The 72,089-nt window shown below is 38.2% G+C and overlaps 2 long non-coding RNA genes across 2 annotated transcripts; one reads left to right on the forward strand and one right to left on the reverse strand.

The window, feature by feature from the left end:
* Window positions 1-24,861: 24,861 nt before the first annotated feature.
* On the reverse strand, window positions 24,862-28,647 carry LOC127476406 (uncharacterized). The gene is made up of 3 exons (XR_007906597.1): window positions 28,414-28,647; window positions 25,949-26,045; window positions 24,862-24,972 (listed from the first exon to the last, which is right to left on the reverse strand). It is a non-coding gene; the product is annotated as an uncharacterized LOC127476406 (long non-coding RNA).
* A 395-nt stretch (window positions 28,648-29,042) lies between these two features.
* On the forward strand, window positions 29,043-38,335 carry LOC127476403 (uncharacterized). Its single transcript, XR_007906594.1, has 3 exons — window positions 29,043-29,110; window positions 37,422-37,538; window positions 38,014-38,335. It is a non-coding gene; the product is annotated as an uncharacterized LOC127476403 (long non-coding RNA).
* Window positions 38,336-72,089: the final 33,754 nt, after the last annotated feature.

Raw genomic sequence — 72,089 nt, forward strand, 5'->3', positions numbered from 1 at the left:
GATATTTAATAAAGTGGCTGCTGCCACATAACGCGTGCAATTCCCCATGCAGGCAGAATCATGAATCCAAGGGCCTTGCTGCCTGATACATAACTCAATTGGGTTTTGTGCACTGGTCTGGCACCTGTGTCCCTGAGCACAGCGCCTCCGAGGTAATGGGTTTATGAGCCGATGAACAGAGCTGATAGGTTCTAAATGGATTAACTAGGTGTCTGCAGCCTAGTGATGAATACATCAGGAAAGAAGAAAAAGGAGATAGAGAGAAAGGAAAAAGGAAAAAAAAAATTGTCTGCATAAGCAGAGAGTGATAGAATGTGTTGACAGACATTGTGGCTGTCATGAACCCCACAGGGTGAAACACTGCTCAGCTCTTGTCAGTCAAGTGCTCTCTGAATAACGGGTGAAGATACTAGGCAGCGAGGCTTCAAAGCCTGCAGGTGACAGGTAGCATCACCCTGCTGCTGCTCCTACAACTGCTGCAAAAGGCTAAAATGGAGCATGACTCATCTCACAGCTATTGCCGGTCTGTGATTTCATCAGAAGCGCTGCATAGCCTCTTCAGCTGGTGGGCCTGCCTTCCACTGTGGATTAAGTGCATGCTCCAACCAACCTGCATGTGTATTTATATCACTGGGAACAGGTTGTTGTTGCTACTCTTGTGGTCTTGCAGTGGTTCCTCAAGCAGGGTTGGATTTCTGCAGTGCTGAGCCCTGCACGCAGAGATCCACAGTAGGGCAGTTCCTGCCCTTAAGTGCTCTTAAAGTGAATAAGCCACAAGAGTGATGAAAAAGTACTATCGTGTTCCCAGATGGGGAATAGGAACCGACAGATTAAATAATTTGCCAAGGATTCCATAGGATAACTGGATATTGAACCCAAGTCTCTTAAATTCAAGTCTAACATCCTAAATATGGAGTCATCCTTCTTCCTGTGGAAAGGGCCATGGAGTCTCACAGTCCATGATTGATCTACAGAATATGTTGTAAGAGAAAAATGAAATCAGGCAGACTTTAATGCTGACCTCTGTTTACTTCTATTAAGCTACCAACAGTGCAATAGTAGGTTGGAGAACTTAGTGGGTTTATGTCTTTTCTACCACCTTTCATATCAGTTAATAAGACATATGTTTTGTAAGTGCCATAATCTGCCACAGCACTGCAGAAAAAAAAAAAAGTCATGTTAGTACATGTAGACATAACACAGATAACTGAACCAGCGTCTGTATCTGCTGTCACAGTTACACAAGAGTTAACCAGAATGGATTGAAGGAGGCAGTCATTCTTTAGCCTATGTTGCCTTTTCACCAAAAATTGAAAACTGAACACTTTTATTTGAAAAATACTTCCACATTGTTCATGGGAGTTATATTTTGAAGTTTTATCCCACCATTGTTCTTGTTGTGTGATTCTCCTTAAACAGATTACATTGCATTTCACCTCTTGCTGAGCTGCTGCAATGAATTACGAATCCATTGGTTTCCCATGGGAAATGAAGTCTGAAATATCAATACACAAGATATTTCAAAATTGAAATCTTTAGTTTAAAATAAAAAAAGTAAGAAAGGAACCTTTTGCAAGAAATAGCAGATTCTCTTTTTTTTTTTTCAATAGAGTAATTTTTAGATATGTGTAACATAGAACAGAGTAGGCCCACCAAATAGCTGCTTGCTGTGTTGTTGTACATAAACCACAATTTAAACCCATTGTCTGATCATGGTAACCCAAGATTTCAAAATTCTGCCCAGTCAAGATGTATCCAGGAAAGCAAATTTTCTGAGGATGCTGAACACCACTGCTTTGTTTGAGGTATTGCTCTGCACCTACATTTACTGGTTCTTTTTAAATTCTTGTCCCATTTCTTAGTGAGTCTATTTCTGAAAGTAAAAACAAAATAGTGGTATATTTTTTTCTACAGAACAACTTCTACAACAAAATTGTATGCAATTAGAGTGGTTTGAATCATTCAGTATTATTCAGACCATCTGGTAAACTGTATAATGCCATCCTGGCTATAACAAACTGCATTCAAAAGTATTAGGAGAAGAAGCAAGTTTTTCTCTAAAGATGTGCTTTGGAAAAGGAAATGAAAGTTGTGGACATGAAGGCAAAAATATCCACTCAAAAATGATTGTTTCTGTGTAAGATAATGGAAAAGAGCTCCAATCATAATGTTTGCCTGACTCAATGAATTTGTGAAGGATTATCTTCTCATTTCAAGTTCACTGTGTATAATCCAGCCGATCTCAGCCATACAGGTAGCTGAAGACCCTGGACACAAATGTTCCTTCTGAGTTCCGAAGTTTCTAAATGATGTCTTTGACTATGAGAGATACAGTACATGCCATGATTATACTTATTAAATTAAAATCTACATTAAATGAACAGCCACTAGTAACAACCAAAGTGCATCTAATTAAGTCTTAATGTCTTAAGAGTTTCTTCCTGTTAGTTAGTTCAGCATTACAAAATCAGAACAGATTACAGAATTACTGATCACTGCTTTGGGAAAAAAGGGTGACCCACCAAAAGGATATGAAAATACCAATGTGTCAGATATTGAATGAACTACTAGTGGACTCACCATGGAGGGATGAGGTGTGTTACTGCACATAATCTGGCTGTGGAGCAAAGTCTTCAGGCAAGCATGAAAATGAGGATAACCAGATGTTTTCAGTTCTCATCAGGTAAAGGCATGATTTTGAAAGAAAGAGCAACTGTGCCTGGCCACAAGGCCACCTTTTATTTAGACTTTTCTGAGACAAAGTGACACGGATATTGATAATTTTTTGATGAAATTTTCAATTCTGGTCAAATTCTGTTTGTTTTAATCAAAATCCTACTGTCCTAATTGCTAATATACTGACACTTACTAGTGGACATTCCTGTTTAATAATTCTTCACTTGAGTTGTGACTTCCTTTCTTAGATAGATCACTTGTTACAGCCTTAAAAATATCAGTGTTGCCAACACCTCTAACCCCAGTTCCTCCAGTGCAGATAGAGCTGGAAAGACATACACACTCAGGTCAGTGTACTCAGCATAGGAAGAAAGAAAACGGAGATGCTTCTGCTTGGTAATCAGGATGTAAAAAAATAAAACCTTATACAGAAACAAATCATGTATCTTTCTATTTCCTGCTGCCATGTGGAAAATGTACAAAAATGCATTCTTAATATTTTCATATCAGAATGATTCATTTTATGAAAAATATCAATTAAAATATTCCTGCCCTGTCCCTCCTCCTCCCTCTAGAATAAAAAGACTGTTATAGGGGAAGAGTAGTTGCCTCCTGGCATCAAAACATGGGCTGTGTGCATCAACCTGTTTAATGGAAATCACAGACCCTTGAGTCACACAAAATGGTGACTCAGAATCACAGTGAGATGACCTTGAGACTCTGTCAAGACAGTTCTGATGCTTTTGTTGTGGTTTGTGATCCTTGATGATACTTTGTCTTGCCTTCTGAAAGGCGTAATCTTTATCTTCTGGAAAATGGAGATGCAGTCAGAAATACTTCTTTCTAGGAGGTAACATGCCAGAGGGAGCCCTTTGATTCTCCTTAGTAAAGGCTTCCCTCCTTCTGGTTGCTGCCCTCTGTGGAGTGGAGAAGGTCTTGGCCACCCTACTATCATGCTCCCTCCAGCTTAGCCCTACAAAGTCCTCTCAGATGCTTTAGTCAGCACTTACTTCCTCTTACTCATCCATTCCTGCAAAGAACATTAGTGTCACGTCTTTTCTGGTCTAACCCTATGAAATATTGAGGGTACTTGTATGTAAGTATATATGTGAAATGGTCCATTACTGATTTCTTCTCTTGTGAAATTTTTTACCCCTGAGATATGCAAAACTGCCTTTAAAAGAGTTTAGGGTTCTGAGCACTCACGACTTCAGGAAGAGCAGTGTGAGTGTTCAGCTTGCCTGGATCTTGGCCATGGGGACATATCACAGGAAGGATTTAGTCATAGCTCAGATGAGAAATATTTTGCAGATGCAGCTCAATAAAAGGCGTCTGGACCAAGAAAGATAATTAAACCAGGACAGAAACAAACTCCTTCCATAACCTAAAGAAAATTTGACCAATTGAGTCCCTTTGTTTGTATCAGCTAAACATTCGTGCATGGAAATCCGATGGTTAGAGTAAATATTTGGTACCTACTTGGTAATATTCATGAAATGCATTTACTTGTTTAGATTTTTCCAAATCTGCATATCTAAACTTCAAGCATATGTGCAATCAGCTTCAAATTTTCCAAAGAAAAATAGATCAAGAAAGGGGGAAAAAATAGCATCTGCTCCTCAGCTAATCAAACCGCCCAGGGAGATTGTCGATAAACAGTGCGATGACCAGGTCCTCATGCCACTCCTTATTTCTTACATGCCATATTCCATAATGGCTGTTAACTGAAAGCAGATCATTGAAGATTGTTGACAAGTGTTCTCTGTTTTTTGTTGGTTTTTTTTTTTTTTTTTATTTAAGAAAGAGCAAAACATAGTTGAGTGGAAAACACTGGTCAAACACTGGGGTGAGGGAAAAAAAAGTGTGAGAAGTAGCTTTCTGAGCATCAAAGCGAGAGGAGGGTGAAGAGTTGCTCCAGGTGTGAAAGCGGAGTCCCCTGCAGCCCCTGATGAGACCCTGGCAGGGCTATTGGAGCTATAAATGAGGGAATGAAGTTAAGAAGGGGATGAGGACGTTTTACTTTTTTGCCTTTGCTTCTTACCATCCAATGCTATTTTGGTTGGTAATAAACAAAATTAATTTTCACCAAGTCAATTTTTTTTGCCCATAAATATTGATAATTTTATCAACAACTTTTGGTAATGGGTGAGTGGCATCCTCATCTTTATCTTAACCTATGAGTTTTCCAATTTTTCTCCCCTCTGTCCTGTTGAGGAGGGGAATGAGAGAGGAGTTGGGTGAGTGCCTGGCCAAGGCTAACCCTCCACAGAAGGGAAGTCATGATAGCAGTAAATAAAAGGATTCCCTTGACAAAAACAATTATAACACTTTTGAATATCAGAGGCAATCTATGGCTATATGATATAGTTTATAGAAAACAACTGGAACCAACTATACAGTATGTGTGTAAGCTATTACCTTGTACTGAAGAAAATGCCAGCTCTTCCTGGCATGTCTGTTTGCCCCTTAAGAAGAGTTACTTGCCGTCTTATTTAATGAGTGCTTGTGCATGTTGAATAAGGTTGTTTGTGCTGTTAGTGTGACATTTTAAATTACTTTAGTGGATAGAGTGCTGATACCTTGAAATGAAAAATATTATAGTATACCATTTGTTTAATGTCACACACTACTTAGAACTGTATCCCATATGAGACTAATGAGAAAATGAGATTAAGAAACATGCCAAGAGAGGGAATGGTGAGGAAAAAGGGTGATAGCTATTTTATCTATTACAGTTTCATACTAATAACAGTCATTGCTGGTTTTTCTGTGGTTTGCCCCTTATTTTTACTCATGGGCTCTCTCATGGTCTTATACAATGCATAAGAGTCTGTCAGTTATATGTTGTGTTTTCCTCTTGAGTGGTCAACATGTAGCAGACGTTGTCGTGTTAAAACTGATAGCAGTGGGAAGACTCAACATAAGCAGAATGAAAAATAGTTGGGATAGAGGTAATGTGTATTTTCCCAGTATAATTGTTACAGAATCTACTAGTCAGAAGAAAACCTGTGCTAGTAAGGAAAAGGTGGCAGAAAGAGCCAAGAACTCCTGACTGGGAAGGTGAGGTGTTGCTTTCATTTCTCGTAGCCAGGATATGCAGTGCCAACCATATGGCAACAGCTCTGGATTTGAGTATGTGACTGCTGCCCAGTGTATGAAAGTGTCACTGTCCCTTCACAATCCCTTCTTCATCAGATTAGGATGTGCCATTCTGCACTTTTTAACATGTGGGCTGCAAGCGGGGTTTATGCCTAAACGAGGTATTTTGACATCAAACCATCACGTCCCTCTTTCCTCGAGTTACAACATGCACTGAGGAGGCTGCTATAAGGGTCCCCCACCGTCCTCCCCCCGTTAATGCCATGCCACCTCCTGACTCTAAGCAGAGCTTAAAGTAGTAGCCAAGATGTATAGAGAAACTACTTCAGATTTATTTACAGACTCATTTGTGTTGAACTAGCAGTTTTCTATTGTGTCAGCAATTCTCTATTGCATTTATTTGTTACTGCGACATTAGGCAAGAGTACAATCCTATTAAACCTGTACATTACATTTCACAGAATTGTAAGCCTTTTTTATTTCACAGAATGAGAAGAAATATGAACTCTTACTGCTGAAAATTCCTGATGCAACAGTCAAGACTAAAAATACTGTTACTGTCAGAGTAGGAGTTTGGTGGTGCTATTTTTTTAATAATTTTATTCCTAAAATAAAATTTATTGGTTTGTTCCATTCATTTGGATGATAACGAAGACACTGAGACTACTGTCAGTGAAGAATTGGAAAGTCATCACTGTTCTTTTAGCTAGCATTATGTTTAGCAAGGAGTTGTTTGTTTTTTGTTTTTTTTTTTTTACTCCTTTTGTAGTTAGAGTGTTGATACAATGTTTTGAAAATCAGCTGTTAAAAACTCGAGTTTAAAATGACAATTCTTTAAGTATGTGCTATGTGAGACCTTCTGAGCACTTAGATATTTACAGAAAGAGGATGACCCTGGGATTTCCCACATGTTCGCAGGGCCAGCTGGGGGGCTCACTCTCACTGATCCTGCAAAAACCCCGACCAGGGATACTCCTCAGAACATTCTCAAGTAGCAAAAAAGCACCCATGAATCATTTTTCTGGAATGCTTTGGTCTTTTTCATGGACAGCTAACATGAAGAAGCAGCAGTGCAGCCCCTTTGAAAATTACGTGCAAGTGAATGACTGCATAGTACAGACTAACTTGTTTCTCTTACTTTTTGCGGATACCTTGAGCATAGGAAACAGATCATACGTGGAAAAAGTGTTTTTTGAAACAGGTATTTAGTCTTGTCATGCTTTACGTTATTAAGAGTATAAATGGAGGACAAATAGTATTTGTGTAAATCCCTCCCAAAAAGGGAGGGAATGGGGAACCAGCTTTGAAAATCTTTTACCACTGGGGTAAGAGTGCATGAGATCAGCCACTTTTCTTCTCCTAGCACGATTAATTATTTTAATTACCATGATGGATTCACGGGAAATTCTAAAGAAATGAGAACTTGGCTTTCACTGGAGACAGAGGCCTGTGCTCCTGTTTCAGACTCAGGGTGGGAACCCAAATAATTCTAGTACATTTCTTGTTTATGTCATGCTTTGGTGTCACCTTGTACAAATCCCTATCTCTCTACATCTGTTTTGTTTCCCATAAAAAGAAGATAATACCTCCTCTCCTTGTAGATGTTTTTTAAGGGTGTCTTTGGAAGGCACTTCAATATTATTGTGATCAATCCCATTGAATTTCTGGGGATGAAAAGTCTATTTTCTAAAGATTATAAGACCTGATTGTAAGGTCTGTTCAAATTCCTCTTACAGGCTATTTCATTTTCTATGATACAAAATTTGTTAATAATTTCACTCTACCAACAATTTCTATACTATCCGTAATACATACCTGTGCAAAGTTAAATTATGAGAAATTCTGGGCTTTAAAAAAGACTGTTTTAAATTTTTACTTGAACTTCTCAATGTGAGGTTTTTTACAGCAATATGAATTTTCTGAGGCAAAATTTTAGCTGTCATAGAACTACATAATTCCATGGGACTGAACTGCAGCTAAAGGTCTATCTGTTGTGTCTGTATTAATATTAATTTTACCTGAAGTTACAGTAATTTTAAATGTTAACAGCAAGGTTATTTGTTTTTTGCTATGCACTTATATCCCACAATATCTGAATATTTGTATCATTGTCTCAAGGGGTTTATTGGGATAAAATAATGTTTTGTACAGAACTTTTGATTCAATTTGGTTATTGTTTTCCTTTTTTATGGGTAAATCGTTATGAAAACTGAAATGACTGATCATGTGTTTTCTCTACTATTAATTTTTATCCTTTTCAAATGTGTAGATGGTTTTGAATCTTAAATCCCATATGGAGTAAATAGTTATATCAACATATGTTATTTGCAAACATGCATGCTGTGAATCCTATGTACTGACATGGTAACTGTTTACATGTATTTGAATGGCTGAGATATTGGAAGACCTGAAAAACCTTACCTGGTGATGAAGTCGGAGGTATGGGGAGTTCTGGAAGCTCTAAGCAAGGTTTATGAGAGTTCAGTGTTGAAATACTAAAATGAAACATGTTTATATTTTGGTACTTCTTGAGGTAATTTTAATTTTTTTATTTGGTCAGATATTTACATAAAAATATACCTGGTTTTCTGCTTCTAAGGGAAGATTTGTATTTGTCCTAACTCTGTAACGCAATGTAAAAAGATCTGAGGTAATACTGGATTCCAGCTGTGATGAGTTTCCTTGGATAAAAGTTCCCTGTGGAAGCATGAGTGTAGAGGCCACCAGAAATGAGAGCTGCAGAGAGAAATGGTGTTCTCAAGACTGGCCCACTGGCAGCAGGGATGCCAATAACCCAGGCAATTCTCTGTCAGCCTAGTGAGGTTTGCACAGGTTAGACAAGATAAAAAGACTTCTCTAGGGCAAAGAAAAGATTTTTCAAGCTCTTAAACAATCCAGTATCACCAAGGGCAGAAGGCAAATATTTGACTGCTTTCTCCAGAGTGAGTGAAGAAAGACAAGGCAGGGGTCCCTGTTAGTATTCCAGACTTCAGGCTGAGGTTTGAAAGTGCTTTCCCTCCCAACAAAATTTTAAAAAATGAGCCATAGTTTCATGTGCACAGCATGAGACACCTGAAAGACAACAGATTAACCACGACCCTGAGTGTTTGATTTCTTTAGCTTCACTCATCTCAAGCTGGAAAAGAAACTTTGAGCTGGGAAAGTACTCAGAATTTCTACTCATGTTCTCTAGGATAAAATTAATAATATATACTGTGTGATTTTCTAATCCATTACATAGATATCAGGACATCCCCAATTCCTTGTGCAGCAACCCTGTTTTCATGCAAAGAAAAGTCATATCTTGAAGGGGGACATATTTAATAGTAGACACCTCTGTAGGTTTCATGCTAAGAAATGCGTTTAAAACTACTTTCTGTCTTTGACTTTTTTTGGAGTTAAATTATATTTTGGATTGCAGTATCTTACCACAGATGTCCTGGGTGTTAATGCAAGTTACTTTAAATATATATGTGTTTTTGTCTGTGAATACACACTATCGTACTATTGATAAATGTTGAAAAATGTGAGGCTATATACACAGCAGTGTATTTTCCCTTCAGTGAAGTAGCTTCTTCATCAGTATTGGACACCATCTGTAGATGGCAGCTCACAAGAATGAGATACCCTAATATGACCCTCAGTGAATCGGATCTTTAAGTTTTTGGTCTTGGTTTTATTCTGTTTTGTTTTTCTCACAAGTCAACAACATTAAGCATTTTCATTAGGACATACAGAAGACAAGTTCCTTGAATTTTGCTGATGGTGAGAAAGGCAGATATGGTGAAAGCTACATCTAACATAAATGTATTAATATTTGCAACATTGTAAAAGACAAACCCTCGGGTTTATATCCAGAGTTAGAGACCAGATGTAAAATCGTATTTGCCTAATCTGGCATCTATTTCTCCCCACGAAAAGTTGTGGTTTTTTGGTTTGTTTTTAATATTTTGATTCTGAGCTCTTTTGAAGGGGTATGTGTTTTTTTGGTAAATATTGTAAATTAAATGCTACACGTGATTCACTGTAACTGAAAAATACCTGAAAAACTTTGTATTACTTTTCAAGGAAAATCTTGTGTTTTCTAGGAAGTTAAATCCATTCCATAAATGCTGACGAATCTAGAAATATAATGCAATATGTAGGTGGCTGTTGGTAGATCAAGATGGTTTTACTCTAAGTCTTTTAATATAATAACTATTGTAAGATTTTTTTGAAATGTTTTGCAAAATTTTGTAACTCAGAGAGAAATAATCCAGGGCTCAAGGAAGACAGAAAACTTCTTGTGGTACAGCAGTGTAAGAAAGCCAATAAATATATGTGAATGTTAAAAAGTTCGGTTAAAAAGTTCGGTAATTTGTTTCCACTGATTAAAAAAAGGAATCGCAGAAGAGTTTATTCAGACTTATATAATAAAAAGTGTCCTTTTAGTTTTTAATACAAAATCATCTGTTTGAAAGAAAGCATACCCTTTAAAAGAAAACGTACCATTTAAAAAGTTTCAGAAACTTCTAGCTGATCGACAGTAATTACTGGTCCTCAGTAATAGATCAGCTGTTACTAATACTTTTTTATGCAAGAGCACTTGGGATCTGGCAATAACACTACAGCTCAGAAACCACTTTGTGATGACAGCTGGCAAACACCTTCTTTCTTAGTGTCAGTCCCAGTGATACACTTGGAACATATGCTGGAAGATGAAAAAAATACTGTGTGGACAGCTCAGAAAACTCCCTGTTTGTAATTTATTTTTCAAGATGAATTAGATTTGTTTGCTACACCAAAAAATCACCAAAAAGAAAAGCATGAAAGACAAAAGAACTGGCCAAAAATTGCAGTTTGGAAACAGTGTAATTCCTCCGTGTATTGCTCTGAAATTTGTTCTTTTAGGAATAACAATCTTGTATCAGCAGTCACTAAAAGGTCATTGTAAAGTTTTGGAGACAAATGATTCTAAATGACACAGTCCAAAAGGGAATGAACTATGTCAGTGAATTGGTGAGGTGCTATCAAACAGGCCCAGAAGATCGAAAATTTTCTGTCGTACAATCACAGGTCAAATCACCCTAAAGTAACTTTCATTATATGATGAGCATTCTTTTTGTTTTTTCCTTTACAGCTTATTACCATTCTCATTCTTCTTAAAAGCCAAGTAGAAATTTTGTAAACAGTGACATGTATTAGAGTTTTCCAAAATTATTCCTGTCACGTAACTATCACATCATAAGGAAAGTATGTAGTCGATGAATGGAATAATTTCTGTGTTGTCCATCACTCACATGTACTGCGGACCTGCACCTAGGTGATCAAAGGATTTCCTATGCCTACCACCTCTGTCCAGAGATATATCTTTTTGGAGCACTGTGGCTTGTCTTTCAGATCTGTGTTAGCTGTTGTGTGATTCTAAGATGTAGTCTTTTTATTTATTTTAATCCAAAATACATGCATATATGTGTGTATATAAAAAATAAATATTATTAATTATAAAATATTCTTTGTAGATGTGTTTCAAAGTTTAGAATTCCCAAATAAAACAATATTCCCAACAGCATTTTCCTCATTTAAAATTATTCATATGCATTCCCCAGAGTACTGTGAAAGCAGATAGCAGAGGCTTTTTATATACAGCATATAATTGACAAAATCAGGTTCCCAGCATACAGATAAAAAGGTGTCCCATTTCTGCTGGATCCACTTTTTCAAAATGTGTGATGTGTTCTTTGATTCACTCACTGAGGGCAATGCCTTGGGAAGAGACGGGATAATTTTGGGGAGGGAAGAGACTGGTATTTCAGGAAAAGTGATTACTCGGTATCCAGAGATCATCCAGGAACCAAGTAAAGGCAGTATGTGTGTGGTCTGAGGTCAACTGTCCCCATTGTTCAGTCTAGTTTGTCTCTCAACAATGAACTAGTCATTCTGCAAGCTCTGCCTTTGTAACTGAGCCAAGAATAGAGGATGTTCATTTTAAACAAGTATCCAGCTGATACTCACATTTGCCCCTACTGAATTTCATAGATGTTAAACTATTCTTCCGAAAATGCTATTTTTTCTTATCTGTTCTGCCCTCTGAGGGACAGGGAAGTAAGGGTCTTCCCTCACATTAGGAGGGATGATTCCTTTGTTGTGGAAATGTTGGCAGGTCCAGATATTCAAACTGGAGAAAGGTTTAGACTAGAGTCTGGTATGCATGGTGCTGTAGCTGTCAACACCTAGTTTTGCCTCTGAAGCAACAGCTACTATACCTGGGGCTGAATTAGGCTATGTTTAGGTTATTTTAAGTTTCAAAAGGGATATTCCTAAACTGTTAATCTTCTAACACTGTGTCTATTTCTTTGGAGAGACAGTGAGCTGTGAGTAAAACTATTTAACGGTTTCTGTCAAAAAATTTGGAACCCCAATGGTTATCTAACATAAGTAGTTCAGGGATTTGTTTGGTTCTTTTATTTTTCTGGAAAATTTTTCAAGGCCGGGAGTTATTGTTATTTGATAAATGTTTTCCTTCCTTAAACAGCACTCTGAATGGACTAGGTCCAGTTTTGAGCATTACCTCAGTTTTCATAAACACATTCTGTGAAACGATGGCTGGCCCGGTTTTGCTGGAAAACACTGTTTCCTTTTTGTGAAATTTTATTCTAAATTATTATTTGAATTGAAACTTGTCATCTTAAGATCCTTGAACACCTCGAAGCCTTCCAGAACCACAGAATATAGTACATCTCTGTGTTTAATAGTCCTGGCAGACTTTTCTTCTAGGTATGCTTTTAATTGTTCTTTTATCCCTTTTATTCTTTCTCCAGAAACTCCTGTGGAAATAGGCTCCATATTCTAATCACAAGTTAAACGAGAAAGTATTTCCTTCTGCTAACTTTAAACAGGCCATAATAATTTCATGTTCTTCAGAAAAAGAAATAATGATAATTGTTACCTATTCATTCTCTCCATGCCATTTGTGGTATGCTTTCCTTTTCTAATATCTTAATTTATTTCTTTCTGATTTGGTAGAGCCCTCATATTTAGTAGATCTGCTACATAGCTGATCAGTGGCATCATTCCTGTTTTTCTTGGAGAGAAAATGCCATAGAGAAGTTTGTTAACAAGATCCTTGTGTTGTCCTGGTCTGTGCTAAACTTGGAGCTGGGATTAGAAACAACTCATCTGATTTCAAGTGCTTTGATGCAACCTAAGAGCAAGGATACTCCTGTGTGTACTTTCCTCTTACCTTTTAAGTTTTAATGCATTAATGTAGCAGAATATTTGTGGTTGTCCAAGAAGAGTGCAAGTCTGATTCACACACACCTGTCTGAACAGTGAGGGAGCTGTCACCTTCTGCAATCACAGCAGTTTTCCACTCACCTTCAAGGGAATCCTGATAATGACCAAATTGCAATAATCTAGTCTGAGGTGAGTGTACCTAAGCAAGTGTAGGTTTATATCAGATATTTTATGCCTGATTCTGCTTAGTTTTAGAATGATGTTTGAGCAAAGGTATGTGAAAGGAGGGGGGAGATCAGTATCACAGAACAGTGAGAACCTTGAGGAGCTCTCCTAGTGCCTGTATCCACCCTTCAGTCACACCCCCCCCTGCTGTGCTGTTCCCCTTAACTCTTGGCATTAAGCAGACTGCAAGAGCAAATAAGAGCTGGCTGATGAGCAGTAAGCTTCTACAGCAAAAACAGCTGCATAAAGGGAAAGAGATGAGACCTGGCACACACAGATTTCACTACTAGCACAGCCTGCTTCGAAGCAGAATTTCTGCTTGTTTTAAAGTAAAATAATAGTGTCTTTTTATCATAGCTGCAACTCTGGGGTGAAAATGCTTGGAAGCTAAGAAAGCTGGAGAAGTGCTGGTTCTTAACAGGTGTTTTTTGAGAATTGTATCCCTAGAGATGTTATTCTCTAGGTGTATATTATTCAGTATCATCATAGTTGATACTGATATTATGGTTCCTAGGTTCAATGGGACAAGAATTCACTGTATTTTCTGCTATGCACTTTTAGTGAAATAGAAATATAATTTCAAATATTTCTTTTGGAGGGTTAGATATTCTTTAATAAATAATACATGAATCATCATGTATTCAGGTCTTCTTTTCCACTCATTTGGGGGGGAGCAGAAGAAAAAGAAGGAAGAAAAGTAGGAGAACACTAATAAAGTGAAAGTTGGATGATTGTTTTCCTTTTGCTTGCGGGGGGGTGGAATGGAGAACTTTATTAAAATTAACATTTTTTGTCTTTAGATTCAGGTTTTTTTCTGGACAGACCTTTTGTCTAGTTCTACAATAGTGAAATGGATCTAGTTCACATCTCCTTACTTGACCACAACAGTCATTAGGCAGACAGAAAAATGTACCTACCTAAGAACTCTGACTGGTTAAAGTGGTAAAAGACAGCCCATGGACTAAGACTACTGCCTAAGTCTTTTTTCCCGGAGCTGTGGTTGTTTGTGTGTCTGCATTGTATTTAACTTCTGCAGCCCACACAGCAGGCTAGACAAACAAAAGAAGGATAAGTAGGTCTGCAAAAATGCCACTGTCTAATGAAAAATACTGTAGGTCTGCCCTCTTCTGGGCAATGGGGTTCCAGAGCCTGCTGTGACAGAAGGTTTTTGGTTTCCCTGATACTCTTTTCAAGCCAGATGTGTAAGATTTGTAGGGCTGTGAGCTGAGACAGCTCCTCCTGTCTGTCTTTCCTCCTAACTCAAACTGTGAGACTTTCTCAAATCTATTAGAAATTAACAGAAGTCCAGAATTAGAGATATGAGGTCACCGGCTCGCTGGGAAAAGATAAGCTCTTCCCTCCTTCATTGTGAGCTCCTGTGGAACTTGGAGTGCTCCTCAGGAAATGCTTTAGGATATGGCTAACACAAATCCCAATCTCTCCATGTGTTGCATGTCCTGCCCAGTCTTGAATGTCATAATACAATATCTTCTCACAGGTAACATAAATATCTGTGTTAAGCCTGGATCAGTATAAAAGGATCATAGGGAAAAAGAAAATCCAAAGAAGGAAGTCTCAAAGACTTAGCATAAGGAAATAATCTCTCTAATTATGATGTGCAGTTTCAGAAGGCTCATTCTGCATCCTGAAACCCAGGAGCATTTGCTCAGGGCCAATAAAAGTTAACTCTTCCTGGCTCTACCATGGGTAGAGTGAACATGAAAGCATTTCACTGTCTAGTTATTTTGAAATCTTCTATTCAGTCGCTTGACACATTCTGATTCTCAGCTGTAACAATTTTAAATCCTCAGTGGTTTTACAAACATAAAGGTGGGGGTTTTTTGTGAATATTCACTGCTTGAGACCACCAGGCACTGGGTCCACCTGAACCTAGTCACACTTGCATGACTGCAGTAGATTCAGGGTGCAGCTCGTGCTATGAAATGGCCTGGTTGGCCTGCCTATGTTTGCTTGAAGGGACATTGTTTGGGACCCGATTGCTGGATTATCCCAGTGTCTGTGAGGGATGTTTGCCATTTCACATCATGCTCTGACATCTTGTTATAATCTACCTTACTTCTGCATGTGTTGCAAAGACTTGGTAGTTTTCTTCTCACTTACAGTGTCTGTGTATCAAATCTCTGACTATGGCAAAGAATGTCTGGAACTAAGAACATTCACATCCCTCATTTTGTTTCTGTGAAGCTCAGTTTTCACGGCTGCTTTCCAAAAAGACAATTTGCATATTTCATCCATTGTTTGTAAACAGATTATAAGGCACTCGTTTGTGTGCTAAATCACAGCAAACTGTGCTTTGCGAATTTGATTCGCATCTCCCCTTCATTCTAACCTGGCTTAACTCCATTGATTTCAGTGGAATTACTGCTGATTTATGCTGTGAAAGTGAGGGGAGAATCCAATGAGAAAATTTCCCTTTTGCACATGAGCATGCCAAAAGAAGTCCTGATTTACACTGTGAATCTCTTCTAGTGTAGTGCTGGCTTAATTTCTTTTGAATTACTTCACTGGAATGTTACCGCAGTGAATCAAGACCAAGATTCATATAATTATCTTTTTGTCTTTCTCCTCATTTTTTTTTTTCCTCCATATATATTACCTCACATTAAGACTGAATTTACTGCCTGCTTTGCAGGTGACTTGCACATGACTCTATAAGGAAATGCATTTTTTAAAATCAAAAGATCAGTTCAATGGAAAATGGCTACAACAAATCTTTGTTTCTGGTTATGTCACCCTATCAAAATAACCTGTAATTTTTCTCCAGTCTTTTTACAGTAGTATCTCAGTGTGCACTATAATTACTGAATGCTTTTACTGTAACATAGTTTTGGTAATGATGTGAAAATGCTGCTTTGTCTGTCCTTTTATCTTGAGAAGGATATATATAACACAATAAAGTCAAATATGTGATGACTGCTTACTCGTACATAGCTATATTGAGCCCTAACTAAACAAAACTTAATTTTCAGAAGTCTTTTTCTGGTTTTTGTGCCTTTAGATATCTAATTTGTTGCAAATTAATATACTCACGAATTTAAAAATAAAATGCGATATATATTAGTCCATCTTTTTAAAAACCAAGTAAAATATACGTAAAAATTGATTAATGCCTTGATAAAATGACCCTGAGATTAGCTCAGTTGGTTAGAGCATGGTGTTAATAACACGAAGGTTGTGGATTTGATCCATATGGGCCATTCACTGAAGAGTTGGACTTCATGATCTTTGTGGGTCCCTTCCAACTCAGAATATTCTGTGAAAAATAAATATAAGAAACTGGCAAGAGTAACCAAAAGATTCATGTTATTAATCTTTGGCAGAATGGAGAATTTTCTGCTTGTATGAACAAATGATACAATTCTGTATCATGCTGTTTGCATTTTCTGCAGGCAACTTACAAAAATAATGTTCATGAGGAAAATCTCTGCTATGTACACTTGGCAAATCCACAGGACTTACACACCTAAATTACTGAAGTGCTTTGAAACTATTTGCCATACACCCTATATATAAAGCATAAGATTAAAATCAGCTTGTGGTTGTGTTTCTGCAGCTGACTTAGGTGGAAAGCAGACAATCCCATGTAAAAGATTTCCTCAATTTCTCCTCTCCTAAGAGAATCCTTGTGAAGAGGATAGGAAAATGTTGGTTGAGAAGCAGTAACGATGCATGGTTTCAAAGCACTACAACTGTAGTCACCAGGATGTGGGGCAAAATGTTGCTCCACACATCTACCGCTATCCCGATGTGACTCTTGAGGGACAGTTACCTGGATCCATGATTTAAGCTTTCACAAACTATATCTAGGTCCCTTCTTCCTGTGACAAAGAACTAGCTGAAGCATAAGTTAAAATGATACCTTATTAACTTGGTCATTACTGCACATACCCTAATGATTACAAGAAAATCTGGAAGCAGGGAAAGACTAAGAGTACATTTGCACACAGAAAAAAGAGATGACCTCAATCATTCACAAAAAAACCATCAAGGCATCCATTCCACAGTATGTCAGTGTTAACATTATTACAATGAAAAGTAATTAAGCTAGAGCGATTTGAAAATAACAGCAACAATTCTGCCCGAACTCCGCCTAGTGATTAACTAATGACAATTATTGCCACTTCTTAGTTAAGCTCCACACATCAGAGCTATTGAAAAACAACTTTCTTGCAGCCCACTATAAGGACAACTATTCTAAACCCCCCAAACATGTTTCACAGGAGATGGCAATGTGAACACCTTTAATTTATGTTTTGAATCTATAATTTTATATGCTAAGTAGGGAGAATAAAGATATATTTGAAATGTTAAATGCTTTTAAACATTTCTTAATTTAACATGTCAACAGTATTTTAAATACTACATCACATTTTCAAAGGAGCACTAATGTGGTTTGTTGAGTTACAGCCAACTTTGTACATTAATATTTTCTCTCTCATGCACTCATAAACACATCTGAATTTGAACATGCAAACCATGTTTATACAGAAATGTGGATGGATTGATGGATGAATGGATGGATGGATGGATGGATGGATAGATGGATGGATATCTGGCTCCTTTAGTGGTTTGTATAAATAATATGCTTGTAAAAGGAGTGGAGGAACACAATTAAAATGAAGACTCAGTTGTTCCTTAAGAAAATAAACACTTTCTGGTAGACTTAAAGTATCAGTTGGCACATGCTGTTAACTGTATGTGTCCAATGTCTGGAAAAAAAGTAAAAAAACAACATAAGAAAGGGAAGCAATATCTTAGTAAAATTTGGAAAAGTCTGGGCTGTCTTTTGGTTCATTCCTGGAAGGTGCAGGGCAATGTTGTTCAATTTCTGTCTGCTTCAGGACAGCATCTGTCACATTATAGGACTGGACCATCAGTGTATACAGGGGATAAGCAAGAAGCAGTCCAAGTGAAATGAAATTGGTCTAATGCCAGTTTTGAAATGATTAAAAGGAATGAGCTACAGCGCAAATACAAAATCAAATGGTGGGAGCTGCCATGGGACAACATGGAAAGCTAAAAGGTCAACTTATTTACTCCCTCTTTACAAGTAGAACTAATAGTATAGATACAGAGCAGGCTGTTTGCTTAATATAGGCACTTTCTGTTTGATGTATTTACCAGCAATATCAACTTATGCTGTCCTCTGAAGTGTTCACTGTACCCCTTGTGCTGCCTCTGTTCCAAGACCAGTTGTAATCAATCAGGCTGATAAATGCAAGCATCTTTTCTCACAGCATCTAAGGTTTTACTGAGTATTTTACAAAGGGGAACAAAGGGTGTAGTAATAAATATGAAACAAATGTCACACAGCATAGTAAATAAGCAACGGTACAGTAGGGTATTCATACCACCAACTTCAGTCACCTACTAAGTCAGATGGTGAGGAGTCCCACGCTCTTTATCTAGTTGGTGAGGAGGGAGAACTCTGCTTTAGGGCAATTCAGGGAAACAAAGAAACATCAACTCTATCACTTTTTCTAGATAATTTGATTTGAATATTATGAATGCTTCCTATAAAGCAGTAATAGGTCTACTTCTGCAATGACTGGAACAGGCATCACAGTACCACATCCAGTTGTTTTTCTTCTAAATTGTGGGAGAAATACTTTTGAATTCAGAGAGTTGTTCTAGCTAGACGAGAAAACTGGGAAAAATCTCCCTGCCAATGCTGTGGTGGATTCAAAAAGGCTGAGGAATCACAAGAAATCCTCAAAATGTTTGTGAACAGTATTTCTGTGTGGAAGAGAAGATAGGTCTACAGGAAGGCATTGGTGTTATAAACCAGAGCTTTGTGATAGCCCTAAGAGCCCAGGTTTTATACCACAACACTAAAATATCTCTGCAACTCGGGTCATTAGTTTATACTAAATTGAAATGGAAGGAGCCAATTCCACATTGGACCAGAAGGAGTAATGTTGTGTTGTGCCTGTTACATTCTGTCTCTATCAGACTGGCAGTAACATTCTCACACAATACAAGGGAAGGGAAGGTGCAAGACTTCTGGATTTGGGAAGTAAAAAGGGCAAGACTATAAGAGTACAGGTGTTTCTCTTGAAACATGGCTGAAGGAATTTTCTCCAGCACTCATACTTGAAAGGTCAGCTAAGAGTAGATGTGTAAAAAGAGTGGAGAAATTGTGGAAGGTGTTATGCAGAAAGGAGAGTCTAGTTTGAGGATGCAGTAGAAATTATGTAAGAAACAACTACAGTTCTCATTGTTGATAACTAATATTGGTAACAACCTAGTGTGAATCTATGTGACTGCCTATTTCTGCCAACCCTGCTTTCCATTCAGGCTACAATACTGGCCAGTGTTTTAATGGCACAATCTGGCCCAAGATGGGCATTGATTCAAAACTCAGAAATGAAATGCATGGAAAGGGAAAAAGAAAGCAAAACTCCATGTGAAAGGAAAAAGATCTAAACAACTGATGGTCTTTCTGATCCCTGAATAGATGCCAGTTGTCCTGAGGCGGTGAAGTAGCCAACAGATAATTCTAAACTTTGAAAGGCATCCATATCACCACTCAGTCAGGCAAGGGAAAAAGAAACAGTATATTAAAAAAAAAAAAGGAGGGTAAAAAAAATACCCCAGCTCTGTGTCAACAGCCTTTATAAAAATGTCTCTTAAAATAAAATGGATCTCAGGATGGATTTCCGCTCAGTCTGCCAAAACCACATTTACCCACCAGGTCTGTTCCCCGCTCAGCCCAAGTTTACCAACAATCCTCATGGCTCAAAAAAGCCAAGAGGGATAACTAATGAAATTGCACTTATGTGAACTATGGCTACAAGCATGTGGGGCACACTCCACAGAGGAATAAGTGGGAAATTCATGCAATGTGGGGGAAAGAGGTAAAATCATCCACATTCACAGGGGGAACAAGCAAGCTTTCCAGATCAACTGGCTCCTTCCTGATGAGAGCAGGACACAAGCCAGACATGTCACTCTCGCTTTCTGCCTCTTTTATCTCTCGCCACAACTAGGGACTGCAGAGAGGAGATTGTTCTGGCTGGAAGCGAAGGGACACAGGTGGTACCAGCAGCTGCAAGCTCTTTAGCTCTCATTGGCTCCACTTATTAGAACATGCATTGTATGTTTAATACATTGCTTCTCATTGTGTGGGAGCAAGAGTTGGAGGCTGGTGGTGCTGCACCACGGTCTCTTGTATTGCTGGAGAGGGAAGGCAAGGTGGAGGCTGCTCCTAGTTAGAGATAATTAGAAGCTAGGGCTCCTGAAGAGAATTTGGTAACTCCACAAGAAAACCAGCTGTTCTTGATTACAGTGATATATTAGTCACTCTAAGGTAGCTGTGCCAGTCAGCATTTTGCAAACAACAAATAAATACAGAAATATTTTCAAGGCATAGCACTTTGTGGGGACAAAGTTCAATGTATGGCTTACCTCTGAGATAGTCTGATTTGTTTGTTTATTTGTTTTTAAATTGCTGACTATAAAGAACAAAGGATTTGGGGAGGTCTGAGTCAGGTATCTTCCTTTTATTTGCTTTTTACATCTAGGGATCACCATACTTTTAGTTTTGCCAAACTCACTCTGTTTGTGATAATGCTGTTCACCTATAACACATATGGGGGAGGTTCTACCAGGAACAGTATGATTTGATTCAGTTTCAGTTATCATATGCTCTGATTATTAAATAAAATTTTATGAACAGCTACTGACACCTGTGGGAAACTGCTTTTCATGCTGTTGATTTATGGAAATATTATGTAGAAAATATTGTTTACTCCTTATAATCTTAAAATCCAGTGGATCATGATCTGTTACTTTTTTCAAGGTTTTAAAATAAGAATCTGTGTTACTGATGGTCTAGTACTTCGGAGCATGCAATTATTGAAGTGGGTTTTCAGAGAAAATAATAACAAAATCTGGAAAAAACAGAGAGGAGGGCAGAAATATACAGCACAGGTTTATCAACATAGATTGTTACCTGTAGTGAGTTTCTGCAGCTGGGTTTTGGTAGCAGGGAGGGGGGACTACAGGAGGGCTTCTGTTGGAAGTCTGCTAGAAGCTTCCCCCATCCAGTGGAGCCAATGCCAGCCGGCTGCAGGATGGACTTCCAGCCACTGGCCAAGGCCAAACCAGTCAGGAGTGATAGTAACGCCTCTGTGATACCATATTTAACAACAGAAGGTATTGTGCAGAAAGAATTCCAGCCAGGGAAGAGTGGAGTGAGAATATGGGAACAACAAAGTAGACATCAAGGCCAGTGCAGAAGGAGGGGCAGGAGGTGCTCCAGGCACTGGAGCTGAGGCCCTGCAGCCCGTGGTGCAGACCATGTTGGAGCAGTTGTGCCCCTGCAGCCCATGGGGGACTCTCGGGGAGCAGACACCCACCTGCAACCCATGGAGAATTCCACGCTGGAGCAGGGGGATGCACGAAGGAGGCTGTGACCCCGTGGGAGGCCCAAGATGGAGCAGAGTCCATGGAGCAGCCCATGGGGAGGGAAGCCCACACTGCAGCAGGTTTTTCCTGAACAGGACTCGTGGCCCCTGTGGGGGACCCATGCTGGTACAGCTCATTTGTGAAGCACTGCACTCCATGGAGGAGTGACCCACGGGACAGCAGTTGGAAAGAACTGCTGCCTGAGGGATGGACTCACACCGGAGAGGTCCATCAAGGACCAGCTGTTAACTCATGAATCCTTAGCTGTTTTTTTTCTTTCCTCTGTCCAGTTGCAGAGGGAGACTGAGAGAGCGGTTTTAGTGGCTACCTAGCATCTGACCAGGGGCAACCCACTACAGTTACCACACTAAATTGATACTACTATTTGGTAAGATTTTCTTAGGCAAATGAAATGCAGAAGGTTTTGTGTAACTGGACTTGCATGAAGCATTGATATCACAGGGATGGAAAATTACTGAGGTACAAAGAGAGAATTTGATCAAGAAATTTGAAGTGGGGCAGAATGTGACAACACCTTGTGCTGAACGAATAGGTATTGCAGTTACAGGTCCCTGCAAGGCTTACTCTTAGGACAGGTTTTACTTAGTACTTTCATGATTGACCATATCACATAAAGCAGGAGAGTGCTAATGAAACTTGTTGAGGTTTTCCTAACCTTGGGAAAACTTGTCAAGGCTGAGGAGATATGTAGGATACACACCAGAAAGGCAGTATAGATGGGAGTCTTAATCAGTGGAGGGAGAATACTATGCAGGATATGAGCAGTAGCATGAAGTGCTTGGTCATTCACCCAGGAAGCAACAAAAATTTCAGATGCTTTTAGCTTTTAGCTCCTCACATAGAAATAACAAAGAAGAGAAAGAGTTGGGTGTATAATCAATCAATCACATTGATAGCTAAGACCCATCAGGCTGATCTTGTGGAAAAGGCAAATGCAGGCCCAGGATGTATTGACAGCTGAATATAATCCAGAATTCTCAGTAGAAAATCCATACCTATGTCAAATAGCTGAAAATAATTCTGATCTATAGAAGCATGTTAAGCTTTGCTGGCAAGATGAAATAGCCCCCAAGTTTCTGAAACACTTGAAAACAGGTACTCAAGTACCTGTTAAAATAACGAAGAACAATTTATTTGGCTCATTCTCCAGATAGCCAGATTTTACTTATACTTTTGCTGTTCTGTTAAACCTAAATATAGCCTTAAACAAGTCTTCATTCATGTTGCATAATGACTATGATTTTCCCCAAAACTTCTTTCCCACTGTCTCCCCAAGCTCTTTGTGTGTCTTAACTGGTGGGGGAAACAGCTGGAAAATTGTAAGGAGGAAAGGTACTCACAGATGACAAGAAGAAACTGGTTTTTTCTGTCAGATGAAAATAAATTAGCCAAATGCAGTCAAACTCTTGATGGGGACTGGGAGAGTTTTTGCAATACCACAGCACTTAACTGGCACATAAACAAGACAACACACATCCCATGAGCTTCTTTAGTCTCCCACACCTCCCACTCCCAATAAAATTGCTTCAGGACTATACAGCTTATTTTATTTTTGAATGCAATGTGCAGTTGTGTAATCCACTGTAGCACAGCTAACAGTCCTGAGATCAAATCAATGTCTTTCTCTAGGAGACATTGAGGAAACAGTATTCGAAAACTTACAGTTTACATGAAACAGTCACCACTGTGATCTACTTCTACTGCATTGTTTTATCTTCAGCGAAGTATTTTTCTGGTTCACTAAACTCTGAAGTATATTAAAATGTATGCTGTCAGGTTAGTGTACTTTAAGTCCAGTGGAAACCAAAATAGTCCTATATAAGTTGCACCCCGTTTCTCTGGATCGCTACTAGGTTTTGTTTGTGGGTTTTTGTTTGTTTAGTACTGTTACCATACTGACAAAGAAGATAAAAAATCTCATTTACTAACCAGCTTTTACATTGTGTCTGTTAGCCCTTCCCAAACATGAGACTACAGAAGGAAAAAAAAGGAGGCATGGAATACTTTAACTTCTTACCCAGTGTCAGTGGATCATACAGTCTCTAGAACCAAGCTTTCCATGTGCAGATTAACATTTCCTGAGACATTTAGTCAAGTAATTCTGAACACAGCTTGATTACTAGATGTAATCAAGGCCAGGCTTGCTGTTTTGGACCAGTTTTTTCCAGCCAGAGTAAGCACTGTTATTACCAAGTCTTGCTTTTCCTGGTTTTCATCTTGTTTACAGGCTGGAAAAACAGACATGTCATAAGCAACTCAGGGAAAACTAAGCTAAGTAGAAACTTGTCATGGATTTGGCCTCATTTCACTCACACCCTTTCCCAATATTGCAAATAGACTCCTGAGAGTAAGCATCAATGCCATGCAAATCTAACTGGAAAAGTAATAAACAGAAACCTATTTTGGATGGTTTTCTTGTTGCTTATAACCAAGGAAGCCACATAGAAATTGAATCCATTTCACTGAATCTGTTTACATGTTCAGAAACAGAAAATTAGGAAAAAATAAAAGTAAAATCATGTATTTTCTCATGCCCTTGATATTCATATTTCCTGTCATATATGTCAGTCATTAAAGAAACATTATCTGGTATCTGTCTGCAACTTCTGAGCATTTCCCTGTGTCCTATTCCTGTGCTATTTTATTCCTATGGAAGATAAAAAATTAACAGTCTGTAGATCAAGTAATTATAATCGTGAGGCCACAGGTTGATAGGGCCTATGGAGAAATGTCTACCTTTAAAAATGTAAGTATAATTACTACATTATGCCTTGGAATAAATGGGAGAGAGGGGGAGCTGTGGACTTCTGTCATGGCTGTTGAATCAAAATGAGGAGGAAAGGAAAAATCACTGGTTAGGGCAGAAATTAGGCAAAAAGACAGGTTTATAATAACTACGGGCCAGATCCTTAAACAGTTTTTATTCATTACCTATCTCCTTTAATATTACTGCTAGTGTTTCTGTTTTGCAGAGTTCTGCAAGATGTGCCAGGCTAACTGATTTTGCATCTCCAAGTCATTCCCAGTTAAGAAGAACATTATCTGTGCTGCTAGTGTAATAGTGCAGTTGCTTGCTAGTGTAATAGTGCAGATATGAACAAGTTAGCACTGAGAGGAAAGCTTGTCTCTCCCACCCCCTTGCTCCACAGCTGGCTGGAACCACTCCAGGTCTGAGAAAGAGGCTTACATTTGATCCCCAAAAGTCCAGTGTGTAAAGATAGAATAGCTGACCATCTCTTCTCTGTAGATGTAGTTGTCCATTCTAACTTTCCTTATGCATATGAAGCCCTAATTCTTCTGTTTTCTCTAGGAAGGAATAGAGGATATTTTGCATGAAGGTAGTCTTTTGGGAAATCAACACTTCTTTTGTTCTCCACCTGGGGGGTGGCTTCCTTGAATGTTACTTAATCCCAATACATGACTGTGTTAGGGGTATATATGTCCCTAAATACCCTTAATATTTACATATAAATATGTAAAATGTGTATAAAGGTTTCCTCGCTATAGATGCTATTGCAGTTGGGAACTTGCTAAAACACAGTTGACAATTTCTTGCCATATTTTCAGGCTTCAAATGAACCTTTGGAAACCTGCACCTTTGCAAAGGTATCCTCACTTGAAAATGACACCTTTGACATCTCCAGCCTTGGCTACCTGCTCAGAAGCAAGGAAGACCAAGCAGACTGGGGAAAAGAGAGCCAGTGGAGCAAATGAAGAAAAGGGTAAATCTGGAATAAATGCCCATAGACATGAATGCAACTTGAGCTTCTCCTAAATCATGGCAGGAGGATGGTTATCCTATGGGTTATAAGTATAAAAATACCATAATTTGGGAAATACAGTGATGCTAGCTAGTGGAAGTAGGGAAGAGAATTTACATAATGTCATACTAGAAACACTTTCTGCTGCTGTTAATTTACTTCTTTCCCTTTCTTCTGATTTGTTGGGCAACTATAGACAAGGCTTGTAACATACCATGGCCTCTGTTTACTCATTAGTGAAGTGGGCATAGTAATGTTACCTACCTCAGAGGTTAAAGATTGAAGCTTAATTAATGCTTTCTTCTATAATCTCTGCTGAAAGATAGTACAATATTGCAATACTCTTACTGTATTATTACAGTTTTTTATTTTTATTATATCTTTCTCATCTTTAGACTTTGTTCTCATTATGGTCTCTTAGTATTTATTTCACAAAAGCAGCTTGAGAACTCTTTCAAAATGGGAGAAGAGAAAGACATGTAGTAATAGAGAGGAAATAGCGTTACAGTAGAAACACTCACCTGACGTGAATTCCAGCCAGATATGGACCCTTTCAAGGTGGAACTTATGTGGGATGTACATAGCCTCTAGAGATGAAGAAGGATTTATCTCACTGTGCTGCCTGTTTGTGCAATCAGAAGATCACAGAGTGTGCCATAAATTAAAATCTCAACTTTGTCTTGGATGTAAATGCTCAAACGTAAGTTTGTCTTTGGATACTCCCAAAAATCCCAAGCCACTGATGTTCCCAGTCAGTATTTTGAGATCTGCACTCATTTTTGTCTTCATTACTTGGAACAGAGTGCAGAGCAACAAAGAAATTTATGAAACATTTGCAGGAGAAAACAAAGGATGTAGTAAGTGGTTGGACTTTGTGACTGGATGAAATTTTGGATCAGTTTGAGTCTAAGGGACAAATACTGGGCATTTCTTTTAAAATCCGAAAAAGGGAATGGGCTTCATGCCATATGATCATTTTCTTTCCCGATGGGACTGGAGGCCTACCATGCCAGATCAACTAAATTGGGCTTGACCAAGCATCTCATTGCCAGAAGCCCTGTTCCTAGCAGCATTGCACACATTTGCTTCTGCCCTTAGGGGAAAAGGTCCATTGCTCCAGCAGGCGTGGAACTATGGGCTGAGTGTGCTGAATGCTGCTGGAAGCTAGAGAGAGAGTTACCTACTGCAACTGTGTTTGTGGAGAAAAGTGTCCGAAAGTCTCATTATTCACCCCACAGCTCTGCTTGAGCAGAGGAGTGCTCTGGCCTGCCTGGCACCTTCAGGACAGCAGACTGTAAGACAGGGAAAGTTTGCAATCAGAAGGATCCATTACAAAAAGAGAAAGTGATATGGGAAGTGAAATCCTTGTTCTATTTGGATTAATAAAATTAAATAATTGCTTAAAACCAAGATTATTGTTCTATTACTAGTATTAATATTTATATATTCTAGAAGGTAACTCTGTCTTAGAAATCAGATAACTTGGATTGGACTGGAAGATTTTGCTCATTAATAAGTGTGAAAGAAATTCAGCTCCCAGATTTTGGACAATATTCTGTCACCAGCAGGAGCAACTTAAATTAAACAGGTGTCTCTTTTTCTGGACCTTTGATTTCTGGAATATTTTTGAAAACTCTTCCTGGCTACTGATGACGTGTGAGTCAAAATTATAGTATGATTTTTCAGTCCTCAATTGAATTTGCATTGTACAAACACCTTCCTTTGAACTGTGAATTGTGTAAATTTCATGTGAAAGTAACTGAGAGGGAATAAACAGAGAACCCCAAGTGTAATTTTTTCCAGACACTTCTCAGAACATAAATTATCTTAGATAAAGCAATAAAGCCCCCTTACTCTTCCACAGTTAACCTAGTATTTGATTTCTGGTAATTATTTCATGGCTAAGGCCCCGATCTGAGACATAGGAGATCTATGTCAAATTTCTGGCCCTGCCACAGACTCCTGTGTAACCTGGGGCAAACCAATTAATACTTCTGTGATTTCTTTCCCTGACTGTAAAATGAAGATGGTTCTGCCTTTGCCTGTCTACAGAAGTGCATTGCCAAGTACCTTTTTCAGCAGCAAAGTAAAATTTTGGAAGGAAGATTACTTCCTTATTCCTTCTGCTCATCTTCCAGCCCTTTAGCTGTGCTAGTATGTGTTTGCAGGACCCGGGGTGTGGTGGGCTGGGAGGGGGGAAAAAGACATGGGTATTTAACCTGGATCAGATCACTAAATTGAGGGATACTGAACTGAAGGGTGTGTGCTGGGCTCCTGGGGTGAAGAAAGAATGCTTCATCTCAACATCTTTACTGAGGAAAAGGTTGAATGGAATGGTACCCCACTTTCTAGTTGCACATCAGTCCCACCAGCACAGTTGTTGTTTATATCACAGTAGCTAGACAACCAAATTGCTACTGGAGTCAAATTGTGACAGACTCTAGAAATGAAAGCATTTGTTAAATGACTATTGTCCTGAACAGCTACTTTAGAATTGGAGATGTTGATCAAAGAAAATATCTCTGTTTTCCAATTGAGACAGTGAATACAGTCTAATGAAGTAATTTGTTGACAGTTGAAACTGCATCAATGCTAAGAACTTAAATCAGTTCCCTGAAATCCCTGCTTAGTGTTTTTCTCAGAGGACTTTCTTTCCTCCCCACCAGCTTGAAGATTGTGCACATAAATTAAATGAATTCAAACTGTACCTTTAGTGGAATTAGTGGGTATTTCTGCCAGGAAAATATTCATCTCTAGGGTATATGTTTTGGACAGGACCTCATAGTATCACACAAGTGCAAATAGTAATGACACCAGTCCAAATATATGAGGTTATCAGTCAAAGGGAATAAATTTCCCTGATCGATAAAACACAGGCATTCCCATTCTGCAGGCCAACACTGCAGCTTCCAAAAGAGGGCAATAGCCAGAGGTGTAAGTTTATGGGTAGAAATTTGTGGATTAAGCAGTCAACAGCACCCCCAACTCTAGGGCCCTGTGCTCCAAACCATGTGCCTCTCCCAACATCCCTTCATCCACCAGTCCCTCTTGCTGCCCTGCTTGAGGAAGCTCTATAGATTCTACAGTGGCAGCGATGTCACAACTTCCTCTGGCCTCCCCTTGGTGCTCAAGGCTCCACATTGGTCCAGATAGCAGCTGTAAGATCTTGCAGGTGTGACGGGACCTGCCCTTATCCCCCCTGAGTGTGTCCATACGTTTTCAAAGGTGAGCTGGCAGAGCCCTCTGCGCCAAGCAGCTGGGGATCCAAGGAGTGGGCAGTGGGCACCCCCTCTCAGACAGGCACATGAAGTGCATGGCTTTGCCTGTCATCATTTGTAACTGAAAAAATAACTTTGTCAGTTGATTGCCAACGTAATTACAGAGAGAGTGCATGGCACCTTCTGCCTCAGTGAAACTCTCTAACCTACTTGCAGCATTATTTGTATCTGTGTATGGTTGTTCGCTGTCTGCTGGCACAATTATCTCGCTTTAATTTAGGACACTAATGATATTATAAGATAGTTTGATGACAGTGTAATTTCTTTTTATGTTTGTTGTTACTGGATGTATCAGTTGGTTCTGATACCATAAAACACAACATCTCATGTCTTCCCGGGGAGGAGAAAGGAGGAAAAGAGGGCAGTAGCAGGGAGGCAAGTAGAGGAGGAGGGAGAGGAAGAAGGGTAAGTCATTCAGCGCTTGCCTGATATGCTATTTGAAGTGAATGATAATTTCTTAGTACAGCAAAGCTGGCAGCAGTGCTTTTGCTATCAGGGTTTTTACCATGGTTCTCTGCTTATCTCTCAGCATGACCACTGAAATCTGTGAGATCACACTACGAGCCATGGTATCCTGTCAGGTTTGAAATTATTTCCGACAGGCTACAAAAACAATTGGGCCCTCACTTTGCCTGCTTTTACAGTATTTGAAGTCTAATTTATAAGATAGATCATTCGCCTCACTGGTTCTGTCCTTGATACTTCAAGCAGTGGCTGGTGTTGGTGACTTTTGTTTTGTGATTCTTGCATCTTCTATGGATTTTTTCATTTGATTTGTTTAGTTTTTTTGTTTTCCAGCTCATATCCCTATTTGATAGGCACAACTTCTTTATCCAAATGCATTATTTCCCTGCAAGTAGCTGCTTCACTGTTCATATCAGCTTTGACCTTCACAATACATCACCGCCTGCCTGAGCTTAGATGTATTTAATACTCTCTGGAAAGCTCTTCAGTTAGATTTTAATAGTATTTGTTCTACCTTTGTGCATGAAATAAGAGAAAGCTTGTTTTCCCCTTAGACCACAGGGCAACACACAATTGCTGATAGAGACTGTTAAAACATTAGACAGTAGTCATTTAAAGCTACAGAGTTGCTGAGGTCTGTTAGACCTGTCTAGTTTTAAGCCCACTCTTGGTTATGTAAAATTTTCTATTAAGTTGAAATTATGCTTCATTTATAGAGAAATACATAAGGAGATTGGTTTTAAATATACTAAATGGGCTACTCTGTTCCCACTAAAATGCCTTTGAAAATCTTACCTCCAACTGTGGGATGCGGTGTAAGAATTAGATATTCTTTGTGATCCTTCTCTCTCTAGCATATGATGCTTTCAGTAAAATATGAAGCATTAAAACTCGCACCCCATCCATATTCCTTTTTGAATTGAAAATGAGTTATATTTTTATGACCACTGAAACATACCTGCACTTAAAAAATGTTCTTACTACAGTGTGCATTATTGTTTTCCTGGTGACATTATGAACATTTGGCATGTGAGATAGTTGGGGCCTGACACTCAGGTTGGTAAAACAATTTTGTTCCTCTTCATACCTTTATTCCTGTACTTTCTAAATTTCTGGGGGACTATTGAAAATCTCCAGGGTTGAATTCTTCATACTTTACATCATTTTAATATTCTGCATTCGTGGCATCATATTGGCTTCTGATCCTGCAGCATAGAACCCCAGATTTAAATGAAACATCCCAGAAGATTTCATGCAGCTCTCAGTATGTGGAAAGCTCAGTGGAAAGAGCACTGTGGTCAAACTCAGAAGATGGAAGTTTCATCCTTCTTCCTATGTTTGTTTTGTGGCTTTCTGCGTCAAAGGACTCGGCTTTACAAAGTGCCTTGTTATGTTTGAAGGATTACTGTTATAGCCTGATACTGTTCTAGAGTTTCTGTTTCACCATCCATTAAATGCTAGGTCTATGTTACCTAGCATTTTAGTGAAGTGCATGGACAAGCTTTTTGATGAAAAGCATCACATAACATGTAGCTACTATTAAATGCTGGCCAGATCATCGTGTACTTCATACAGTTCTTAGGCTGGCTCTAAAATCAATGAGAAAACACAAGAGCTTGAATTTCTTCTGTGCTAAAGAACTTTCCTTCTATGCTAAAGAACACGGACATAGTTTTTAGTGCTTAATGGGAGAAAACCCAAATCATAGAAGATGCCATGAAGATGCTGTTGCTTGTTATCTATGGAAATACAATGCAGATATGTCACAGCAAGACCATTCCTCTCAATGGCAAAATTTTTCAGCACAAGAGATGTGAAATTTTCCTTTCCACACTTCTCTGTCTGTGATCTCTCTGACTGGTTCCAAGGTGACAGACGACTGGGTGGCAGATTGTGTGATGGATAGCTTGATTATTTTAACAATTAAATATGTAATGAAGAGCTGGAAAGGTTCCATGTAAGTCTCATTTTCACCCTGGTTAAATATGGTGTGCATAATTAATTTTCAAATATGAAAGGGCTCAAGCAAGAAAAGAAATGAAAGAAAGTTGAAGACATAGTGAATATTTTATTAAACGTCACTCATTCAAAACTCATTAATATACATAGTCCAGGAGTAACCATCTCCTATAAAGTTAAATGCAGTAGTGCTTATTTTCTGGGCAGATTATCTGGTTTGTTGTTGAGAGTAATTGTTTAATATCATCTGTGGACCAAACCCAAGCTCATGTGCCTCTCAGGCCATCAGAAGGTGAAAAGTCATGGCTTTCTGTGTGGAGGTCAAAGGTAGCACAAATTTGAAAGAAAGGAGACTTTGTCCTCTGGGTCAATACACAAGTTCCTTTAAAGTCACTAACGACGAGAGATGAGTGAATAGTCTTGTGTTCCCATGTTGGGAGGGTACTTGTGTGCATCTGAAGTTTGGGAATCCCAGCATTGGCTTTTCCTTATTTAAGAACACCATTTCCTGTGCTCATTCTTCAGGATCTAGAGACAGTGATTTCCCAATTTGTTTTCTGAGACCATAGTTCACACAGCCACCAGTCAGAGGAGAGGAAAATGGCACAGTGCTCTGTCACAGCTTTGGACTTAACAGGGCTGATGAAAACTTGGACATTCATCTTGAAAGAAACTCCATTACTTCAAAATTTATGTGTTTTAAATTGCAATATTTAAAATGTCTCTACTATTTTTTCTGGATTTTTTTTTTTAATTGTGAAAGTGTTTTTAATAATAATCAACTAAATATTCTATTTGAATTCGTTGGATCAAATCTACATATCTGTTTTGGATCCTGTTTGATATTCCTCTGAGCTGTTGAATGGTTGTGGTCCTTGTTTTTTCCCAAAGGAACTAGACTACTTTGTCAGACCAAATCCTCCAGATATTCAGATTCAAATATGACCTAATAGGAATTGTATCTCTCCACATCATAAAATCAGGACTTTAAAAACTGTTTTAGTTTCAAAAAATTAGCAGGGAAATCATGGCCAGTTCTATAAATTAACTGGTGAGCAATATGATTCATAGCTAGTGAATGCTTTGAAGATGCAAAGTGTTATGTAAATGCCAAGAAATAATAATTATTATAATTAGAATATTACTAACAATGGAAGGAGAGAAGATTAAACAATGGGCTTCATTATGAAATCCTTTCGAATGAACTAAGGCTGAGGACATTCATTAAATTCAGTGCCATTCCTCTGCAAAAGAAACATCCATGCTCCTGCATGCTGCTTTCAGATCCTAGTGCACATCCTTACTCTTTCAGCATGAATCAGATATGAGCAAGAAACCCAGCATAAGGAGGAAAACAAGCGTAGTAACAGAGGCACTATTATATTCTTGCTGCCAAGAAGAGACTGCTTTTATTCTCAATTACCCAATCATGGCTGGCCTCCAAATTTCTAGATATGTAATCCAAGAGAATTTGAGCTTCTCAGCGAAGCTGGAAGCAACATCCTGGTCCATCTGAAAAGTTAAAGTATAACTCTTGTTAATTTTCCTTTTGTTATTTCTTCTCACCTCACACTGTGGACATCAACTTCAGTTTTTCAAGAATGTCTTTCTTCTTTGTTTTTCTGAATATTCGATCTTTTAAGAGGCATCACTGGCTGCTAGGATTATTATTTACTAATTTTATTTGCTGTAGTCCCCAGAAGCTCTAAGCAAGCTCAGAACACCACTGTGCTATGTGATGGTCAGCTTTTATTTAGCATCTTGCCAAAACCCAGAATAACTATAAATTATCTTCCAAATTTCAGGAAGACTGATCTTTATCACCTTGCTAAAATAAGGTTTCAATTTCAAATAAGAAGAAGCAGTAATATCTCATTCCTTTGCAATCACTGTCAGCCTACCAATTATGGACTCCCTTACTTTGACAGCTAACCACAGTGCTACAAAGTTCCTGATTGCAATAGGGTTTCCTCTACATCTCTGGACACAGCTGCCAAAAGGCAAACTCCACTAAAAAGTGTGTCCTGAAAACTATTTCACTGACTCCCACTAGTCCTAGTTTATCCCCAAATGTGCTGCTGTAGAAGATAGAAAATGGAAGAGTGAAGAGGGCAGCTTAAAAAGCTGTTCCATTTTGTGTAGACAACTGTGGCTGCATGAAATATTGCCCCTGTGGTAGTCAAAGGCAGCCTCAATGTTGACTTCAACGGGCTATGATTTCGCCACACATGCTTATTGTGTCATATAGCCCAGACACTCATTGTCTGTGGCTGATGGACAGAGATCCAGGCTGGGTGTGGTGAGCCCAAAGGACACAAAACTGGAACACAGTGTGTCCAATGGCTGGCTGGACTTATAGCGCTTTCTTCAGTAAGTGTGCTTTTAGTTTATGTCAATCTGTGGCTCCATGCATCTGAAGAGGAAAGCATTCTGAGGTTGGGGCTCCTTTGAATCTCTTTGTATGATAATTTCTCTAGCATTTGTGTGACTGGTCAAGCTCCCTTCTTGTTTCTTCTCTGTGCTCACTGGCTTTTTTCTGCTCCTACTAAGTCGATGGTGAAGCTGCTGTTGACTGCACAGACTGCTCAGGCAAACTCTGATCCTCTAGATGAGCATCGTATGTTAGAAATTTTGGTTAATTTCCATCAAATTGTGTTATATAACAAATAGTAGTGTCAATAATTTCTGCTAAGACATCTGAGTTGTCATGTTATATCTCTGCATATTATTGAATCAGATCTAATGATCAAAGAACTTGTTGGTCCTTCACATAATTTTGTAGTATTTCTGATGGACTTCTCTGTAAAAGATATCTTATTTTTGGCATAGAGCAAATTTTACCTAAAAATGTGGGTTTAGTAGTTGGTACATTGGTCTTCTATAAAGGAAAAAAGTCTTCAAATGCATTCTTTGTTGTCACTTGCCTTTGATTTCCATTTACCATTTCTTCAATTCAGGAAAGCTTTCTTTAGAATATCTTAACACATGCTAAACTCCCAGAGTCAATTGCCCAAAAACACTTCTCTACTTTTCTATGATTCTGTGGACAGAATCTGGGTGTAGTCACCAAATCCAGTTTGCTGTCCTAGAGCTATGTGGAATTTGTTGCAAAGAAAATCTTAATGTTGCCAGGAGATAAAACAATCTGTAAAAAAGAGCTAACTTCTCAAGTGAAACAGTGCCAATTTTGAAGCAGCACCATGTGCTGCCAATATCAGCAAGACATTGTGCAGTCACTGTCTGTTGATAAAATGGAGACCAGTGATTCCCTCAATCAAGGTCACAGATGATAAAGTGCCAAAGGCCCAGCAGCAGGGACAGAAGGCCTAAACATCAGATCAGCTTTTGTGTCTTTCAATAGAAAAATAATTTCAATATTTAACTTCCTTTTCTGCCTGAGCCTTCGAGGTCCACAGAGGGTAAGAAGTCACTCAAGTTGTCGTCTGCATCAGTTTTAAGTCATTCTAAGAGATGCAAATGGCTTCCTAATAGGGACTCCTCCTGAGCTTTGTTAGCATTTTCCAGAATAATAATAAGAGCTTTTTAAAGCTTTCCCCTTCACAAAGGGGCTAACATCTTCTGTTCTCTTAGTCAAGAGACTTTTGAAAGAATATGTGGTACCATACCTTTGGAACATTAAAATGAAAGAGATAATCACTTATTTTGCAGGGATTTTGAAACCAAGATATCGCACATTAAAAAGAGCATCTTGAAGAGATTTGCTGTTGTGAGGTTATTACAAAATATCATTTTTACAGACCTCAGCTCATGTCAGGAGCAGTTTCTTTACAATTATTGATCTATTTGAACAATACTTCTGGTTTGATTGATGGTTTGTTGTCATTATTTTAGAAATATTCACATCGTGTCCAGTCCTGACTGGATGCTCCTTTAGAATTCAGTTAGTATTTTTTCACTAAATATTCATTTTAGGACTGTGTCAGATAACAAGAGGCAAAGGTATGTGCCAAGGAAAGAGATATAACTAGCAATATACTAATGATATATCTCTTCTGGATTGCATTTAAATAACTGTTTATTCATAATGACAAAATCCCAACCGTCTACTGCTTACAATTCTTAAATGAAACTGGTAGTGGAGGAATACGGTCTAGTTAGCAAGACTGTCCTTATATGATGCAATAATATAAACATTCCAATAAAGACTTCATTTTCCATCCGGATTTATACTAATCATAATAGACCTCTTCCAACTACATCCCAAAGACAAGATGTTTTGCCCAGTATATGGTGGAGCAAAGTTAGGCTGGCCAAAACCTCAACAATTCTATTTAATGGCAAATTTGGAGGTTTCAAGAGTGAAAGCAAAACCTCCAGTAATTATTTACACACATAAGCAATGACTCTATAGTTGTCTCCCCCTTACCAACTAGGACTCTCACCTAAGATGTGAGAAATAGAAGTTTGAAGTGTTGAAAAAAAAAAGAGAAAACAGGTGCAAAAGTATCACAAAGGAACAGACAATAGTGTCTCTTCCTATCCTATCTATCGTTCTGAGATTTGTAGTATGTGATGGCTTCTGAATGCATTCTGGTCCCATACTGTCATTATGAGCCTGAAGGTTAGTTTTCAATAACTTCATTCAGAATTCAATCTGTATAGATTCTAAGATCTAAGCAAAAATATCTGGCTTCAAGATCTGGATCTGTGATGGTATTTTACTGATGTTTCAATTAAGTTAGTATTTTCTGGTTAAAAATTCAATCTGCAGGGCTTGAGGGCACATCTTGGTGGCACCTTAGAGCATACTTTGCGATCTGTAGTCTGCAGATTTACTGTAATCAGTGAGTCATATTTTTAAACAATCCTGATCGTGTGCATCCTTGGAGATTCAAAGAAATTCTGAGAGTTGCTGGTGAATTTATGAATTACTAACTTTAAAACTTAAGTGCTACTAAATTTTTGTGCTTTTATAACATCAGGGAAAACCAGACTTTTTGACATAGTCTTATAAAAAATGAGTCTTCTAACTAGAAGTTTTCTTCTATCACCTTATCCACTATTCCTATTTTGCACTATGTAGGTTAAAAGTACTTTGGCATAGGGATTGTGTTTCCTCTGATCTCTATAAAATGCTCAACACAATCTAATCCTCATTAGAGCCTAATGCCATAACTGACATCAACTGTGTGCATACAGATTTCTTGCATGAATGAAAACTGACAATTGAATATCCTGATCCCCCAGTAAGTTGTACATATATAGAAAGAGAAATACAGATATATGATTAAACATGTACATCTTTGCATATGCTTGCATGCTGGAGATTTTCTGTATATATTTTAAGAAACAGTTATGCAAAAAGAAATGTAGCTTCATTTGTTTGTCTCTGGTGGAGAAACATGCTGAGAATTTATAGAGGGTAAGGCAGGAGCCTGGGTATCTTGCCTAGTTTAGAAGAGGAGATAAAAGTTTCAAAATACACTATTGGCTCTGGGATACTGAAAAGCCTGCTGCAAGTTAGAGGAAGAAAGAGGTTAGTAGAACATGTCTATTTTCATCCTGTCAAAAGGTTCCTTCTGGCTACCTACAATGCAGACATAACTGACTCTGGAGGAGGGCATCTTTCCATCTCGCTGGGGATACCAGATGTAAAATACAGTTTGCTTGCTCAGCACCATTGCCCCAAAGACTGAGAGAACAGAGGAGTGGGGGAAGGTGAAGGAGAGAAGTCTGGCTAAGGAGAATCGGGGGGGGGGCAAAAAATTAATTGAATCAAATAGTGAACCAGCTGTCTTCACAGCAACTCTGCTTCTGATGACCCTGGTAGAGCTGCAGTGGATGCTGCAGTGCTCTACAAAATACTCCCTCATTTCAGTTTTAAAAGGCTTCATTGCACCTTATCACATCAAAGCAAAGCATCTGCATGTTTCAGTTGTGGGGCATCATGTGTCTGGCTCCCCTCTGGCTCTCACTAATCCCCTGGATTATCGCAGCTCTCTAAAGCAGCTCTTAAAAACCCTGTGAAAATAGTACTCCAAGTGGGTGTGTGAAAAGCAGGGACTGAAGCAGTAAGGCTGCCTGTGCCTATGGAATTCGTATAATCACAGCCTATGATACCCCAAAAAGGTGTTGAAAAGTCTGCTTTTGCACTAGCTGATCCCAGACAATACTGGCTCTCAGCGAGACAAAACAAAATTGAGTCTGGTTCGTTCATTTACTGGACCACATCTGAACCACTGCTATGAGTTATAGCTCATGCTGAGCACACCTATACATTGCTTCTGAATGACCTTCCATCATTCAGGTTTTTTTACTCTCTTTTCCAAAGTCACTATCTGCAAATCAGGGAGTTCTTCAAGGTGATGATGCACAGGCTACAGAGAGGGAAGCCTTTGCTATGGAGGTGGCACCTGATTCTCATAGGACTGCTATCCCAGCAGTTCAGGTATGAAAAACAGAGGGCTGCAGCCTGTACTATCAGTCCAGCACCCCTCATAATCCTCAAATCAACTTCAGAGAAAAGAAGGCAAGCAATGAACACAAAAGGCAAAGCTTTCCCTAAGTAAAGGAGGTGAAAAGTTTATTCAGACAGTATGGCTCTTCCTATCTTAGATCTAGTGGCTGGTCATTCCCAAAGGACAGTATAATAATCCCCATGCAAGTCATGGTATTGAGAACTAAATGATAGTAAACCCTAAAATCTTCAGTAGTCCATGAGATTTTTTTCTTTTCTCTCATTAAAAAATAAAAAAAAGATTATGCATGTCTGACATTGACACAAAGTCTGGAGAACTGACCCATAAAGTAATTAGAAGAGGAATTCACCCTCTGCTCTGCCCCCCTTCCCCAACCTTTCCCATCTCAAAGCCAGATCAGATGAAAGGCAAGCTCTGTTTACTTCCTGATCTGTCTAATTTCAGTAACGAGGACCATCCCGACTTCATCTTCCTGCAGCTGCTAGAAGTGAAACTCAAGAGGCTGCCGCAGGCACTGCAGCACCTTCTCAGAACTGCTTGACCTTAATGGATTAGCGTTTCCCTGAGCAGGTGGCAATTTAAAAAGAGGAGACAAACTTTTACACTTAGGAGACCTCTGGTGAATGGCATCAAATTTCAGAATGTTGAAACAGAGCAAAGAAACTTACGATGCCTTCCCACCTTAACCCTGTGCCACCTTAACCCCCTTGCTATGCACATAAGTTACAGCTTTCCAGTTAGGATCCTAAGTCCATTTATTAAGGAATCAAAGTAAAAATGGCCTTATATTCTTAACATGTCGTACCCTCACAAATCCTGTTTAATTAAAGGAGAGCGATGGGTGCTTTGATTTCAGTCTGCTTAAGTCTGAGTGTCTGAATAGGGTGTTAGGAGTATTATTTTGGGTTCTTCATTTTGCAAGTATGTGCCACAGTAAATACATCATAGTAAAAGCAATAATAGTATCTTTTTTTTTTTTGAGGATGTAATTCTACCAAATGATTCACAGTTTAAACTGACAGCACCAAATGCATTGTACTATGTGTTTTCAGTAGGTAGAAAAGTAGAAAAAAATTCTAGTTTATTTTAAAAAAGAAAAAAAAGTATTTGTTGATTCCACATCAGCCCTAGCAACAGACCAGGTTCTACTTTCTTTTAGTGTTTTCCACTGTTTACTCTGATTTGTTTCTTTAAGGATGCATCATAATAATTACAAGTCAAAACTATCAAACAGATGTCCAAGATTTGATAGCCAGGTGTCAGATACCATATCAAAACCTAAAGACAGAGATACCTCTCCTTAGGTTTCTTTACACTAGCTCAACCCCTACGGCTTTGATGACTTACAAGACCATATTGGATATGTTTTGAAAGAGGTTAGTGCTGTGTATTACTACATTTTCCAATCAGCAGCTAAGAAACATGAGATTGTTTTTTACCACAATAGGAAGGAACATTTCTAGGAGACAGGCAAGATGGCAAAGCAAAAGCAAGGAAAATGAGTGATAAATTGTCTTTTTTTCTTATAAATAAACCTGTTACTTTCTGAATAGTCTGTTCTTCTCAACAAGATGTAGGAATCTCGTATAAATATGCACATACATATGTTTATATATTTATTTTTCTATATGCATTTGTGTATAGTGTTACATATACATATACATATATACCTTTGTGTGCATATACATAATTCACATATAGTTATGTCAGATATTTATTTACCAGGTATTTATTTCCTAGCTCCAGTAGTTTCTGTGTGTTTCTTTATAAGCAGAATAAATTTTGTGTATTTTAGAGTTGTCATGTCAAATGACTTCAGTGGAAAACACTGACATACTGTTCAGTTAAAACTTGCAGTCATTTAACATCAAGGACATTGTCCTTATAAGACAATAATGTCCTGAGAAGCATTGCTTCTGGGATTGCATTCATATGATTGCCCAGTGACATCTAACTTTTCTGAACATATCTGGCTCTATATTGTCTGGCTCTGTCCCCAAAGACCTGTATAGCCATACACGATTCATGAATATTAAAAGCACGATTATACTTTTCACCCCAGCGTAGTTCATCTGTCTATCCAGATATGTATGTCAGCTATTTTCACTGAAGCTGTCTCCCTGACTAGTACCTCACATATAGTATTTGCATGACTTCATGAATACTTCAAAATTGTAAAGCTGCATGTTCTACATGCACATTTCTGATTTTTTTTAGTAAGGGTGACTTCCCCAGGGCCTGCGCAAAGCACGAGTGAAAGTAACTGTCAGAAAGAAAGATTAGCAAAGATGAGATCTGTGGATTTCTCCCCTAGTTTGGTGGGGGCCCCTCAGCCAGCACTTGCTGATACTGTGTCTATGCTGGTTTAGTGTGCAGTGGCGCATAGCTTTGCAGGTATACCCGCATAAAAAAACCTCCCATCCTCTACTGGAAGAAAACTACTGTAGAACTTTGTAATAGAAGCCAGCAGGTTCCAGCATATGGCTTGTTTTCACTCTGTTCTGTGGATCTCCATGCCCTCGGAGACCTCCTTTGTGGACAGCCCAGTGGGTGCACCTCCTGGTCAACATACTCAAGTATTTTTTCTGCAATAGACAGTAGAGCCACTACATAGCACTGAGTATCACAGATACTTTATGCTGGGAGGGAGGGGAACAAAACAAAAAACAACTCCCCACACACAAACTCAAGCAGCAAACATCACATTTTCTTTTTCAAAATAAAGAGAAATTCAAAATATCTCTTTCCCTGAATCCAGCCAAATATGCAACCCAGCAGTGGATTCCTACAAAATGGTGAATTTCAAAGTGATGCAGGATGTAACAAAGTAACAGAGACCAAGGTAGTTTTGTCTTCCACCACTCAGAATCATAACCAAAAATAATCTGTTGAAATTACGCTGGAATAAAATATTTTAGGAAAGTAAGGAAATATACATAAAATATATGCAGTTCCAAAATATTTTACCCATAAATTTCCTCTGCATCTGTGAAACTGGACAAACTTCAGTCATGCCAGATGCAGAAGCAACATTAAAGCTTAATTTCTATTCAGTCAGTAGTTTGCTTCTTTCTTCCAAAATATAAAATTAGGCGAATTCACATGCCTGGAGAACTTTTAAGAGCTAACATATGTGACTATGATGTGAAACAGTAATTTATTTGTATTAATTTTAAACATAGAGTGATTGGAAAGAGGGAGATATTACAAGAGTGAAGTAAAGGCAGAAGTATTCAAGCTAATACAGAGCACACATCTTTCAATTGCATTAGAAATCTCACATATATGTGAGATTTAGGGAAATCCTGGAAATTTCTTACACTCCCTTAGGTTTTGGGGTCTATAAACCAATGAATGGATGGCATCATCTCTACAATACAACAGATAGATTTTTTATTTGTGGCAGATATAATAATGATAGTTTCTTTCATTAACTTTTAGTAATAATCTTTATTTAATAATTAATAAAAGTATAATTTGATACAGTAAAAATTAAAAGTATTCTTCATTTCTCTGTAATGTTTCAGAAAGACCTGTCAAAGGACAAATGATAGCAATTGCTTACGAAATACATACATTAGTCAGATTATGTGTAGACCTTTGCTTTACAACACCTAAGGGCCTGATCCTGATGACAGTTTACAACACAGTTACTATTCCGAATAGTAAACTTTTGACTTGTTAAAAGAAACCAGTTAGATATAGCCTGTATCCTTGAATGTTATAGCTTAAAATGTGAATACTTTTGTTTGAACAGTGAACGTCGTGCTAACTGTTGGTGAGATTCCACCCAGAAATCCTTCAGCACTCCCCATCTAAATTATGGTATCAGTCTTACTGCATAAAATAATATCTCCATCATTAGATAAACAGCAGGACTTTTCCCACGAAGAGCTATGCAGACAATTCCTACCAGCAAAGGTTCTGTCAACTAATAAGTCACTGTATTAATTGGGGCAGGTGTATTCTCCCAGTATCTCCACTATAACATTACATTGACATGTCACAGTCTTGATGCATTTAAATTAGCACTGTAGATAAGCCATTCTTCTGCTGTGAGGCTGCTGCATCTTTCAGAGGTCATCCCTAAGCCAAAAATGAAGCTTCCACCTTCAACCAAAGCCTTCAGTTAAGCCAAAAGCCTGCAACAATAAACAGTTGAGTTGTTCTGACATGATCAGTAAATAAGGCCTATACACCTTTCCTTAAACTATGTTTTAGTATTTAACTCTTCTTCCAAAATCATAATGTAATAGCAGTTATGCTTTCCCAGAATTTTATGATTTTGGTAGAGGAAGGATAGAATCATTTCATATGGCTAAATCTTAACATAAAGAAAGTTAAACATTGTTTTACACTCATTACAGAAGTTAAAAGGGAAAGCATGATTACTTTTACAGTCTTGATTTGAAATTCTCATTGTTCTGCATACAAAGCAATCTTAAGAATATGGTGTATGACTACATATATACTATTAGATGGGTCTTCTACTGCAAGTGAGTACTTGCTGTCTTTAAAAGGGCTAATTATTAGACTGCGTGTATACGAAAATATTTGGTTTTCGTCGTAACCATTAGAGACTATGGCATTTTCTGTTCAGATGCTTCCTACCCACAGATAGAATCTGAGTTTGGGCTGGCTTTTCGGTCAAAAAACAGGAAAGAAATGGCAAAGAGCACTGAATTTTTAATAAAAAAATAATAGCTTTAGTCTTTCTTACTCAACAGTTGCAAAAGACTGAAACTTCAAAGAAACATAAGTGAAAGATGAAGAATATATAGTAGGGAAAAAAAACCAAAACCAAACCCAAGAAAGTCTCTTAGCAGTCCCCTTACAGGTGTTCTGTTTTCCTACTTCAGACCTAAATCTGCAAGTAGTCACTGAGATAGCTAAAAGACTGGGAGGTCGTTATAAAGAAGAACGAACTCTGGAATGAAAAAGAGATTGGTTATTGGCAAGGATCTTTTTCAGGACAAAATAGAGTAAATTTTGCATTGTGCAAACTTCAAATGCTGCAAAACCGGCTGCTAAAATAAGTGTCTGTGGGGAAAAGGCCTGACTTGGGTTAAAAATCAGAGAGCGGATAAAAGCTTTGTGAAAAAACCCTCTTTCCTCACCTTGGGAAAGATGTTTATTGTGACATGAGCTGGCATTTGGAGATTCTGTGTGTTACACCACAATTGCACACCTTTCCTAACAGGATAAAAAAAAGCCATTTGCATGAAATTGCTAAGAAACTTGGTCTCAGGCCTAATGAAATTAGGAAAATACTTACTTTGATTACTGTGAATGCAAATAATTACTGTGGATTACTGTCTCTATGCCCTATGGATCAAAATGATCATACTCGATACAGTGAGTTTAAAAAGGAACCATCATTCCTGAAATTTTTAATCCTAGATATTTTTATTCATGTTGGCAAGAAACTGAGTATTTTTATAAGGGATTAGGTCTTCAAGTGTTGCAAAAAGACACCTAATTGAATTTCAGAATGACTGATTTTACAAAACTTGATTATTTTAAAATTCTCCAAAGTAAACACAAACATTGAAGTACTCGGAATTGCATGTATATGAGATCTTAGACTACTACATCTAAAAATACCATCTCCTATAGACCTTAGGACATTTTTGTTGCTTGATGTGTTTAGAGAGTTACGGTACTCACTTGTGGGTTTTTGGGTTTGGTTTTGGTGTGGGTTGTTTTTTTTTTTTAATTTCTATTTTTTTATTGTATTATTATTATTATTTTATTGTTTTTCATTGTTTTAGGAAAAAATTCAAATAACTTCATGACTTCTCAAAATTCTTTCCAAATTGTAGTTGACTGCAATATGCTATTTTACTTCCTATCCTAAAATACCATAAAGTGGCATGCCATGCTCTGTCCATCAGGTGCTGGACTTGTCCTTGTCTCTGCTTACTGATAGAAGACATCAATACTCTGTACCAGATCTGTCTTGCAGGATGCTAATCACATCTTCACAGGAAGACATAAGCATCAGGTTTCTTGTTGCCAAACTTCAGCTGGGAAATTTATACTGCCAAAAGGTCTGGTTTTATTTATCACATCTAGCATTTTATTTGGGAAAAAAATTGTAAGAGAACTTCTTGCCATACCAGTGGACTGAAACACCTTCAAGACTCTTTTCCCCCCTCATTTCAACAGTATTTCTCTGTTGCTTTAAATTCAACTTATCCAAGGCTTCTGAGCGCACAGTGAAACTTCTTTTAAAGAGATTTTGCTTGCCTTGTGTTTTTCAGACTCTCCACTCCATCTCTGACTCATTCCACGTGGGAGTATTTGCAAAACTCTTTGGCTCACCCAGTCTTTGATTGACGTCAGCATTGTTTCCTTGCTATTTTTATCCACCTTGTCAGGGCTAGTAAGTACAGTGCAGCGTGTTGATTCTGAGTCAATTTTTCATCAATGTTATGCAGCTTGAAGGTTTTAGTGGTGTCTTTAAAGCTTCTTAGTTGATCTTCATGTGGAAGCTTAAATAAATGCTGTTTGCATTAGGACTGGTAAATCTGAAAGATTTCTGTTCCTCATTCTTTGCCATCTCAGGAGCAGTAAGGTGCTTTGCAGAATTTCAGTCAGCACCTATATGTCACTTATACTTATTTATTTATTGGTATTCTCATGATTCATCACAGACGAGGCAGGGTGGCAGGGAATTTGTGAGAAAAGAAGAGGATGAAATAATACGACTGCACCTTGCCACAGTTTTCATATATAACCCCCAGCAAATCCCTCAGTCTTCCGTCCCTGCAGTCCATGTCTGCAGCTGGAGATTCAGCATGTATTTCTCTGACTTGCAGAACTTAGTTCATGTCTGATGTAGAGGTGGAACAAGAGCAAAGTTCAAACAAATCCTGAGGGAGAACCTGAAAAGTGGGGTTAACCTCTATTCTGTTGCTGTCATCAAAAAGGGACCTGTAAATATATAGGTTACTATTATGTTTAATTAACTCTTGAAGGCTCCAGGCACTATGGCCCAAATCCAGCTTCCACCTCTGCAGGCTTTGAAGTGCTGGAGGAAGCATGTCCTATGGTAGCGTAATCAATTTATTCTCACAAGGTGAGAGGACTTTAATGAAGGAAAGAATGATCAGTGGATGTTTGCCAGCATGCTTGGCTTTGCTTCACAAATGTTCTCATTGCTGGCATTAAACCAAGCCAAAAGATCTACTTATCCACCCAAATGTTCCTTACTCTTGGTGGGAGGTAAAAGGTGATGGTAGAATTAGCAACAGAGATCACATTTCCTCAGTTTTCTATCCCACTAAGTTATCCTTTCCATTTCCTAGTGCACAAGTCTCACCTAAATGTCACCTTCTTGGGAAGAGGACACTCTTTGTTGTCTATTCCACCTTCAAACCTATCCCCAATGTGGTCCTTGTACAGCCTTGCAAGCAGTTGCAGGATTTTCCCCAAAAAGTAGAGCCTCTATCAGAGCTAGTCTAAAACAGCTCAGCAACCACTTGCTGAAATTCCTACTTGGTCAGCTGGTCAGTGGGCAGAGGCAGTCTCAATCAGCTGCTGATTCCTATTTCAGCTCTATTCCCTGCTCATGTGTGGAGGATTTCCTATTAGATGGTTTTATGTTCTTGGCATGAGAACCAAATGCTGGAGCAAATGTCTTCCAACTGATCATACTACACTGAACAACTTCCGCTCCTTGATTACTGAGGAAATTATTAGAAGAAGAAAGTCTGTAGATCTTTTATCGTGCCTGCCTTGACATAAGGGAGGTCAGGAACGGTAAGAGAAGGAGAGATTTGAGCAATCATTTAGCTTTCTTGAAAGCTCTTATTCCACTATTTTCTCTACCTTGCTTCTTGTCCACTACCTAATTACTTCCATATCAAGTTCTTTAACTCAGAGTGCCACCCCCCACAGGCTTTTAAAACTTTGTACAAGTCTGTGTCTGGAAGCTGTAGTTGTGAGACCCTGTTTTCTCACGCACGTTGAGTATGTAACTTTCAAAAACATTACGGATGCGTTACATCTGTGACTTTCATCCACACTTGATATATTTTACTCTTGATGTCAATGAAACTGCACAGCATGCTCAGGTTTACTGCAAACACGAGTCTTTTCTGAAGCTGGTCCCTAAGGTGCTTATTTGTGATCCCCAGTAAAATACTTAAAACTGTAATAACTGGAAAGGGTTTAGGTAATTTCAGGTGCTTATTATTTTGACTTGTGCATTTGTATTGTATAAGGTGGCAATCAGGTTAAAAAATATTGTTTGATGTAGAGTGAAGGAAGCCCTCAACAAAACAGTGAAAATGTCTTACTCCTACCTCCAATGCAACATTTTGTTTCCGTTCTTTGGAGCAGATTTCTGAAGCAGAGAAATATAGTTTTAGTTACTATAATTTAACTCATATAGAAGAATGAATTAGTTGGGAAAATGTATGAACAGTAGGATTACCTGTTAGGTGGAAATTACAATGACTTTTAAACTGCACATAATGGGAAGAAAATCTATTTGACATGGACTCAGAGAGTCTTTTATGTGGGAATTTAGACATCCTAATGGCAAAAGAAGCACTTAAAATCAGTGCCCAGCACTAATAAAGTTAATATGTCAGAAAACAGAATTTACTGGGCCAAATAAATAGGGCTTAGATCAATATTTTAAAATATATTTCTCTTCAGCTTCCAGTGCCCGTGACTTCAACTTTAGGTAGGCAAAGGCTAAATTTCCTGGAGGCTCTTTGAGGTGTCAGAGCCTAATCTTGTATGTGCAGTTTTCTACCCAGTATTCAATTTGGGCAACACCAGGAGATCCAATATTTGGAGGTTAAAATAATCTTTATACATGCAAATCAAGTAGTTTGACAGCTAAATTCCAACAACTGTATTTGTAACTGATGACATCTGCATTCCTTTAGGCTAAGACTGACAAGTCAAGCCTTTGGGCTATGCTTTTCAAAATCTTAGGGATTTATATGCATAATTCCCACTAACAGAGAAGTAAACTGGGCACCCAAATACTACAGTCAACTTCAAATATGACTTCCCAAATTCATTCAACCTCTTCCTTACTCTATCAATGCACAGAATACATGGACACCTTTTGGAAACAATTTGTCCGAAAAAGTTATCATTTTAACTAACAGTGTGCTTAGATGAATGAACCAGGCTGGAGCAAAGGTTGTTCTCTGAACTTAAAGTAAGGAAAAAGACTGATCCTGAGGAAGAAGAAATGACAGTATAAGCTGATGGAGTTCTTTCCAACTCCCACATACAAGCTAAGTATGATGATCTGCCTCACGGCCCTACAGGACTTCCAGTAGTTACAGGGAGAATGTATCTTCTGTTTCTTTTCTCCACAGCAAAGTTTTCCAACAGCATAGATAATGCTCAATAAATGAGAGTTTCTTTCGTGACTATTGGCTATTGCAATATTCCATTTTATTTCGTATTTTCTATGCCATGTAATTTGGGCCTTGTACACAGTGTTAATACATGCAATAATTATAATTCTCCTTGACTGCATCATATTTAAAGGTGTAAGCTTCTCAATTCATCTCCTTGAGGCAGATTACCCAGGAGACAACCCGCACATTACAGATGGAGCTACTCTGATCCCATTAACTGAACAGTGAGGAGAGCATTTGAATCACAGACTCCAGAGCCTAGTGAAACCCTGATCTCATTAAAAGCAAAGCTGGCAAGACTGTACCATTGGGGTGCCACTTTGGGTGTGCCTTTGAACTTAAGACTGCATCCAAGGGGCAAATGTTGAGTGGAGATGGGACTGAGACATGGGGATGAGGTCCCTTACACCACATCCACCTGTGCCTGTGAACTTCCAATCCTTTCTACCAGACACCTCTCAGCAATTTATGAAGGTGCCAGGGGGCTCAAACCACCAAAGTGAGGCACAGAAGGAAAATAAAAGAGCAGACGACTTAAAACCAAGTGGATTAATTAAATAATCTATATATTTACCAGTGATAATTCTGCACTAAAAAACCTCTGGGGTTAGACATTTTATAGGGATTTTAATTCCTTAATTTGGAAGGTTTGGAGCCCTAAGGATTGTTACTCTTCCTGGTTTTTTAAGTGATTTTGTGGAATTGTCATGGTACAGGCTTTGTCTTTTGGGCTGTTTTCTGTTGATACAACCATCTGTCAAGGACAAGATATAGAACACTCCCACTGTCCTATTACATCATGTAGTTCATTGATTTTTGTAGTGCTTAATGGTCTAGAGGTACACACACTGATCTGGAAAATTAAGAAATCTGGATTATATTTGCTGCTTTACCAAAAAACCCTCACTATTCTGTAACTAAGATAAGAGACTTATCTTAGAAACTTTGCATTTTGTTGTGTGATCTACTGCTATGGGAAAAAATACTCTGTGCAAGAATTAAGTACTCAATATTAGTAAGGTCATATATTAATTCTGGATATGGATAAATATGTTGCACCTATACATTGAGCAACACTAATTCTGAAGATAGAAAAAAAAAATATAGATTCCATTGACCTTTACTCTCCCTTCTTCTTTGTCCCAAGTGATCTTCTTCAAATCTAACTCCTGTCCCAAACTTTACATCTTTATCATTAGGAAACACAAGCTCAAATATATTTTCTTTTCCCCACTCCCTTTCTTTTCCTATTCACACCTCCTCCCTTTCAAATGCTTTTGTCAGAAATGAGAGTCTAATATCCTATTTGACTGGTAGGCTTTTTCAAAGCATGGCTTACTGGAATTGTAATATAATGAGAACAGGTACAGAGGCATAAACCTCTTCATTCTCCTGCAAGGAACATGAAAAAGTTCAAGATGAATAAGTGAATCAGCTATTTAAATAAAGTGTAAGCTGCGTTCAAGCTCCAGATGGCCATTTTTGTATGGAAAAAAGTGGCAGCAAGGTTAAAGACCGTGGTACTGCAACTGTATCTTGAACTTGAGGAAGTTCAGTTTTTCCTTGTTATGATATCACTTATAGCGTGTCTCAAACATTGTTTGAGTCTTCACAAAAGAGAGAAATTGAAAATCCTATAAAAACGAAACCAAAACAAAAACTATGCTTTTTTATTCCTCTTCTTCTTTTTGGATAAAAATGCAGAAATCTTTCTACACCAACAGGGAACAGGGACACAGCATTATGTTTTGCTTTTGGGCACTTCGGGGAAGGAACAAAGCAAAGGCAAACTAAATGCCTAAACTAAATGGGAGTTAAACTTACCTTAGGGAAAAAGGGAATCAGAAGCTAGAAACAATATTTGCTCTAAGCAGTGATGTGCTATAGATAAGACTGTTTTGTTCCAGCCTCCAATAAGTCCTCTGTCCTTGAGTGCTCCCGCAGGAGGGGAAGAGGAGAAATCAGCCAAAAAGTAACATCTCCTGCCATTTAAGTCATAAAAATTTTGCATAGCCAAGGTGAGGTGAAAGCACTGTTTAGAAAGCTGGCAATACCGTATTGATGTGAAGGGGAGTATCTTTTTGATTTTTCTGTACTACGTTATCAAATATTCTTGCAAGAATAAGTCAGACGAGCTCTGGGTGGGTGGGGGAAATGCCTCCTTTCTGGAGTGAGGTGCTGAGCTTGATCAGAGGAGTGTGACCCATGTGACAGATGGGAGTGGCTGCCTCAGAGGTGATAGGAAGGTTTTCCCAAAAGATCAGACAGGTTTAGCTGCTGGACAGTGAGTCACTTCCACCTAAACATAGAAAGTGCAAGGACAGAGTGGGCAAGACTGGAGTTGGATTTAAAGCTTTGTTTTTGTCTTTTAGGGGGAAATTTGGTGCTAGTTTTTTGGTTGGTTGGTTGTTCTGGCTTTGGGGACAGGGTTTACTATTTTCTTATTTAATCTGTTACCTATTTGACATATGTGTTTTTAAAAGCTTCAAGTTTTTATTCAGGTAAAGTGGAGATTTTTTCCTATCTTCTCCAAGTATTTCCTTTTAAAAACGGGCAGAGCAACCTCAGCTGCAGCTGCAGTTGTGTTTCTTTCACAGTTACACTTTCCTGGAAATAGGTAGGCAGTTTTTCCTTAAAAGTGTACTCTTTCATGGAAGGTATTATTGTATTATTTTGACAGTATTATTGTACAACGAGTGTTAGAGCTAGCAGACCATATGGAACACGTCAGCATACCTGCATACTGTAAAAATACCTGATATTTTAATAAATCCAGTTCATTGCTGGGGCAAATATTCTTATGGAGGAGTATTTTAGAAAGGGATAAGTCATTGCTCACAGCAATGTTTTAGCCCTTATCCAGAGAGTCAATATGTGTGTGACAGATTTGAGGCAAAAAAAAGAAATCTCAAATTTCCCTCCACTCTGTTTGCAAAATTGTAGAGAGAGACTTCCCAGATCCACCCTTAGCACATCAGGAGTTCTGGGATGGCTGTATCTGCATAGTGGGTTGTTTTATTCAATTTTCTCAGGGAAGTACTACAGAGTTGGATAAGAACAACGTATAATGCTACTCCTCCCCATCTCTGAGGTAACGTCTCAGTTTAGAGACAATTCCAGTGTCTTTCCTGAGGTCTTCAGAGGCCACACAGCAGAGCTTCTGTGCGTGGTAGGGTTGAGTTTTGTGGAAAGAGGCTACTTCCCTTTATGCAGCAGAATGGATAACGTGGGCCAATAATAACATGCATCCATTGTACAGTGTAAAAGAGGCTTCTCTGCAAAAATGGTTGTTTGTTTTCCTTTATGCCTTCTCAGCTGCCAAATGCAGACTTCTTCTGCCCCTTCTCTCTCATCACCAGCTCCCACTCGGTGTGCCTCCTTAGCATGCTCTATGATGGTGACACACACTCCATTGAACCCTGCTGGAGTCTGAAATTCCCCAGCATGAGACAAATAAACAGCCTTTTTTTTTCTTTTCTTGCTTTGTTGTCTAACTTCCCAGACTGACATGCTGTAAAATAGAATAAACAAGAATTTTGAAATCTACGTTGATCAACACTGGTGGGGTATGCAGAAAATATATTGTGAAACAAATGCTTTGAATTAGGACAAATGCAAAGGCTTAGGGCTGATTAATAGCTACTGCAGTCAAAGACTTCTGAGATTTTTTTTCAGTGCTGTGGGCCAGGATAGAATTTCAAACATATTAATTAGTGATAGTGTAGACGTTTGTTGCTGAATCACTAAGCAAAGGAAAGTAAGTGCTAGAACAAGCCAAGAAATACTTTTGGATACTCTGTCACAAAGAAATCAAAGCAAGAGTACCACTGTCAGCCTCTGGATCAATTGGTCTGTAGGAATGGGTAACTTTGAAGATGGGGGTAATGAAAGACTGATAGACTAAGAATAGATTTCACTTGCTAGTTATGCCAATATTTGATTGATGGATTGACTCAGTTTGACTGATGAAAGCCTCTATCAACCTTCTGCTGTATCAAGATACAAACATGTCCAAACAGGTAAAAATGTTCATCTGCACAAAATAATCAAGATAGAGATGTGATGAGTAGGATCTCTAAAACAGTTGGAAGAATCCCTCACCGTACAAATGATATTTTCCTCTTTGAGGTGGTTAATTTTTGCATATAGATTTGAGAAATGTGGTTTTTTTAATCAAACTATCTGCTAGGAATTAGTTGGATAGCTATCCTTTTTACCTCCTTCTTGGACTGGGATTCCACATGGCACCTAGAAAAATCCCCTGCTCTCATGAGCTGGTAACTAAGTAACTGATTATCTGGCAAAGAGATCTGACTGATTATCTGACAAAGGAAAACATCTCCTGTCACCTCATTTATTGAGAAGTGCTCAGCTACCTCAGTGGCTGCAGAAGTAAGATGGAATGCCAGGTGTTTAAGGGAAACCAACGCAAGTCTATACACAAGCAGAAAGGCAAGATCCTGAAAGTTTAAAAAGTCTCAGATGAATGCTCAAGAATGGGAAGAAAACTCAGGTAAGTGAGTACATATACTTATTTCAGTATTTCCTTTAGCTCCATGTAGCTTTTCTCCTAAGGAGACTGAGACCAAAGTGCTCAGATTGAAAGAGTACTGAAACATGCTCCACTTAAGCGAAGTAGAAGAGCATACTTGTCCAACATGGTGAAACCCACCACTGTAGACTTGAAAATATTTGCTAAGAGACAATTATTGTTTCCCTAATGTTGACATCACCAAGAAGTTTCTCCGTCTAATTTATCTCCAGTATGGAGCTGAAGCAGATATTTAGATGTCCTCTGAAATTTCTTGAGTTCCAATTCAGGGCAGGAGATCCATGCCAGGGAAGAAAAAATATGCCTCTGAAACTACTCTGCAAGGCAGTCAGGCTGGGGAAATATCTTCAGTTCTGTCCACATGGTGCTGCTTGTTCTGGGAAGCTCTCTAACTGTTCACAGCTGTAAAAAAACATATCTTTAGCCTCCCCTGGTAGAAGAGAGTTCAGGAACAAAGTTACTGCCAGTTCCAAGCCAAGCATAGTGAGAGAGGCAAAAGTTACTAAAGATGCATCCAGAAATGGTATTGTTAAGGCTCCATCTTCTGGAGTCACACGATTATGCAAAACATTCCTGGTTTCATGGTTCATTCTTTTAAAATCTTGCCTTATCATGGTTGAAAAGACAAGTTGGAAATGGCTGTAAAGCACAAGGCAAGCAAAGGGAACTACTGGGTTTGTTGGCTGGTTGGTTTTCAATCACATGATTTAGGCAAGGGGGTAGGGAATTCAGGAATGTGCTTCCTTAGCAATGGCGAGAGCTTCCTCTAGAGGACTTCCACAGCAAGCAGTAGCAGCAACTCTGATGAATGTCTACAGTTGACCCCTTGCTGCTGTAATACCGTTTTGCTTCATACCAGTACCGTGTGAATGATTACACTATTTGGAGGTGTTCCAAAGCCAGCAGAGCCCCATAGTACAAAACTGATTTGTACCATATGAAACTGTTTTAAATGCTGAGCAACTACTGCCTGAGAATCCACCTCTCCACTTCTGGTCCCTTCTGGAAACCAAAAGTCAAAACCTTTTAAACCACTATGTGCCCTTGCAAAACCTCAACCAGGCAGCATACAAGTCCATCTCCACCAGCATAACACTCTCCCACAAGTTCTAAGTCCCAAGTGCCGCAGATGCATTTTGCATCTGTTAACATCAAACCTGTCAGGAAAGTGGAAGACTACATGTGATTACTCCAGTGCTTAAAAGATTATGTTGGGGCTCCATAAGTAAGGACATCAAATTGGTAATGAAATCACAAATGGCACTCGAGGAAGTTCCAATTTTTTCATAACACTGGAGGTCTCTCATATTCTCTGTTTCAACTGGTATGCCCCATACAGCTGGCTGATGGCTGTTGCTTTCCTAAAGCTTCTCTTTATAAACAAATAACATGCTGAATTTTTTGTTGTGAAAACTGATTTTACTAATTTTAATGTTTTCTTCCATGAACCTCCAGGCTGTTGCTGCAATTATTAACTAGACTGATTTTTCCAGTAACAATAAATATTAGAGTCCTAATCAGTTCTCAGACACGCACACCCCCCTCTATCCTCCACTGTTTTTGAAGTGTGATTTCAAATACAGTATTTTGCTTTTTAAGCTATAAAAGCATTTTTAAAAGTTCAAATATATACTTAATCCATAAAACTAATTTATGGCTGTGCAAGTAGAAGAAACAAAGGTTACTAATTAATGGCCTGAGTTATTTAAAAATTACTGAGGTAGGCACTTTTCCTCCTGATTTTTGATGACTTTTCACATGCAAATGTGGGCCTACATTGTGCATGAACTTACTATGGGTAGACTCATACAGATATGGAAATTCTTACCCAGGACAATAAAGAGAGATTTAATGTGCACTCTGACTAAACCATGATGTGGTGGCATAAAGTATGTCTCTTAGGTGTATGCATTACTATAAGCACAAGAATTGCTGAGAAAAGTCTTGAAAAAAAAAATTTGGGCCCAGTAAAGTAAATGTTAAAACTTCCTATTGACTTGGCATGAGGAAAAAGTTTTCACTGCCTTACAATGTTTCATAACTGATCCTATCAGCACTAGATGGATCAAGAACTCTTTTATTTAATCAATAGCCTTACTTCAATCTCCTGAAGTTTCCTGCATGTTTCTTTTTACTTCTTTAAACAGAGTTACTTTCCTCCATGATACCTATTATGTATATTGTCCTTTATGGGACCAAATTTGGAAAAACACCTACATGCATGTTTAATATCAAAGCCCACTGAAGCTCATCCACTGAATAGCAGTCTACTGAATGTTTAGGGTTTTTTAATTAAACGCATATCAAAATTTTGGCTAGATTATCACCTTACCTATCATAACAGTGATAGGACATAGCAATGTGTTTATTGATCATGTTTTCTTGATGGTCACTGAAATTTATTTGAATAGTGTGATTCTACTGATATGTTACAAAAATATCATCTTGGGAAGCACATTTAGACAAAAAAATTCTAAGGAAGAGAGTGTCACCCATGCCCTGGTTATTTTATTTATAGAAGCAGGACATCTAGACTGAAGACTAGTCAAAAACAGGGCACATTATGAAATGGGAAAATAAATGCCATCTAAAAGGTTGTTGTAGACATACTCAAGAAGAACATCTGTAACTCCAAAGAGTAGATTGAACCCTCCCTAAGCACAGTATTTTATGTGAATAATACTGAAGACTTAGACCTTGATCCAGTAATACAAGTTTGGTTATATTCATGCAAATACTATTGGTTTATCAGGTACACTTAACTCTAGATCCCAGACCAGGAAAGAGGGGGGAGGGGGTAAAAAACCACTGCTTATTCACAGCTTTAAAGGAAGTCTTTAAGACATTTTGTTCAGGGAGGTGAAATTATCTGTTCCCTGAAAGGTTCAACAGACTAGCTGAGTTTTTAATTGGTTGAAATTATACTTAAGTTTTAGGTTTTTTTCTTTCCTTTTCTTTCATTTTCTTTCCTTCTTTACTTTCCTTCTTTCATTCTTTCTTTATCTCACAGGCCTCGGTGTTTTTCCTTCTACACACCAATAAAAAGAGTCTCAAAATATTCCTGGTGGACTGAAGCTTCACAATGAGAATAATAGGCATAATAACTATCATACAGTTAGAGTGGAAAAGAGGCATGCTGGGTATATCTGTCTCCCTATAGATGCTGTTCCATTTTTATTCAAGTGGAAATTGCAAGAGTTGTGTAGATAGGTCCTCTGAAGATCTCTGAATCAAACCAGTTTTAATTAATCTTATCAATCATTTCAGAATAATCAAATTAATGAAAAAAATGTGGTTGACTCTTTGATTCCAGCAGCAGCTACATTTTATCATATGAAAAAATGACTTTTTCCTTTGTATTCTAAATGACTGAAATTTGAAAAATAGATTTGTTAACTTCATAAAGGGCAGTAAATGTTATTACAAAAATGGTTGGTTAACTTGTCACTGTTCTGTTCTGAGGTTTGGAGTAACACTCACAATGGGATTATTGATATAAATAGTATCTTTTTAGGAGGAGGAGGGCAACATGTTCCTTTGCAGCAGTTCATTTATTAAACCTCAATAATCTTCACCCTTTCAAAAGATGGGAGCTCCCTGAAAATAAAGGGTATATTAATGAGAGGCATATAACTCATCGAGCTTGGAGATATTATATCACTCTTTATGATATAACTATGGATTTTTGATAGAGTCAGGTGCATGATGAAGAGTCGTGGTCTCTGCATGACACTCTGCAAAAGCAATGGGAGTACCTAGCCCATCTGCTAACTGCAATTTAATAGCTTGACTTCTGGCACATTGCTGGCAGAAAAAGCTACAAGCAGTGCTTTATACACTGAGCAATGTGCATTCTACACTAGTTCCATTTTATTTAGATGGTAAACTCCTTGGGGCAAGGTGTCTTTCTGTGCTGTGTTTGTCAAATACTATGCACAACGGGGTTCTAGTTTGGCACTAGATGTTTTTACACTGTGCAGAGATGCTCAGTCCAGCAGCACCTGAGCTCCTACTGGGAGCAGAGGCAGCCCAGACGTGGCACCACGGTGTTGTTCTTGCATTGCTGAAAAAGCACCAGTCTCTCACCATCTGACAAACTTGGGGCTGTGCCATGCCAGTGCCACAATACTGCTTTAGGATCCACCTTGGTGGAGCTGTATGGCACAGAACTGTGCCACATGGATGTGTCAGCTTGGATCTCCACTAGCTCAGACACCGTTTTGCCCTGACTCATAGCCCAGGACAGAATGGCACTTAACCTCCAAAGTGCTACAGTAACACTGCTAGGAAATACAGTCCTGCAGACACTGCTCTGTGACCCACACCTCAAGCAAGTCTGAACAAGCAGCTCCTTCTGCCAGACACATTTGAATGATCTCAGGTCTCCTGTCTGTTTGGGACTCTGTTCCACCATGTGCCTGATGCTGCTAAACTCTTAGACATGGAAGTACCACCAGGGATTTCATAAGATCAGATCACCTATCTAATCTTTTTAAACTAGATTATGGTGCTTTCTCAGTTGTAGGCCTGAGCACTCTATGCTTTACAGGGTGTTGCTCAAATTGGTTTCAGTGGGATTAAAGTGCTTTTAGAAGTTTTTTCTACATGAATTTGACCAAATTTTTTTCAATGCTGTGAGATCTACAATGGATGTAGGAATTTATTGATATCCTGCAGATCCAGGGAGTGTTGGTTCCCCTCTCTGACCTTGTATTTCAGGATTGACCTTCATGTTTCCAGTGGTGCATTTTGGATTTCATTTCTCTGTCTCTGCAGTAAGGTTGTTTCCATCTGAGCATTTCACCAGAAAGCAAAATATCATGACGCCATCAAGTATCACTCTACTCTGAGCCCTTGGGCAGTAAGACTGGAGAGCACTGTGTAGAGAAAGGACTTCTTCCCATGCTTCATCCCTTATCAATATACTGCGTGCACTGCAGCAGGGCTAGATCCCATAGAGCTTTAAATATATTTTCACCTTCTCTTACTTAGTTGTATATGTCTGTTTTCTTCTACAGAGTGAAATGTTGCTCATTGTCAACACGGGGGGAAAATTTCAAAGTAAAGGGATACCTGGAGGTTAAACACCACAGACTTTTACCATAACAGGGAATATCACAGGCCTGAACAGCACTGAAGTCATCCAATATATTAATGCATAGTGCTGTAATGTCATCATGGATCACCTGTTTCTCTGCTCAGCATTTTTTTCTGGACCTTGTAACTCATTCTTGCTTTGAGAATATCAGGTAGTGCAGCAGTGACAGGTGACAGTGAAATTTCTTTTTCTATTCTAAGTGCTGGTGCCGATACTATGATGTGCTAATACATCAGCAACATTGATAGCATTAATGTTGAGCCCTTTCTCTAGACTTAATGTTTTGCCATTTCTGGTTCTCACCATTCACATTGTCTTTCCCACAGAGCTGGGAGGCTGCACCTGCACTTCTCCCAAACGAGAAAAGGAGAAAGAAGAGGCTGGAGACAGGCACATGCTCCTCCTCTCTGCATGGTTCTGCAGTTGGGCCAATTATGACCTGCCAACAGGTTGTAGCAAAAGAGCAGGAGAGTGAAGGGGCCCATCGTAGGGAGTAAAATCCTGTATCATAAGAGAGTTCTAAAGAACCCTAATATAGGTTAGAAATGGAGTGTCCCACAAATATAAAACAAAAGTAAAACAAATATTTTTACCATTTCAAATCATCCTAATTGAATGTGAAGGCTGTGTATAGAACTGTAATTCTGTCCAGAGGCTGCTTGTCAAGTCATGTTTTTATTGTAATTACCTGATTTGTTCAGCTTTAATCGTATTTACTTTTGAAGGTCAGCTGTCCTGCTCTGAAATGGCTAGTGAAGGCTGTGAGAATACACATCATTCATAGGGAGAAAAGCAAAAACCATAAAAGCTCTTTTAATTTCGACTCCACAGCAGAAGAGGTAGTATTTTCCTTCACTTCTCAGCAGCCCGTATTTCTTCATCAATACTATTTATTATTTGTTCCATAATAACTCTTAGAAGTGCTGCTCGTGACTGGTCTCTAGTGAACGCTGTGATATATATGTCCAAAATCAGCATCAACCCATACCTTGGAGACCTTGTAATGTAAAGAGGTGAAACAAAGCACAAGAAAAACAGTATAATTCTCTCCATACCACTGATGTAACAGCAAAGGCACAGAATTTTGTGCTTTAGCCTCCCAACTTTGCTTAACATCATAATCACAGAGTTGTCAGTTCTCTCTACATCACAGGAGAACAAATCATATTCTGTCTTCCTGTCCCTGTGAGACACATACAGAAAAATACTTAGTCTCCCTGCCCCAAAATAATTTCTACAGACTGGAAGAAGACCAGTAAGCCTTAACAGTGAACTTAAAAGCGATCAAATATACAGTATGGGTTTCCAAAGTTGCTCCAAGATTTATTTTGTTTGTTTACAGTTTGAAAATATCAGGAAGCTACTGGTCTAAAAAATATTTGAAGAAGAAAATAAACATGTTTCCCTGAGAAGATGAGAGGCATTCATATTTTGCTTCCACCTCAAAAACTGTTTCAGGTTTAGAGCTAAACTTTGAGGCATGAGGCTAAACCATTGGCATTGGGATACCCTGCAAGGAAGACCTTTATATTCTACTACCATGTATTCTGAATGAAAAAGGGCAGCTTCGATCTTTCTTTTTAAAAGAACAAATAAGAAAACTAAAAAAAAAAAAAAAGGCCAGCCCCTGATTTTCACGATTTTCTTTGTTCAACAGTCCTTCTGTCACTTTATCAGTTTAGTCCTCAGTTTAGTTTCTAAACTTTGGCCATGCAATGGAAGACCACAACTGCAAGGAGGACTCAGTGGCACCTGATTAATGGGTTTTTCCATGAAACAGACATTTTTCCATGAAACAGCCTGCTGATTAACTGTGCTACAGCATAAATCCAGCAGAGGAAAATCCCCAAATAACAAAATAACCTAACATATAAAACCAGCAGTAGATTTTTAAAGACAGCTAATTAGTTTTAAAGTCCTTGTGTTCCTTACAATCTGAAAGGAGCATTAATATATTCATAAGCACTAACCTTAAGTCAGTGCTGCGTGCTCAAGCATAAATTCTTTTATCAGTGGATCTACTGCAATTCTGGGAAGAGGTAAAGTTGCTGAGTGCTAACATTGTAGGCAGCTTCTTGTTGAATATAAGTATTTTCCTAGAGCTCACCTAAAGAAAAAGACTTTTGTAACTCCTTTCTCACCTCATCTCCTGGATTACCATCTCCCCTATTCCTAACCATATTGAATCACTACTTTTAAGTAAAATTCTTATTTACTTAAAAGTTGTAATCTTCTAAAAAAATTAAATTACTGTATTAAATTTATCTTTGAGGTCTGATCACAATCATTTTATGAAGTAAATAATCTATACTGTTATCATTTTACAGTGGACTGTTTTTTTTCCTTCAAAGTACGTTGAATTAGAATAAAATTTCTAGGTGGTTATTCAGCTCATGTAGTCAGACACTGTGTTACTCAGTGGTTTGGCAGCAAACAATGAAATGGAAACACTCACCCATTTGTTCTTCCCAAATGGGCAGCATGGGACTAATCACTCTTCTACCTATCCTAGAAACAGCCGTATTGAATTTTTCTGTGTTTACCTAGGACCACACTACTCAGGTGACTGGCCATTTCTGGAAACTTAAAAAATCCTACTCTAGTATCTCCACTTCTGGGCTTGCATCAGCCTCTTGGATCCTCCATTCAAGGAGATATATTTCCAGTTTCTTTTCTAGTGAGATTCTTAGAGGACTAGAATAAGGATTTGTACATCGTCAAGTTGCATTAGCAAGGCTGGGCAGAGGAAATGACACCACACCCGCTTATGCAAAGCATATTATATATCCAAAGGCACACCTCAACAGCCTTAAAGCATAATCTAAACAAAACAGAGGAAGTGTGGAACAGGAAGAATTAGCTCCATCCCAGGCTTTATCCTGGTTCCCCCAGGTCCTGACAGTAACTCCCTGGGGCAGCTTGAGGTCTATCAGCGCAGTGGTTCCTGCAGCACATGTTTTGTTGACTCAAAATGTGACTAAAAAAGCCCCAAAGGAGGCAGAAACCAGGTAAACCATATAAATAAGCATGGGGTGGTTCATCTCAGCACATGATAAATGTACCCTGTTGAAACACTGGAGTCTTTCACCTACCATTAAGTGTTATATATGTCAAAGGACTATTTATACAAAAAGGAGACCAAGCCTGGGCTATTCTGTTAACTGGAATATCATAAAAACTGCATATAGAGCTCCTTTGCTTAGCGACGTTTAACATCAGCCCAAGGTATACAGGAAGATGGTACCAGTAGGTGATTCCATAATAAAGAAAGCTAATCTCTAGGAATAAGGGCTTTTCCCTTCATCACTATGAGATGGTAATGCTGGAACTATACTTAAAAAAAAATAAAAAAAGAAATCTTCTAATTAGAACTGAGGTAATTATATTCTCAGTAAAATCCCTTTCCTAAATTTGACCTCTGTCCAGTAATAGTGCAAATAGTAACAGTGCTGCCAACACTCCACTTTCTGACACACATAATTTCATCCTAAAATCTGACCCCATTCTATACTTTTATATGTGAATTAAAGAGCAGCTTTCTTAATGTCAACTGCTCCACAGTTCACCCATCTTCACCTTCAATTACTTTTTTAGAAAGGATACGGTGTAATGATATGCTCACATGTGGGATTATGGGGTTAAATTAGGCAAGCTCTTAAAAAATAATAAATCTATTGTACACAATTCCACACTTTTTAATCTTCTTTTCAAACTGTAACCTTATATTTTGTTTTCAAACTTAGAGACCTTACTCTTTGTTATATTGTATGGCTAACAATTTCAAATTGTACCATGTCTCCTCCCTCATTTAGAAAGCTTTTGTTCACTGCTTCATCACTATCTGCATGTAGAGACAGGCAACCATAGTCTGTACGCAACAGTAATAATAGCACATTAGATAACGTCACCAAATCAGCTACATGCTACAAACACATCTGAAATTTTCCATGCTTCAGTACTATTTGGAAGGTAGGTAATCTTACAATTCTTAGGAATTTTTTTTTTTTGTTACAATGGGATCTAGTTATGCCAAGAAAAAAATGCCTTGCATGGAGAACTTGACACCTCAGCTATAAAAAAAAAAGGGACTAGGAGTGATAAAAAAGGTGGGACCAGAGATAAAAACAGCAACGTGAAATTAGGCCAAAAAAGAAGTGAGAGAGAGAGAATTAAGCACATATTCACACTATTAATCTCTCAGGAAGGCAGAATTTCACCAAACCCTGACTTTTCTAGGTCCAGCTTTTCTGCCGGAAACTTTCCTGACTTGAGTTTGAAGACAGTACTTAGCATTTGTGTGGTACTTGGGATGGGAAGAGATGGTGTGTCTTTTAAAAGTAAGGGGTAACCAGTGGCTAATGATGCAGTTTCCCTTTTCAGCTTATGTTTTTAAGAGGCTCTTAACAATCATGACTGGGGTTTTTTTAAAGGTAGGAGCTACCTTCTTTGCATAATGTAAGAATGGACCCAAATCAGAAAAAAAATTCATAGGAAGTTTACAAGAGATGAAATTTTGGGGGCCTTAAGTCACAAATTTATTGAGTGCAAAGTCAGATAGGCCACTAGAAATCTAAGCCTCATTTCATAGTCATCCTAGGCCCTTGCAATCCATATGCATTACTCCATATCAAGATCAATTATTTGTTTTCTTTTAAAATACCTCTTCAAAAAAGACATAAGGTCTTGATTTGAAGATTCCCCCAAATGACACTTTGTTGTGGCAATTTATCCCTCCCCACCAGTACTGCTAAAGATGTGCACCTTAACTGCTATCTGAATGGAACTACTTTCAGCCCTTGACCATGGTTATTCTTTTTTTCCTCTTAATGATATAGTCCTTTAGTACCAAGCATTTCTCCACTACTTCTGACCAAATCACATCCCATCATTTTGATCAGCTAAAGGGATTGTTTTTACTAAATCCCTCACTTTTTGTCCTAGTTAGAACAGCTGGGACCGGGTCATCACTGTATGGATGTAACCCAAAACTGTGTATTCTATAGCCTTCCAGGCCATTTCCCAGAAACTGTTATCAGTAGACCATTTACACCGTCTGCCCAGAGCAGCCTGACTCCTCAGGCTATAAACTGGGTGTTAAGAGGCCTTCAAGATAGGAGGGTGCCCCCTGTCCTCACACCCATTGTGGAACTCCCCACCCTGAGGGAGGTACTGGGCATTCCTGTCTGAAACGGAAGATATATATAATCTTGGAGTCTTGGGACTTTTTTAACCACTCGTGGGATCCAGAGAAAGGACTGTGACCACCACTCTCGACTGGACTGAGACCACCGCTCTCGACCAGACTGAGACCACCACTCTTGACCAGACTGCAACAGCACTCTCACCAACAGGTTTTTTCCCTCTCCTTTTGCTTTGGACTCAGGGGGCCCAAAGAACACCACTCTGTTCATGCCCCAGGGTGCTGGGTTATACATTTGGGTTTTGTGGGTTAAAACCAATTGCTTGTCTGTATAATCGTATTTATTGTATTATTTTATTAAATTGTTATTCTGACTTATAATCTCTCTTTTGAGTTGGGTTCATTTCCCCTGCCGGTTTACCTTTAAACCAGTACACTTTTGTTCTCTGTTAATTTTTAATTATTTTTTCTGTACTTTTTCTATTGTTAAGCATCCTTTTTTTAATTTTTTTTTTTAATAAAAAATGAAGGTCACAGGAACTCTAGAAGTACCTACACCTATTTACCAAGGCCACATGTAAGTGTTAGATGACTTTCCTGTTCGCAGTTTCTTTTTCTTACAGAGTTGTTCCTCAGCCTTTCCTTTGTTCTGGAAGTTTACTGAGAGCTGTTTGTCTCGTGCTCTATTTCAGTTGTATTTTTTCCAGGTGATGGGCTTCCCCTGCTCTCACCCTTGAGATCTATTTTTCTTTTTAGGTGGGACTAATTAGCTGTATTTAAAACAGTTCACTTGAACAAGCTTAGCTACAACTGATTCAGATCAGTTTATATGCCTGTGTCCATGATGTCTTGGTCACCTAGAACCTTCCACAGCTGCAATTCATTATTTACCAGTTAGTGATTCCCAGAACTGAAAATGCTGAACAACACTGGCCCAGTACTGATCCTTATGGTAACCTCCCAACATTAGGACACAACTGTCAAACAGCAACTCCGCATTAACCACTGACCACCGATGACTGTGATTTTGAGAGCTGTCATGTGACCAATTTTTAAGTAATCCAACATGTTCTTTATTGGTGTTGCATATCATTGACTCTATAATCAGGATATTGTGCACCACTAATTCAAAAGTCTTTGAAAAGTCCATTATATTTACAGACTATCCCATCACTCAAATCTCAAAACTGAGCAGTGAAATAACACCTCCTCCCTCTAAGTTTAAAAGATGCTTATTTTCTGCTATTCCAGTAGCAATGAATGAACCTCCTCATCAAGTAGAAGGATACTATTCCACTTATTTCCAAATGCAGGGACAGAAACATTTATTGAACACTTTTGCCTTTCTTGCATCCTGAATACTACTGCCACTTCCCATCTACTGTGTTTTGTTGCCGTCTTGATGGAAGAAACCTTCCAAACATTTTAGATCATCCAATATCTATTTGTCCCGTATCCTAACATGTTTGCCTATTATGACAAATGTAAGTTAGTACCATTTTTCATCCTTCTCTTGCATCAAACTATGATTTCTGTCCATGGTTTTTTTCCAGAGAATTCCAAATTCTTATTCATATGTTTATTTCTGGATGTGGTTAGGATTTTACCAATTTTTTCCTCTTTAAATTACCATGTCGTGTGCATGTATACATCATTATCATTGATCATTGTCAATGTGAGAGTTAGTAGCTTGATAACCCAAATATCTTTGTGTTCCCTCTTAGTAATCTTGTTACCTGATTGACTGAATATTGGAAAAATTGGTATGACAAGAGACCCTTAAATATAGAGCATGTAGTTAAAATGACAGTCCCACAGAAGACAGTCATTGAGGATGTATGAAAGGAAAAAGAGCATGAACAGGGCAAGGAACACAGAGGAGGCAACAGAACTGAGGGCCATTGTGGTTCTCGCTAGCTGCTGTGAAGAGGGAACTTTGAAGGTCTATAGGTTCTCTCACAGATGCTGCTCTTTCCTTTGTAAATGGCTATCTCCACACAATTTCCATAGGAAAGTGATGTTTTCTTCATTACTTGGTTTCAAGCTGAGCCTTCAGTTCATAATGAGTCTTGGTTCATAATGAATTTCTGAGGTCTGACTTTGTTGTCTTTTTCTGAAAATCTCATTCATATAGATTATCTTTAATAAGACTATAAACATAAATGAGCTCTTCCACTTATTGAAGCTTTCATTCCTGCTAGAACCCTTTCTGTGGCTAAGCCCCTGTCAGAGATACAGTCCCCTGCCCCAAGCTTGTAATTCCTCTGTGAATGTGGCAATCAGTACTTTTCCTTAAATTATAAATAAACCTAATGTCTCATTTGATTTCACGTTCTAGGTCTCTTCACAGTCATCTCTGTTAGTATACTAAAGAGATAAAGCAAGAACAAACCTGCTACCTTATCTCTTTGTGAAGTACAAATCACTTTAATAATATTTTTCCACAGTAACATGTCAATTAAGCATGTAATGTGTCAACTAAACACGGAGGACATGCCATCTTCAAGTCAAAATGTTTTTCCTCCTAATCAAATGCTTTAAAATCAGCTGAGAAAACACATGATTGGCACTAGTCTCACATCTTTTGATCTCATGCCCCTTCTAGGTCTGACCAGTGTGGGTTTGACAGCTGTTTGTAATTCCCACTTATCTTTGGCCTTCGCCAGCCTTTCTTTTGTATTTGACAACCAATGGAACTCCTAGCTGACTTCCTGAGACACTAGAATGTGGAATGATCCTACCTAACAATCTCATTTCATCATATATAACTATGCTTTGGACGGAGGCTACCCTATATTCAGTGTAATCAAATCGGGGTCACTGATCCTTGGACAACCACTGGTAGTTCCATCAGAAAGGAATTAATTTCTATGTTATAAAATAGTCTAGTAGGTCTATATATTTGATTTATAGTTCAAAAGGAAAGTATTTGGAAATATTTGTAATGAGCATCTTTTGATTACAATGAGACCAAGATTTTTTCTCTGACCAACTTTTTTGATTCCATTTTGAAATGCTGAAGAATGGATAATCCATCAGTACTGTCTACACAGTTCAAGAACTATTGTCAGGACACATAAATAATGTCTGAAATCTGAAGGCCTGACACAATGCACATTTATGTCAATAACGGTGCATTTTTCTACAGAAGTCATGGACTTTGCATCAGATTTCATCACAAAGGAAATGATAAAATGCTTGAGAACTCCACTCCTGTTCTGTTAAATTAAATGAAATTGTTATAGATCAAAGGAAAGCCCAAATAGTTAGTATGGAGAAACAATAGGATTGTGCATTCTTAAAGAAAATGGAAAATAGTAATCATATTCAGAAGAAAAATGCAATAAAGAAAACAATTTGACGTAATATTCTGTTGGCAAAAAAGATATCTCATTTTCAATTTAATATTAAAAAATTGCTCACATTAATTCTCTTCAGTTTTCCAATATACATGTATGAGCTGCAGATTGAGCTGTGCAATTCATCATAAGCGTTATTTGCCAATATAATGTCCAGACTACTGACTCTGACAAGAGGGAACAACTTACTTGATACTTTACATCCTTCATATTCTCAGTTCCTTACTCTCTATGTATGTTACAGTGTGCTAGTGTAATTTGGTTCATTTAAACATAAATAAAAATTAAAAACTATGTGAAACTGTTGATACTGCCTGTCAATGTCTTTTAGAAATAGCAGTGGAAAGAGTGCCTGAAGTCCAGTGTGAGGGAATAGCGTAGACTAGGAGGAATGCAAATACGTCTCACACTGTGGCTGAACGTCAGTCCATGACATATGTACACTATTTGTTTTTCGTCAGTTAATTTCACTTCTTTGCTCAAGTAGTTTATTTCTTAGTATCATGCAGATAGATAGGTTAGAAAAATGGAAATATTGCTTTGAAACAAATTATGCAAACATGTCAGGAATGGTTCAGGTAGACCTCTGCCCAAATGTAAGAACATGGACAAAATTATCTCTCATCAAACTACAGCTGTCCAGGATGTCTTTTGTCTTCAGTTTTTCAGGTAGGCTTCATATTTCATAACTGAGCTCAAGTTCTGACTCTGCTGTCTGTGTATTTGTACATTTTTGGGAAAAAACTTGAATAGAACACACATATTAAGAGCCCAATCTGCAGAGTGCCAAAATCCAGTTTCACTAAGACTCCTGCATTTTGCCACAATACTAACTCATATTATCTTTCAAAATAGTAATTGGAGAGTCAACATAGAGCACTGAAAGAAAGAACTTGTTTTCTTTTGGAGTTTCACTCTGTATTTACTCTTTCACAGCCTGGCTGCATCATATGTGCCTTTGCTGTGTCTCCTTCAGGTTAACAAGATCCCATACATTGATGGAAATTTGGCTATGATACTGTAGATAAATGAAAGCAATTTTTTTAAAGTATTTAAAGTAGGGAAGATATTCAGTGTTACAATTTTGGCATAGAATAATGTGCATTGAGATTTCAACCTTCACAGAATACAAAATAAGCGTAGGATTGGTTTGGAGGCTTTTTTTCCATCCTAGTGCAGTCTTTGTTTGGCAGAACCGTGGCAGAAACAGGTAATATTGTACCAACCCAAATATTGGCCTGTTGCAGTAAATACCACAAATACAGCACTTAATTTGCTTACAAAAATCTGTTCAGTCAAGAAGGAAGATGTGTTCTATACATAGGTGAAAAAAGCAGTTTCATAGGGTAGCAGGCTGCTATAGACACAGAGAAATAACACAGGCTCCACTTCCTCTTTTCACCTGTGCCTCTGTGGATGCCAGGATGGCTGCAGCTGCCCACTGAGAAGCAGCAGCCAAATATATGATCTGATCCATCCACCTGCTTCTCTCAACCAGGTCCAGGTTTTCCTTTCTTACAGGAACAGTGACTGTTCCTACCCCTCACTTCTGGATCAATAAAACTAATTTTCTGCCGATTCTATTGAGGAGCCCTGAGCTGACTCTGCCACCAGCTTAGCTCTTACCACTTCAAACTCTTATGAATAAATAGAAGGGCATACAACCCAGCTTACAGCCTGAATAGCGATTTGCCTCATTTATTCTTTTTCTAGAAATAAATACCAAGAGGATTTCTTTTCTGTCCCTGTTTGTACCATATGCTGGGTTCTCATACACAAAGCAATTCATTGGAAATAGAACTCATCTCTTTTTTTAAGTACTTTTATTTTTTACATTAATTGGAAGTCAATCAGAATACGTGGGAGTGTCCCACATTTCCCAAATAGCCCCAAAAAACATACAGTAAGCAGGAGCTATGCTAGTACTCTTTTCCAAAAGGTTGCCATTACAAAAGAACAGTTCTCTCTGCTAACTCTGCTTTTTTGTTTTCTTTTTAACCAGGTTGTTTCTGAGGTCATTTTAGGCAGCCAACACTATGTGAAAGAAGAATGAGAAGCTCAAAATCATCATAATAATACCAAAATAGGGCAATTTTCACATTATGTAACTAAGTGGGAAAGGAAGGAAATGAAGATAGCATTGGATGAAACTAATGTAGTTGCAGCCCACTGTAGTCAGAGTAATTTTTCTTTCCTCATCTTGTGTATGATCTAAAAAGGAGAGGATGTTTTATTTTTTTTAATGGATCCAGCTGCAAGCAATTGTGAAGGAACTGAGTAGTATCAGCAATGATGGTCTAAGAAAGAAGTAAATGTTGTTGGTTTGTTTGTTTCTGGGAGGAAATGAAATAAATAAGCATTTCAGAATTTAAGACAATCAGACTCCACAAACACAGCATTTGATAGGTCACTACAACCCAAAGGACCAGTTCTCCATGAGACAACTGAAGGTTGTGGTATACAGAAAGATTAACTTAAGCCTCAGAATAACCAATCACCTCCAGCATCCCCCAAGTCAGTGGGGAAAGACACCTTCTTTCAGAGATCGATTCAGAACAGGGGTTTTATCTGTCTGCTGGGATTCACATCCTTGGGTATCCTGCGTCTCTCCACTTTGGGCATTTCCTCCACTAGGTTATCCCTGGTGACTATCACTCCTTCACCTTCAACTGCTGCAGAAATTAATCCTCGTGATTCTCACCTAAACCTTCCAGTTTATTAACTAACTTTGAAAAAAGAACTAATAATAAAATTAGGAACTAAAACGACAGCCACCAAGACCTGAATTTAGGAACAGAAGCAGATCCTGGTCAAACCTGCAAGCCTGTAAAGGGCTGAAATATAATGCTTGTTTAACAGAAATCCCTGGCTGTTCAGGTAACTGGTCTCTGGTATCTCATTTTCTCATACTGAAGTCTCCTTGTGATCCACAAACCAGTCACTACCTTGCCTGCAGTGTATCAGCAGGTGCACCCAGCCCTTCACATCTTGACACAGGACAGGGGGAAGCAATAGGGGGAAGGGGAGGAGTTGATAATTTTTTTCCAATAGCTGTAGAACATCACTCCTTTTACTCCTCCAACTGAAATTATTTCAACCTCCACGGACTGATTTACTGCATTAACCCATCCTTGAGGACTAGAGTAATCATGTTGTTCTTTAGTGACATGGAATCATCTCCTTCACTCCATCATCTTGTAATACAGGACTACCTAAAGCCATAAATGCTAGAAAGCATCTAAAGCTGTGAAAAAAGTCATAGTGCAGCATTAAGTGTCTAACTCTCAGTTACATAATTAAATATCTCTTTTCCTCCCTCAACACACCAGTCACCTCTGAACATTTCTTGCTTATACCTTGCCCTACTTGTGGCAAGGCAATGGTGTGACTTTAAAAAGAAGTAATCCCACCAATTGCAACAGGATCATTCAAATGCTGGTATACTCTTTGCAGAGACGGGTTTCTTGACTTGGCCAAATTCCCACATGATAGAGCTGTCACATACTGTAGAGCCACGACTTATTTTCTAAACTGCAAAAGGAGACAGAGAAAGGAATTATGATGGCAGACTAATTTCCTATGAGAGAAGACAAATTATAAAGGGTAATGTTTCTCAGACCTTTGCAAATGCTCTGCTTCGTAGTAGTCTGAGTGTAAACTGATATGAGGAAATACAAACTATTACAGAAAGTGGTGCTATTTGGCCTGCCTGTTCAACGAGCTCACTTTTGTTTTTCTTCTTTGTTTAAGGGGAGAAATTTCATTGTTTGCCTTGGAGATTATCCTTTTTACTGTGAAATTTGAAAATTATGAATGTCATCAAAAACACTTGTCTGGGTTTTGTAAATATTAGACTGTTTGTCCTCAGAGTACTTGTGACTTCTCCAAACTATTCTGTACATATGAACACTTCTTAGAAGGAAGTATAGAAATATTCTGTTGATTCTCAGCACTGCTGACAGTTTAAATGTACACTCATTGGTAGAGGTATCATATCTCTTTGCCCATTTTAATAATAATTCAGCTAAACATATAAACCACGTATCAATTGTGTATGACCACACAGAAACTAAATGTGGAGAAAAACTAAAGTTATTCAATTGCAATATGTTATGGGTAACACTAGCTTTTATAAACATGTTCTACCCATCAGAAAAATCAACTTTTCTCCAAAGGATACTTTATTGATAACAGTGCATTGTCAATAGGTTGTTCTGCTGTGTTGCTGAGATAAACAGCATGAATTTTGTTGTACCAAATTTAGTACCCAAAGAAGACAAATAGAATAAAAGACCAGAGAATTTGCAGATGATTTATTCTTTGTATTGCAGGTCTGTGTGTGAATTGTCAATTACTGGAATGTTGTTTTGTTTTTCTTTCATTGACTACCTGTTGAAAATATTCTGATGTTTTAAAAATCATTCTTAGTTTGATATTTGCTCAAGATTACTTCACTGCAAGTGAACTAAGGTAGAAAGAATTTTGTTAGATTGTGGCTCATTTTTCATGTTTATGTACACTAACAAATTGATCCTGAGTTTACTTATGATTTATAGTATAGAGTTTTATTATTAGAAATGCATATTTCACCTTTTTTTTTTTTTTTTTGAATTACCTGAACCTTAAAATCTTTCATTTGGACAAACATTCCTGCCAATAAATCATTCACTAGAATGATCAGATAAAGTGTACATGAAATATGCATTAACATAATTGAAATGAGTTTATTTAAGAGCTGGAATGAATATTTATAGACAGCTTTCTGAAGCATTCATCCAGCACTACTGAAAATGGCATAATTATTGAATAAAAAGAAATGACACCTGATAAGTGTAGGACTGAGGGCACACTCGAAGAAAACTACACAATACATTACTGGGATGGCAAAAACTTTTCATGGAAAAAAAAACCCACCAAACAATTAATTCATTTCATATCCCATACTGACAATGTTCCTACTTGTCTGGGCAGACACAAACTTGTGTTGTTAAAAGGGGAGTTAAAATCAGAAGGAAAAATGCATGGTGGAGTCATCATATATGCCAGTAATTCAAAATGGGGAGATTGAAGATTGTTTGATAGAATTGTGAATTACCAGGGTGTGTTTCAAAGCAGATTTGTTCAGTCACTGATTTTTTATACTCTACAGCAACACTGATTTCACATTCAACTTGTTCACTCTTGTTTCTGGGGGCTGGGGGGAGAAGTCTGTTTTATATATTTATACTATTTATATATTACCACCCTGGATTTGTCATATTCTTCACTTAAGAAAACTCAAGCTAGCTATTCTGTGAGGCTTCAAAGCCTTTTACCGACATAACTAGTTAAATTACACAACACTTCTCTGAGGCAGAAAATTAAGTTTTTAAATTCCCAATTGTTGAATAAGGAAACTTAGGGACAAAGGTTAAGTGATTTACTGAGGCCACAGGAAACAGTACAAGCAGTGGAATAAGAACTTGTTCCAACCCATTCCTGTCGCTGGTAACATACTGGGGCATAGGACAATTATAAAATTTCACATAGTTTATCCAGAGTCTAGCTTTTTACTCCTTCCCATTTCTACCCAGAGGAAAAACATTTTCAGTGAAGCATTATTCCATGTAAAGTACTGGTATTTCTATTTCCATCATCTTTTTCCTTCAAATAAACTGATTTTTTACTCTTTTACCTAAAAGATTGCACTGTCTTATAGACAAGCTAGTCTTCCTCTCAGGAGTAAAAAGTGCCTGTGGGTACTGAAAACATGACCAGTACCGAAGCTTCCAAGAGCCACATTAACATGAACCACAAAAGATGGCTCCACATCTCTGTTGGAGACTTTGGAATTATGTAGATCAAACTGTAAGTCAAACCAAATGGCTTTTTTCAAATATAATTTTTTTTATTGATTTGTTGTTTTGAGTTTTTTTGGGGTTTGTTCCTGTATTGAAAATTCCTCTTGAAGTTTTCTTGAATAAAAAAGGTGAAGGATGTTTTAGCAGCCTTTTCCATAAAGCAACCTGAGATTTTAAGTGAGTGGGACAAACTACACGAACTTTTTAGGGCACTTCTATTATGTTCACTAACAATCACTTTAATTTTTCTGCATTCAGGTAGCCTAGTTTGTTTGTCTAGGGCACATCAAGAAAAAGCAGTTGTCAAGAAGTTAATTGTCCTATAGTCTTTATATAAACTTGCTCTAACAGGCCAAGTTTACTTGAAAAATTTCCCTCCCCTTTCTGCAAGCATCTTTAAAATACACAGCTTGTGTAAGCAGTGTGCTTTGTCAGACAGTTAAGGCTGCCTAGAAACAGTCTTTCCTGAGCAGGAGCTGCAGACAGACTGTGAGTCCTTAACTGGATGCAATCTGCACCAAGACACTTGCATTCGGTGAGGCAGTGCTACATACTAAAGCACAGCAAACACAGGGCTACAGTGAGAGGAGCTTGCAACAGACATCCTGGGAATCCCTAGAACCTCATTTGGGCATGCACACATTTTAGTAGTAGTCAGGATTGCCCTCATGCAGGCAGAGACTTGTTGGAGCCTGACTGGTCTAAGAATCTCTCATAGGCTACATAGTCCCTCAGTTGCTTCTCCCGTAGCTTCCAAGAGGTACTGAGAGCCACTCACAGCATGTCTTAAATTTGTACTGGATATATCTGGATCTATCAACAGCAAAATGGAAAAAAATGCCCTCTTTTCACATAAAATTCCTTTTTATTTCAGTTAAGTTGAAAAGTTAATTTCTTGAATACGTTTTCACAGCAATAAGACAAATGGGACATAATGCTTTCAGACCTTGATGGAGCTTCCCTGACATGATTCACAACAACATATTTTAAATAATGCAAATTCCTTTTAAAAATTAATTCATTTAGATCATACCACCAAACAAAAGCTTCAGCTGAAGCTGAAGCTAACATGAAGCACTTGCTAACAAATGTGCTGGCTAAATCCAAAGATTTAGGTTAGTTTTAAAACTAGTTGGAAC

Source organism: Manacus candei, unplaced genomic scaffold (genome assembly GCF_025592945.1).
Source record: "Manacus candei isolate 608988 ecotype Guabito, Panama unplaced genomic scaffold, ASM2559294v1 h1tg000049l, whole genome shotgun sequence".
Lineage (NCBI taxonomy): Eukaryota > Metazoa > Chordata > Aves > Passeriformes > Pipridae > Manacus > Manacus candei.